We start from the raw sequence: 71,347 nt of genomic DNA on the forward strand, positions 1-71,347 counted from the left end.
TGCTACTGCATGTCCTAGTGGCTGCAGCTCTGGCGCTTTGAGTCCGCCAGGAGAAAAGCGCGATATAAATGTTCTGTGTTTGTTTGTTTGTAAATAACCAGGGTGGATAAGCAAATAAAATGTGTGGGTATACTGTTTATTGTAAAGCTATAATGGATGTAAATGGAGAAATAGTGTGTTTTTTTTTCTAATTTTTACATTAATTTCATAGAAATTAAGGTATTACAATAGAAAATAATACCTTATTTCATAGAAAACAACATTTTTTACACACTAAAAACCTAATTTGTCCTGAAAAAGAAAATCTATAGATCTTTAGCTGTGATAAGGAGTAATAAAGTTATTGGTGAATGAATGGGAGCAGCGCTGATATGCAAAATTTGCTCTTGTCCTGAAGTGGTTAAAAAAACGCTTTGAAAAAAACGCAATGCATATACGTCACCATACACTTCCATTATGTGTGTTTTGGCTCCCATCCTGCATAATAGGCAACAAAACCAGCATATGTGAAACGCATCCTGTAAATCGCAGTACAACGCATCTTTTTCTGCGTCCCATTGACTAACATTGCTGCAAAAAACGCAGCGGTTTCTGCAACGCTAGCGTTTTTGCTATGTGTGCACCCGGCCTGATCGGAAATTGATCAGTAAAGATAAGAGAATTGAGGGGGAAATCGAGCAGAGAAACGAAAATCGATTGAATGGAAAATCGACTGTAGATAAACGCATGGTGTGTACCCAGCATTATACCGAGAGATGTATGGCCAACCCTGACCTGATTCATTTTACATTCACAGGAAGGAAATGAGGGAAATCTGCAGCCAGCCCTCCAGATAATCTCATTATTGAGAAATTACCTGACCAGCAATTCACAACCTCCGCTCTGTGATCCAATCCCCCAACCTGATCTAATTACCATGTGTGAGGAGGGGGGGGGGAGAATTTTCACACATGCCGGGTGTATGGCCACAATACACATCACCTGGTCTGGGGAAAAGGACGAGACAGACACAGAGATTCAGAGCAATCGCATCTGATCTAATTACCATGTGTGGTGAAGGGGGAGTTATTCTCACACCTCCCCTCCCCCAGGTGTAACTCCTGGTGCACCTTGCCTGTGTGCTGTGTACAATATTAAGGCCCATACACACGTCGGATTTGCGCGAACGACGGGTCGTTTGAACGTTCCGTCGTTCGCACGTTTCCGCATGAAATCCGGCGTGTGTACAGACTATCGTTCGGGAGATAAGACTGGTTACCAGCGATCCGGCGGATCGCTGGTAACCAGTCTTATCTCCCGAACGATAGTCTGTACACACGCCGGATTTCATGCGGAAACGTGCGAACGACGGAACGTTCAAACGACCCGTCGTTCGCGCAAATCCGACGTGTGTATGGGCCTTTAGTCTAAGTGGTGTTTCCTGGCTTGATTTTGTCCAGATGGTACCCTTCCCAATTTTTGTCCTGTATATTACAGATTACAATTGTTTGTGAAGGCCTGAAGAAGGTCACTCCGAAACAAGTCGACGTTGTCGCCTTTTTAAACAATTGCATATTTCAACATATGTTTTTGGTACTTGATAATGGGATATTGTTTACAAAGATGAATTCGCTTGAAGCTTTGTAACCTCTGTTTTTACAAAATAACTTTTTGATACATTCAAATTTAAAATCATCTTGAAACTTTTTTGTCTCTTCAAAAATATTTTTTTACTATATATCCTTGTACTTATATGGTTATATTATTGGTGTTCTGGCACACCATGAGGATATGGTTTTTGGGTCTCCTAATTTTTCCAATTACAGGGATCTGTGCCGACCGGCTGAAGATAGCCAGGCTGTTATCGGAGGATCCAGGAGGCGTTGGACGCCAGCGCGGGAGCGATCTGTGTGGACGGGGCTGATGGAAGTATAAACCTTTCAGCAACCGTCGTCTCTGGTACACTTTCACTGTCCCTCAGAGGGGCTCACAATCTAATCCCTGCCATTATTATTTTTTTATTTACATAGCACCAACATATTCCGCAGCGCTGTACAAAGCACAATAAGACGACGCGGGGAACATAGATACAACCAGACAATGTACAGTAGAGTCCCAAGCACCACAAGTATTGCAGCAAAAACAGTAAACATTAGGAGGATGACCCTGCGCTTGCGAGCTTACAATCTAAAGCTGGTCATACACTGGCCCGATTTGCAGCCGTTTCGACAGCAGATTCGATCACTGGAATCAAATCTGCTGCCAATCGTTCGCGCTAAACGCACCCGCCGATCCGATTTCCTCCTGAAATCGGATCGGTCCGTCGATTGCGCCGTGCGGAAAAATACCGTCGATCGCCCGCGGGTAGGGAGTGCGTCGCTAGCGGCGGCCGATCCGATACAGGTATACATTACCTGACGCTGGCTCCCGGGCATCTTCTCCGTGCTGCACGGCTCTGTTCCTGCTTCCATCCCAGCGTACATTAACTTCCTGTGTCACTGCAGTGACCAGGAAGTTCAAATAGAGGGCGCTCTATTTGAACTTCCTGGTCACGGAGTGACACAGTGTACGCTGGGATGCGGTGCGGGATGCTGGGATGCGGTGCAGCGCGGAGAAGAGGACCCGGAGTCAGCTTCAGGTATTGTATACGGGGGGGGGGGGGGGGGAACAGGCGGCAGGAGCAGCTCAACAGATTGTGAACGGTTTCAGGCTGAAATCGATTCACAATCTGTTTGCAGTAAAGGCAGCCATACGATCCCTCTCTGATCAGATTCGATCAGATAGGGATCTGTCAGCTGGTCGATCTAATGGCAAATCGACCAGTGTATGGCCACCTTAAGGGTAGTGGTGGACACAGGTGGGGGGAGGGGGTGGATGAGGCAGTGAGCCTTTGCCTCTGATTACATTGTGAACAGATATGTAAATAGCGGCTATAACCTGTTATAAGCTTGTCTGAACATGTGTGTTTTTCTGCCATAGCCACATGTCTATGTATGTATCGTGTAGTGTATGTATCGGAGTCTAGGGCCAATTTAGTGGAGGCCAATTAACTTATCTGCATGTTTTGGGATGTTGAAGAGAACAAGACCCAACGCTCCAAGGCAAAAGTGTTTCCCACATCCCACTATGCTGCCTACATACCACAGTGCTGCCTACATACCACAGTGCTGCCTGGTCCTTATGCCCCAAAATACCTCCACAATCTTCACCCTGTGTGGTGCGGGACGCTTGGACAGGAGAGAGAGGCGTCTGCCAAGCTTCAGTTACACCCAGGCCTTAATGCCCGAGGTATAGAGAGTAAAGGCCATAGAGCAGAGGTGCCACCAGTACCCATCAAGCAATAATACAGGTAAGTAACGTAGTCATACACAGATATCAGATAACTGCCAACCACAATCGCATACAAACATTCCAAGGATAGGTTCGCACACCAGCTTCTCCCAAGAGCCAAAAGGTAGTTTTATTTCACCATAATGCGTCAACACAGAGCATGAAAATTGTTTTGGGGCCACAAGGGGTCCCCTTCCTCAGATAAGTGCAGACAAACATTTCACTATGAAGTGCACACCACATCAACTACTTACGGACCGAGCGAGTGCGAATCTACGTCGGGCAGGGGGCGCTGCGGTCCTGACAGGACGTAAACTCTACGTCCCATTCACCGCGCGTCCCTGCCGCTCGGTCCGCTCTGTCCCCGCCGCTTGTTGCTGCCCTGCCGCCTCTATGACGGCAGAGCACTGTGAGCCGGACAGGAGCCGTTTACATTGGCCCCTGGCCCTGTCATTACTGTAAGCCGCTCTCATTGGCTTACATGGAGTGACAGGGCCAGGAGCCAATGAAAGCTGCTCCTGACCGGCGCACAGCGCTCTGCAGTCATAGAGGCGGCAGGGCAGCAACGAGCGGCGGGGACAGAGCGGCGTGTTCGTCGGGAAGCGGCGATTTACGGGACCAGCACCCTCTGGTCCTTAAGGGGGAAGAGGGAGCTTGTCCAGAAAGGGTTAAATACATACAAAAACTAGAGCAGGTCAACCCACTGAAGCAGGGAACACACCCACTCATTAGAATATCCAAGCATGTAAACATGTAATCTGTGGGGCAATCAGAGCTACTAATACAAATTAAACACAACCTAGAAAACTGTGCATATAATGTATACAATGCCCACTAATGGGTCTCTTGGCAAACTTTTGCTGGTAGCATATGATAGTTCTAAACGTAATGTAAACCCATGCTGTCACTCACCAGTATGTTTAACCTCTTGACGACCAGCTAACGCCGATTGGCGTAAACTGGTCGCCTGCGGGTTACCATGGAAACCTTTCCATGTCAGTTCACGGAGGGTGTCTCCGTGAACAGCCGGAGAGCCGCCGATCGCAGCTCTCCGGCAAAATGTAAACAGGCGGGGAAGAAATCCCCGCTGTTTACATCATACGGCGCTGCTGCGCAGCAGCGCCGTCAGGCAGATCGGCGATCCCCGGCCTCTGATTGGCCGGGGATCGCCGGCATATGATAGGCTGAAGCCTATCCTACAATGCGCAGGACGGAACTCCGTCCTGCGCATTACGGAGAGAGGGAGGGAGGGAGGTAAGGAGCGGGAGGGCAGAAATGGCTGCGGAGGGGGGCTTTGAGAAGCCCCCCCCGCAAAACGCAGATGGCCGGCGGCGATCAGACCCCCCCAGCAGGACATCCCCCTAGTGGGGAAAAAAGGGGGGTAGTCTGATCGCCCTGCTGGACTCCTGATCGGTGCTGCGGGCTGTAGAGCCCACGCAGCACCGATCAGTGTAAAATCCACTGGTCGGCAAGTGGTTAAATTGATTGGCTGTCCATTCCCGCCACCGTAGACTACTCACGCTGCCCATCCCAACCGTACAGCGATCGCACCTTCGCATCGTGTACTTCCGGCCCGCTCTGCTACGTACACGATGCGAAGGTCCGATCGCTGTACGGTTGGGATGGGCAGCGTGAGTAGTCTACGGTGGCGGGAATGGACAGCCAATCAATTTAAACATACTGGTGAGTGACAGCATGGGTTTACATTACGTTTAGAACTATCATATGCTACCAGCAAAAGTTTGCCAGGAGACCCATTAGTGGGCATTGTATACATGATATGCACAGTTTTCTAGGTTGTGTTTAAGGAAACAGTAAATTCGGGCGCCTGAGGCTAGTGGACAAATCGGGCGCCGCCATTCACTTCTATAATAAATATCGTTTAATGGGCGCCCGGTAGGAAAAGGCGCCGGAGAAAAACTAACGTTTTAAAAGCGGCGCCCGGAGACTTAAAGAGGAACTGTAACCTCTTTAACTGCTCACTGCCTTTGAGTAAAGAACATCCACATTATAGAGAAAAACCTGGCTTTGATTCTGATTTAAATTCAATTTTCTTTGTTATTTCCACTTTAAGTCTGAAGCCACGCCCACTAAGAGACTTCCTCCGCGGCAGCATATTAATTAGCCCTAGCCCGAATTGCCTCATGGGTAGTGACGTGTAGAAACGTCACAAGAAGCAGTTATTGTATAAACGTCAATGTCACCAAGGCTAGAAGAGTCCACCCTGCAGAGGGAAGAAAGATTCCTGCACAGTGTCAGCCCAGACTGCTGTGATTAGCTGATTATCTCTTCTAGATAACACGGAGACCCCGTCCCTGCCTGTCACTGCTAATTTATGTCCTACACTGCTCTGTAGTTCGTGTCCCTCACCAAGACTTTATCTCATCACGTTTTCTCCACCCTCCTCCTGAAGCCTGCAGCATCTGTTCCCCGTCATGCTTGCAGAGTGCACTGTACTGTATACTTTTGTATACCTTGCCTAGCTCTGTGCCTTTCTCCTCACTGCTCTCTAGCAGTCATCAGCTGCCGTGTATTGTACTAATCTGCAGCTAAAGCATGTTATGTGAGAACTCTGAAGCTGCAGATTAGGACTGTAAACCAGGCTGCTCTGATGACAGCTTTGAGAGCAGAGAAGAAAAACGCACAGTCCTAGGACAAGGTATACAGAGGTATATAGTACATTCTGCAAGCAGGACAGGAACAAATGCTGCAAGAGGGGGAGAGCAATTGCAACTGGCATTGGGCAAGTAGGGGAGTTCCAGAATGGCTATTGGCTTTACTTTATATGGGGGTGGGTGGGTAAACTGTGGCCACATACATGTCATGTAAGGAGATGGATCTCTAGAACACAGGAATACAATTAAAGAGAACCTGAGATGGAGTCATATGTTATGTTTATACTTACCTGGGTCTTCCTTCAGCCCCAGGAGGTGTGGGGGGTACCTCGCTGGCCCCTCCATTTACTTGTAATAGCTCCCAGTAATCTGGTCAGTCGTAAGGTTATGCACATGCGCACCACAGGTGCGTATACACCCTCTGTCACGCTCCAGCAGCCAGGAACGTTCTGTGGCTGTGCACTAGTACTGCACAGAATGCTCCTGGGCACAGGAGCATGGCGTGGGGTAGGCAGTCACGGCTCGCATGTGCACTACCCCACAACTGGCTGGATTACTGGGAGTTATTGCAAGTGAACGGAGAGGATAGCGAGGGACCCCCCACATCTCAAGGGACTGTATAAACACACCATATGACTCCATCTCTCAAGTACTCTTTAAAAACCACCTGAGTGTTAGGGACGAGCTCAGCTCGTCCAGTAAGGCCGCGGTGATTTGCATAATTTTTTTTTCAAACACGTGTTTGTTCCGATCGCCGCCGCTACACGCCGCGAAAGAGCCCCCCCGCGCAGACCCCTTGTGCAGCCTGGCCAATCACTGCCAGGCTGCGCTATGGGGTGGATCGGGACTCCCCCTGATGTGATGACATTGATGACGTCATTCCGATCGTCGCCATGGCCACAGGGGAAGCCCATACAGGAAATCCCGTTCAGAACGGGATTTCTTGTTGGGTATGATCGCCGGCGGCGATCGGAGGGGTGGGAGCGATGCCGCAGGGAGGGGGGAATCATGTAGCTAGTACTAGGCTAGCGACATGCTAAAAAAAAAAAAAAAAAAAAAAAAAAAAAAAAAAAAAGGTTAAAAAAAACCCTCCCGCGGCCATGCGCCACAAATAATCAGAACGCTAGGGAGGTTAAGGGAACTGAGCATCTGAAATTACAATTCATTTTTTAAAGTGTACCTGAGATGAATAGATTTAAAAGTTTTATACATACTTGGGGCTTCCTCCAGCCTCCTCCTCACCAATTGCTCCCACGCCATCTTCTCCCACCACCTCAAGGGTCCCAGTAGAAACCCCATAAGTTCGGCCAGTCGGCGCATGCGCAGTGCGAATGCATGCACCCATGTCTTGCTCCCACGGCTGGGAGCATTCTGCGCCTGCTCAATAGTACTACACAGAGGGGGAGGTTAGATATGCACGTGGCCGGTTATGCGCAGTGCGCCCTGACTGGCCAAGGTAATGGGACTACTACCTGGCGAACAAGGAAGCGGAGGAAGACGGCGTGGGAGCGATCAGTGCGGAGGGGGCAGGAGGAAGCCCCAGGTATGTATAAAACTTTTATATCCATTCTTCTCAGATTTCCTTTAAATTAATATCATAAAGGTGGTTTATATGAGTGAGGCGTTCCGGTGGGGGTGGGGGCACATCCTCACAAGCTTGCCTCAAGCAATACGCATCCCACATGGTTGCTGGAGTGAGGTGGACATGTGTCACATCATACATATGCCCACGTGTAAGCTAGCAGCCACGTGGGGTGCGTGTATGGAAAGAGGAGCCCAGAGCCAGTGGCAGCTACAGACAGGTAATGTAAAGTATACAGGAGGGGGGGGGGCATTAAGAGGACAGCGTTGGGTTGGCAAGGCAGCAGTTGTGGCGTCACAAGGCAGATTCCGGATCTATTTCAGCATGAAATTGATTGGGAATCGGTCTGCTGTGTATGGGCAGTCAACAGATCTCTCTCTAATTAGATTCAATCAGATAAAAATTTGTGTCTTGTTCGAATCTGCCCATCATCACTAGACGTATGGCTACCTTTAGCCTTTTACTCATGCACCAACTTGCATCTTCAATCTAACGTGTGGGAGATGTTTGCATTTATTCAGAGGGGGGACATGAAACAAGCAGCAACTATTTCATGCACTGTCCTTCAAGGTGAAATTTGATACACCGAAATAGACCCGATCTGCTTACTGCTCTATTCCTGTTCATCATAATAAAACATCCATTTGTTTATCCTGTGACCATTACTGACTAAAATTGTTTTACACCCACCCTTCCATTGCTTTACATATGCAGACAACACGTTCTCATAGGCTCCTCTAAACAATATCCAATAGCTATTTACGTCATTTGCACATACACAACATTTTTTATAATTTACTATGACTTCCACCTTATTTCTCCTGCTCTGTTCAGCTAAAACATTACAATACACTTCTCAGCATCTACAGCTGATTCCCTGTCTGCTTCTATTTACACATGTGCATAGTACTCTTCTTGGGCTTCTGCAAATTATGTCAGTTAGGAAAAAAAAAAGGTTGGAAGAGGGAGGGTGTAACAACCTTCACTGTGGGCGTGTTTTCAACTGCTAGAGTGAAGAAAAAAAAACCTGCTAATCCTGCCAGGAGTAAACAGGGATCCTCCCACACAGTCTATGGCATTTTTACAGCACCTTGCTGTCAGGGATTAGGAGATGTATTGGTCACTTCTTACTATCTATACACCTTAATCACTGTCATATACTACTTTTTAGGAAATATATTATTCTCCTTACAGTTCCTCTTTAATGTTTTATTACTGTTTCTCATGATTACACATTATTTAATGATTTATACATGTTTAAATATTATTTTTAAACGAAAACCAGTACAATATTTTTCCCAAACATTATTTTTAAACGAAAAACATTACTTTTTTTTTTTTTTTTTTACATTATTTTTAAACGAAAACAATTACAGGGGGGTCTTAGGTTTAGGCACCAACAGAGGGGTCTTAGGTTTAGGCACCAACAGGGGGGTCTTAGGTTTAGGCACCAACAGGGGGTCTTAGGTTTAGGCACCAACAGGGGGGTCTTAGGTTTAGGCACTAACAGGGGGGTCTTAGGTTTAGGCACCAACAGGGGGTCTTAGGTTTAGGCACCAACAGGGGGGTCTTAGGTTTAGGCACCAACAGGGGGGTCTTAGGTTTAGGCACTAACAGGGGGGTCTTAGGTTTAGGCACCAACAGGGGGGTCTTAGGTTTAGGCACTAACAGGGGGGTCTAGGGGTTAGGGGTAGGTACAGGGAGGGTTACTTAGGCACCAACAGGGGGGGTCTTAGGTTTAGGCATCAACAGGGGGGTCTAGGGGTTAGGGGTAGGTACAGGGAGGGTTACTTAGTAATTTTTTTTTAAACGTTATTATGCGTTTCATTATTTAAACGAAAGATTAACGTTTTACAATTGCCGATTTAATACACATTATTTAATGATTTATAACGTTTAAAAACATTACTTTTAAACGAAATACATTTTTAAACGTAATCCATGTTTATCGTTAAAAACCCGGCGCCCTTTTTTCCCATCGCCCCTTTTTAACGTACGCTGTGTTTAATATGTATTAGTAGCTCTGATTGCCCCACAGATTACATGTTTACATGCTTGGATATTCTAATGAGTGGGTGTGTTCCCTGCTTCAGTGGGTTGACCTGCTCTAGTTTTTGCATGTATTTAATGTGGTGTGCACTTCATAGTGAAATGTTTGTCTGCACTTATCTGAGGAAGGGGACCCCTTGTGGCCCCAAAACAATTTTCATGCTCTGTGTTGACGCATTATGGTGAAATAAAACTACCTTTTGGCTCTTTGGAGAAGCTGGTGTGCGAACCTATCCTTGGAATGTTTGAAACTATGATAGATGTAGCTTTGCATCTAAGGTTCTGCACCCTCAATATACGGAAAGGTGTGCCGCTCCTAACCACAGGACTGCACAATCGCACACAATCTCGTGGTCTTCAAGCTGAAGTTCACACACATGAGATCAGACAGATGCGGGGAGTTTGTGGGGGCACAGGGGAGTGTATGCCAATCGTCCCCAATGCCAGGCAACGACAGCGGAGATTCGCCCACGGGAGAGAGACGCCCCCTGCCTGCCCTCTGCCCGCGCTGGCTCCTGGAAGCAGCCCGACCCGTGTCTGGAACCGGGACCAGGTGAGATCTGACGACTGTTCTACGCATTATAATGAGGGGGGCACAATGTAAGAGAGACCCTGCCAGACATAATACAGGACATGACACGTGGACAGACATTGGGCCATGTATGTAAGGATTAGATTGTACAGATCTCTCTATCGTACACCCAGTGGCATAAATAGGGAGCTTGGGGCCCCTAGCACTCTAATGATATGAACCCCAATAACATGCCAAGGACAGCTGCAGTGTCGGAGAGGTATATGGCTGGATAGTGTACTGGTTAAGGGATCTGCCTTTGACATGGGAGACCAGGGTTCGAATCCTGGCTAGGTCAAGTACCTATTCAGTAAGGAGTTCAAGGCAAGACTCCCTAACACTGCAGGGGGGCCTCTTGAGCGCGTCCCAGTGGCTGCAGCTCTTGAGCGCTTTGAGTCCGACAGGAGAAAAGCGCTATACAAATGTTCGGATTATTATAAGCAGGGGAGGGGACAGCTGCAGTGTCAGAGAGGTGTAAGCAGGGGAGGGGACAGCTGCAGTGTCAGAGAGATGTAAGCAGGGGAGGGGACAGCTGCAGTGTCAGAGAGGGTAAGCAGGAGAAGGGGCAGCTGCAGGCAGTGTCAGAGAGGTGTAAGCAGGGGAGGAGTTGGCTGCAGTGTCAGAGAGGCGTAAGCAGGGGAGGGGACGGCTGCAGTGTCAGAGAGGTGTAAGCAGGGGAAGGGGCAGCTGCAGTGTCAGAGAGGTGTACGCAGGGGAGGAGACAGCTGCAGTGTCAGAGAGGTGTAAGCCGGAGAGGGGATGGCTGCAGTGTCAGAGAGGTGTAAGCAGGGGAGGGAACAGCTGCAGTGTCAGAGAGATGTAAGCAGGGGGAGGGGGCAGCTGCAGTGCCAGAGAGGTGTAAGCAGGGGAGGGGACAGCTGCAGTGTCAAAGAGAGGTGTAAACAGGGGAGGGGAAAGCTGCAGTGTCAGAGAGGTGTAAGCAGGGAAGAGGACAGCTGCAGTGTCAGAGAGGTGTAAGCAGGGGAGGGGTCGGCTGCACTGTAAGAGAGGTGTAAGCAGGGGAGGGGACGGCTGCAGTGTAAGAGAGGCGTAAGCAGGGGAGAGGACAGCTACAGTGTCAGAGAGGTATAAGCAGGGGAGGGGACAGCTGCAGTGTCAGAGAGGCGTAAGCAGGGGAGGGGACAACTGCAGTGTCAGAGAGGCGTAAGCAGGGGAGGGGACAGCTGCAGTGTAAGAGAGGTGTAAGCAGGGGAGGGGACAGCTTCAGTGTCAGAGAGGTGTAAGCAGGGGAGGGGACAGCTGCTGTGTCAGAGGTGTAAGCAGGGGAGGGGGCAGCTGCAGTGTCAGAGAGGTGTAATCAGGGGAGGGGACAGCTGCAGTGTCAGAGAGATGTAAGCAGGGGAGGGGGCAGCTGCAGTGTCAGAGAGGTGCAAGCAGGGGGAGGGGGCAGCTGCAGTGTCAGAGAGGTGTAAGCAGGGGAGGGGACAGCTGCAGTGTTAGAGAGATGTAAGCAGAGGTGGGACAGCTGCAGTGTCAGAGAGGTGTAAGCAGGGGAGGGGACAGCTGCAGTGTCAGAGAGGTGTAAGCAGGGAAGAGGACAGCTGCAGTGTCAGAGAGGTGTAAGCAGGGGAGGGAACAGCTGCAGTGTCAGAGAGGTGTAAGCAGGGAAGGGGATGGCTGCAGTGTCAGAGAGGTGTAAGCAGGGAAGGGGATAGCTGCAGTGTCAGAGAGGTGTAAGCAGGGGAGAGGAAAGCTGCAGTGTCAGAGAGGTGTAATCAGGGGAGGGGACAGCTGCAGTGTCAGAGAGATGTAAGCAGGGGGAGGGGGCAGCTGCAGTGCCAGAGAGGTGTAAGCAGGGGAGGGGACAGCTGCAGTGTCAAGGAGAGGTGTAAGCAGGGGAGGAGAAAGCTGCAGTGTCAGAGAGGTGTAAGCAGGGAAGAGGACAGCTGCAGTGTCAGAGAGGTGTAAGCAGGGGAGGGGTCGGCTGCAGTGTCAGAGAGGCATAAGCAGGGGAGAGGACGGCTGCAGTGTAAGAGAGGTGTAAGCAGGGGAGGGGACAGCTGCAGTGTCAGAGAGGCATAAGCAGGGGAGAGGACAGCTACAGTGTCAGAGAGGTGTAAGCAGGGGAGGGGACAGCTGCAGTGTCAGAGAGGTGTAAGCAGGGGAGGGGCAGCTGCAGTGTCAGAGAGATGTAAGCAGGGGAGGGAACAGCTGCAGTGCCAGAGAGGTGTAAGCAGACGAGGGGACAGCTGCAGTGTCAGAGAGGTGTAAGCAGGGGAGGGGACAGCTGCAGTGCCAGAGAGGTGTAAGCAGGCGAGGGGACAGCTGCAGTGTCAGAGAGGTGTAAGCAGGGGAGGGGACAGCTGCAGTGTCAGAGAGATGTAAGCAGGGGAGGGGGCAGCTGCAGTGTCAGAGTGGTGTAAGCAGGGAGGGGACAGCTGCAATGTCAGAGAGTTTTAATCGGGAGGGGACAGCTGCAGTGTCAGAGAGGTGTAGGCAGGGGAGGGGACAGCTGCAGTGTCAGAGAGATGTAAGCAGCGGGTGGGGGCAGCTGCAGTGTCAGAGAGGTGTAATCAGGGGAGGGGACAGCTGCAGTGTTAGAGAGGTGTAAGCAAGGGAAGGGACGGCTGCAATGTCAGAGAGGCATAAGCAGGGGAGTGCAGGGGAGAGGACAGCTGCAGTGCCAGAGAGGTGTAAGCAGGGGAGGAGACAGCTGCAGTGTCAGAGAGGTGTAAGCAGGGGAGGGGACATTTGCAGTGTCAGAGAGGTGTAAGCAGGGGAGGGACAGCTGCAGTGTCAGAAAGATGTAATCAGGGGAGGAGACAGCTGCAGTGTCAAAGAGGTATACGCAGGGGAGGGGACATTTGCAGTGTCAGAGAGGTGTAAGCATTGGAGCGGACATCTGCAGTGTCAGAGAGGTGTAAGCAGGGGAGGAGACAGCTGCAGTGTCAGAAAGATGTAATCAGGGGAAGAGACAGCTGCAGTGTCAGAGAGGTGTAAACAGGGGAGGGGGCAGCTGCAGTGTCAGAGAGGTGTAAGCAGGGGAGGGGCAGCTTCAGTGTCAGAGAGATGTAATCGGGGGAGGGGACAGCTGCAGTGTCAGAGAGGTGTAATCAGGGGAGGAGACAGCTGCAGTGTCAGGGAGGTGTAAGCAGGGGAGGGGACAGCTGCAGTGTCAGAGAGGTGTAAGCAGGGGAGGAGACAGCTGCAGTGTCAGAGAGGTGTAATCAGGGGAGGAGACAGCTGCAGTGTCAGAGAGGTGTAAGCAGGGGAGGGGACAGCTGCAGTGTCAGAGAGGTGTAAGCAGGGGAGGGGACAGCTGCAGTGTCAAAGAGGTGTAATCAGGGGAGGAGACAGCTGCAGTGTCAGAGAGGTGTAAGCAGGGGAGGGGACAACTGCAGTGTCAGAGAGGTGTAAGCAGGGGAGGGGACAGCTGCAGTGTCAGAGAGATGTAAGCAGGGGAGGGGGCAGCTGCAGTGTCAGAGTGGTGTAAGCAGGGAGGGGACAGCTGCAATGTCAGAGAGTTTTAATCGGGAGGGGACAGCTGCAGTGTCAGAGAGGTGTAGGCAGGGGAGGGGACAGCTGCAGTGTCAGAGAGGTGTAAGCAGCGGGTGGGGGCAGCTGCAGTGTCAGAGAGGTGTAATCAGGGGAGGGGACAGCTGCAGTGTTAGAGAGGTGTAAGCAAGGGAAGGGACGGCTGCAATGTCAGAGAGGCATAAGCAGGGGAGTGCAGGGGAGAGGACAGCTGCAGTGCCAGAGAGGTGTAAGCAGGGGAGGAGACAGCTGCAGTGTCAGAGAGGTGTAAGCAGGGGAGGGGACATTTGCAGTGTCAGAGAGGTGTAAGCAGGGGAGGGACAGCTGCAGTGTCAGAAAGATGTAATCAGGGGAGGAGACAGCTGCAGTGTCAAAGAGGTATACGCAGGGGAGGGGACATTTGCAGTGTCAGAGAGGTGTAAGCATTGGAGCGGACATCTGCAGTGTCAGAGAGGTGTAAGCAGGGGAGGAGACAGCTGCAGTGTCAGAAATATGTAATCAGGGGAAGAGACAGCTGCAGTGTCAGAGAGGTGTAAACAGGGGAGGGGGCAGCTGCAGTGTCAGAGAGGTGTAAGCAGGGGAGGGGCAGCTTCAGTGTCAGAGAGATGTAATCGGGGGAGGGGACAGCTGCAGTGTCAGAGAGGTGTAATCAGGGGAGGAGACAGCTGCAGTGTCAGGGAGGTGTAAGCAGGGGAGGGGACAGCTGCAGAGTCAGAGAGGTGTAAGCAGGGGAGGAGACAGCTGCAGTGTCAGAGAGGTGTAATCAGGGGAGGAGACAGCTGCAGTGTCAGAGATGTGTAAGCAGGGGAGGGGACAGCTGCAGTGTCAGAGAGGTGTAAGCAGGGGAGGGGACAGCTGCAGTGTCAGAGAGGTGTAATCAGGGGAGGAGACAGCTGCAGTGTCAGAGAGGTGTAAGCAGGGGAGGGGACAGCTGCAGTGTCAGAGAGGTGTAAGCAGGGGAGGGGACAGCTGCAATGTCAGAGAGGTGTAAGCAGGGGAGGGGACAGCTGCAGTGTCAGAGAGGTGTAAGCAGGGGAGGGGACAGCTGCAGTGTCAGAGAGGTGTAATCAGGGGAGGAGACAGTTGCAGTGTCAGAGAGGTGTAAGCAGGGGATGGGACAGCTGCAGTGTCAGAGAGGTGTAAGCAGGGGAGGGGACAGCTGCAATGTCAGAGAGGTGTAAGCAGGGGAGGGGACAGCTGCAGTGTCAGAGAGGTGTAAGCAGGGGAGGGGACAGCTGCAGTGTCAGAGAGGTGTAAGCAGGGGAGGGGACAGCTGCAGTGTCAGAGAGGGGTAATCAGACTAATGGTGCCCATACATGGTACAATTTTTTTCATCCAATCTTACCATTTGTATGTAATATAAGGGTAAATTAAGTGAATATACTGAAAGGATAAGGTGATCATTATTAGCACAGCACCAATGCAAAGCTAATATTATGGATAAGGGAGGGCCCCTCTGCTCCAGGGGCCCCGGTGCAGTCACAACATCTGCGTCCCCTATTGCTATGTTACTGTGTACAGTGCTCTGCCAGCCTGGATGATCTGGTGGACACTTGTTTTTCATCTGAGCATCTGTGCAGACAGCTTCTTCCTCTTCCTTTTCCTCAGCAGATAATTCCCTTATCTTATAGAATGTTCTACCCTCCCCCCAACCACCGCCACCCATACCCAACACTACCCCCCCCCCCCCCACACCCTCTGTCAACAGCAATACTTCCCCATTTTCTCTATATTGCTTCATCCTTTATCTGCAACTTCTCTAAACTCACCCATGTTTCTGGCACTAGGCGGATCTGTCTCCAGGACGTGACAAGCTGTGACAACCATTTCTCATTCCCATGAAATATTCTTCTATGTCCCTCCAGCTTATAGAGCCACTAACGTCTTCAGTTAGATGTAGTACAGTGATAAGAGAGACAAGGCTTCACTCATGAAGTGGAGGATAGATGGGTAGTTTGCAAAGCATGGTGGGATTTCCAGATAGAAAGGCCAGCAGCATTACCTGCATGCAGGATAAGCCAGATTAGTAGTCTCAAACCCCATACACAAGCGCAACAGCGGTCTTTTATGCAGCACAAATGTCAAACAGCTTTTGTTGTGAAACAAGTTGAAACAGCTACAAAAAAGTATTTTGCTATTGTTCAAAAAACTGAGAAGACTGATGAGAAATCAATGCAACTGTTGCATTGACTTCTAATTGTCTAACCAGCGTTTTGAACAATAGCAAAATACTTTTTTTTAGTTGTTTCAACTTGTTTCACAACAGAAGTTTTTCAACAATTGTGCTTCATAAAAGACGGCTGTTGAGCGTGTGTATGGGGCTTCAGAGGACTGGGTGCTGTGCCTGGTAGTAGGGTGTCGGCTGGTGCTGTGCATGTCACTGTCACATGATGCGTGGCAGACTGGCAGTGTCTCGGCTGGTGCTGTGTGTGTCCATCAATGGGTATCTCCTCCTCTGGACTGGGGTGTTAAGGTAGCTCTCCACCTCAATGATAATCCATCCCTGGAAAGGCAAACAAACCCTCATCTGGTAGCACATGGTAGCATGAGATGACACCATGTTATTGTGTGCCCACCTCCAGTGCTTACAGTCTCCTATTACTGACCCTCAGGGCACTGACTGTTGCCTGTTACCCACTGTGCCAGGCCAGTACCACTCCTATTCCTACCAGCCAGTACTGGGATACTGACGTATAACTGGTGGGTAATCCTTCTGGCTCCCCACACCTTCAAATGTCACAGCTGTAAAGAAAGCACCCCCCTCCACCTCCTGCACTGTGTGTGCCTAGCTATACAGAGCTGGGAACTCAGGTGCACAGAGATCTCACCACTAGAGTGCCTGAGAGATAGAAGAATCCAGCAGGGGTAGGGGAGCCTCTGGTAATGGGTGCAGCAGGTGTGCAGAGCTGGGAACTCAGGTGCACAGAGATCTCACCACCAGCGCCCCTGATAGAGGAATCCAGCAGGGGAGGAGCCTTTGGTAATGGGTGCTGCAGGTGTGCAGAGCTGGGAACTCAGGTGCACAGAGATCTCACCACCAGAGCCCCTGAGAGATAGAAGAATCCAGCAGGGGGAGGAGCCTCTGGTAATGGGAGCAGCAGGTGGGCAGAGCTGGGAACTCAGCTGCACAGGGATCTCACCACCAGATCCCTGAGAGAAGAATCCAGCAGGGGGAGGAGCCTCTGGTAATGGGAGCAGCAGGTGGGCAGAGCTGGGAACTCAGGTGCACAGAGATCTCACCACCAGAGTCCCTGAGAGATAGGAGAATCCAGCAGGGGGTAGGAGCCTCTGGTAATGGGTGCAGCAGGTGTGCAGAGCTGGGAACTCAGCTGTACAGAGATCTCACCACCAGATCCCCTGAGAGATAGGAGAATCCAGCAGGGGGATCAGCCTCTGGTAATGGATGCAGCAGGTGTGCAGAGCTGGGAACTCAGGTGCACAGAGATCTCACCACCAGATCCCCTGAGATATAGGAGAATCCAGCAGGGGGAGGGGCCTCTGGTAATGGGTGCAGCAGGTGGGCAGAGCTGGGAACTCAGGTGCACAGAGATCTCCCCACCAGAGCCCCTGAGTGATAGGAGAATCCAGCAGGGGGAGGAACCTCTGGTAATGGGTGCAGCAGGTGTGCAGAGCTGGGAACTCAGGTGCACAGAGATCTCACCACCAGATCCCTGAGCCTGAGAGAAAGAAGAATCCAGCAGGGGTAGGAGCCTCTGGTAATGGGTGCAGCAGGTGTGCAGAGCTTGGAACTCAGGGGCATAGAGATCTCACTACCAGAGCCCCTGGGGGAGGAGCCTTTGGTAATGGGTGCAGCAGGTGTGCAGAGCAGAGAACTCAGGTGCACAGAGATCTCACCACAAGAGCCCCTGAGAGATAGAAGAATCCAGCAGGGGGAGGAGCCTCTGGTAATGGGTGCTGCGGGTGTGCAGAGCTGGGAACTCAGGTGCACAGATATCTCACCACTAGATCCCAGAGAGATAGGAGAATCCAGCAGGGGAGAGGCCTTTGGTAATGGGTGCAGCAGGTGTGCAGAGCTGGGAACCCAGGTGCACAGAGATCTCACCACCAGATCCCTGAGAGATAGAAAAATTCAGCAGGGGGAGGAGCCTCTGGTAATGGCTGTAGCAGGTGTGCAGAACTGGGAACTCAGGTGCACAGAGATGTCACCACCAGATCCCCTGTGAGATAGGAGAATCCAGCAGGGGGAGGAGCCTCTGGTAATGGGTGCAGCAGGTGTGCAGAGCTTGGAACTCAGGGGCACAGAGATCTCACTACCAGAACTCCTGGGGGAGGAGCCTTTGGTAATGGGTGCAGCAGGTGTGCAGAGCTGGAAACTCAGGTGCACAGAGATCTCACCACAAGAGCCCCTGAGAGATAGAAGAATCCAGCAGGGGAGGAGCCTCTGGTAATGGGTGCTGCCGGTGTGCAGAGCTGGAAACTCAGGTGCACAGAGATCTCACCAGCAGAGCCCCTGAGTGATAGGAGAATCCAGCAGGGGGAGGAGCCTCTGGTAATGGGTGCAGCAGGTGGGCAGAGCTGGGAACTCAGGTGCACAGAGATCTCACCAACAGAGCCCGAGAGAAGAATCCAGCAGGGGAGGAGCCTCTGGTAATGGGTGCAGCAGGTGTGCAGAGCTGGGAACTCAGGTGCACAGAGATCTCACCACCAGAGCTCCTGAGAGATAGAGGAATCCAGCAGGGGGAGGGGAGCCTCTGGTAATGGGTGCAGCAGGTGTGCAGAGCTGGGAACTCAGGTGCACAGAGATCTCACCACCAGATCCATGAGAGATAGGAGAATCCAGCAGGGGGAGGAGCCTCCGGTAATGGGTGCAGCAGGTGTGCAGAGCTGGGTACTCAGGTGCACAGAGATCTCACCAGATCCCTGAGAGATAGAAGAATCCAGCTCTGAAGGACTGTGTCCCGGTTCTGGGTATAACCTCTCCCCTTCCCCCCATATAGAATATACTAGCTGATGACCCGCGGTTGCCCAGGTATGTATTTGGCTGGTGTTGGCTCCGGACACTTTTCTAACCCTAACACACAATTACTCAATGACCTAGTATGTGAGCTTTTCGGTGTTTGGTATCAATAATTTGCATTGAAATGAAACAAATCTGATTGGCTGTTTGTGGCTCCACCCCTTTTTCTGAGTTTAAACCCCAGCTATCCAATGACCAACTGTACCAGGTTTGAGGCTTGTGCCATTAAAGAGAGTCTGAAGCTTGAATAGATCTCGCTTCAGACCTCATATATAGCAGGGGCACGTGTGCCCCTGCTAAAACGCCGCTATCCCGCGGCTTAACGGGGGTCCCTGTCCCCCCAAATCCCCTCCGTAATGCGGGGGAGCACTTCCGCATTGGGGCAGGGCTAACCGCCGCAGCCCTGCCCCACGCGCGTCTGTCAGCGCGTATCTCCGCCTCTCCCCCGCCCCTCTCAGTCTTCCTTCACTGAGAGGGGCGGGGGAGAGGCGGCGATGCGCGTCTGATAGACGCGACAGGAGGCAGGGCTGCAGCCGTTAGCCCTGCCTCTAGGAAGCATATTCTACGACCAACCTTTGCGACCAACTTTTGCGGGGGGTGGGTCAGGGACCCTCGTTTAGCCGCGGGATAGCGGCGTTTTAGCAGGGGCACACGTGCCCCTGCTATATATGAGAGCTGAAGCGAGATTTAGTCTCGCTTCAGTGTCTCTTTAACTGTGCAAGAATGGTAGTAATTAAATATTCCCCTTAAAAATCAATAGGTGAATTTTGATTAGCTTTTGTAGGCTCCACCCACTTTCCTGAATATTATTCCCAGTCACCCAACGACCAACTGTGCAAAGTTTGGGAACCCTACCATTAACAGTGTAAGAATGGCTGCAGTTTACATTTTCCCAGGGAAATTTGTATTGTACTTTTTAGTTATGGGAATAAAAAGTATCCTATACTTTATTCCAGGTAATGTACTATGTGTGTGCCAAATGTCATTCAAATCCGTTCAGCCGTTGTTGCGTGATCGAGTAACAAACATCCAAACATCCAAACATCTGAACTTTCCCATTTATAATATTAGTGAGATAACCCGATGTCACCCCCTGTATAATATATAACCCGGTGTCACCCCCTGTAAAAATATATAACACGATGTCACCCACTCTATAATATATAACCCGGTGTCACCCCCTGTATAATATATAACCCGGTGTCACCCCCTGTATACTATATAACCCGGTGTCACCCCCTGTATAATATATAACCCGGTGTCACCCCCTGTATAATATATAACCCGGTGTCACCCCCTGTATAATATACAACCCGATGTCACCCCCTGTATAATATATAACCTGGTGTCACCCCTGTATAGACTATATAACCTGGTGTCACCCCTGATGGATACAATGTTTCATTACATCACACAGACTGTAAATATTGACTCTGTGCACTTCCTGTTTAGTTTCCTCCCCACTGCCTGTCTCCGCCCTCTCTCCTCCCCCTGGCATCACCCCACAGTCAGGTGGTCTCTGCATTTCTTCCTGCTGCCTCAGTTGTCACCTGAGCTGACTGACTGCAAAGATCCCAACACAGAGGAGAGAAGAGACTTCAACACAGGAGAGAAGAGAGACTGCACAGCACAGGAGAGAAGAGAGACTGCACAGCACAGAGAGGAGAGACCTCAACACAGAGACAAGACACTGCACAGAGAGAGAGGAGAGAGACCTCAACACTGGAGAGAACAGAGACTGCACAGCACAGAGAGGAGAGAAGAGACCTCAACACAGGAGAGACTGCAAAACACAGAGAGGAGAGACCTCAACACAGCACAGAGAAGAGAGAAGAGACCTCAACCACAGAGACAAGACACTGCAGAGAGAGAGAGAGAGAGAGAGAGAGAGAGAGAGACCTGAACACAGGAGAGAGCAGAGACTGCACAGGAAGGAGAGTCAGCCAGGAACTCTCCCAGACACTGCCCAGCACAGAGACCGGCAGGAACACAGCAAGAGATCCACAGAGAGAAGAGGCAGGAGACAGTGAAGAGAGACGGCTGGAGGAGACATAGAGACAGGCAGAGGAAGGAGAGACATACTGAGAGAGAGAGAGAGAGAGAGACATCGGAGAGGAGAGTGCTGTGTATGGGGGGAACGGGCAGAGAGCACACCTCCCCCTGCGGACCCCCGATCCCTGCGGACCACCATGTCTCCCCTGCTGGGATTGCTGGCTGTGCTTCTGCTCTGCTCTCCAGGATCCAGCCTGCCTCTGGCCACTGATGGGCCCCACATAGCTCTGCAGTATGACTGGGCCAACCTCACCTGTACCGCCTGCAAAGCTCTCTTCACCGCCCTGGACATTAGCCTGCAGGTGAGACACCCACTACAGTGCTGGCAGTGAGGGGGTTACTATACAGGGCAGGGGGTATAGGGCTGGCAGTGAGGGGGTTACTATACAGGGGCAGGGAGTGCAGTGCTGGCAGTGAGGGGGTTAATATACAGGGCAGGGGGTATAGGGCTGGCAGTGAGGGGTTAATATACAAGAAAAGGGGTATAGGGCTGGCAGTGAGGGGGTTAATATCCAGGGGCAGGGAATGCAGTGCTGGCAGTGAGTGGTTAATATACAGGGGCAGGGAATGCAGTGCTGGTAGTGAGGGGTTAATATACAGGGGCAGGAAGTGCAGTGCTGGCAGTGAGGGGGTTAATATACAGGGGCAGGGAGAGCAGTACTGGCAGTGAGGGGTTAATATACAGGGGCAGGGGGTATAGGGCTGGCAGTGAGGGGGTTAATATACAGGGGCAGGGGGTACAGTGCTGGAAGTGAGGGGGTTAATATACAGGGCAGGGGGTATAGGGCTGGCAGTGAGAGGGTTAATATACAGGGGCAGGGGGTACAGTGCTGGCAGTGAGGGGGTTAATATACAGGGCAGGGGGTATAGGGCTGGCAGTGAGGGGGTTACTATACAGGGCAGGGGGTATAGTGCTGGCAGTGAGGGGGTTAATATACAGTGCAGGGGGTATAGGGCTGGCAGTGAGGGGGTTTATATACAGGGGCAGGGGGTACAGTGCTGGCAGTGAGGGGGTTAATATACAGGGCAGGGGGTATAGGGCTGGCAGTGAGAGGGTTAATATATAGGGGCAGGGGGTACAGTGCTGGCAGTGAGGGGGTTAATATACAGGGCAGGGGGTATAGGGCTGGCAGTGAGGGGGTTAATATACAGGGGCACGGAATGCAGTGCTGGCAGTGAGGGGTTAATATACAGGGGCAGGGAATGCAGTGCTGGCAGTGAGAGGGTTACTATACAGGGGCAGGGAATGCAGTGCTGGCAGTGAGGGGTTAATATACAGGGGCAGGAAGTGCAGTGCTGGCAGTGAGGGGGTTAATATACAGGGCAGGGGGTATAGGGCTGGCAGTGAGGGGTTAATATACAGGAAAAGGGGTATAGGGCCGGCAGTGAGGGGGTTAATATACAGGGGCAGGAAGTGCAGTGCTGGCAGTGAGTGGGTTAATATACAGGGAAGGGGGTATAGGGCTGGCAGTGAGGGGGTTAATATACAGGGGCAGGGAATGCAGTGCTGGCAGTGAGGGGGTTAATATACAGGGGCAGGAAGTATAGGGCTGGCAGTGAGGGAGTTAAAAAATACAGTGATATAACATCTACCGGCAGTAAAGGGGTTAAAAGAAATCTGAGTTGTGAGAACTATGGAAGCTGACATATTTATTTCCTTTTAAACAATACCAGTTGCCTGGCAGTGCTGCTGCTCTTTGTGATCAGTAGTGTCTGAATCACACACCTGAAACAAGCATGCAGCTAATCTTGTCAGATTTGACATAGACCTCTGATCTGCTGCATGCTTGTTCAGGGGCTATGGCTTAAAGTATTAGAGGCAGAGGATCAGCAGGACAGCCAGGAAACTGGTATTATTCAAAAGGAAATAAATATGGCAGCCTCCATGTACCTCTCACCTCGGGTTCCCTCTAATGTTCAGTGATATCATATTAAGGGGATGAAGGAGTTAATGTTCAGTGGTGTATTTGCAGTGAAGGGGTGAATGTACAATGACACATATTGACAGTGAAAGGGTTAATGTACATTTACAAATATTGGCACCGCATGGGTTAATGTACATTGAAACATATTGACAATGAAAGGGTTAATGTACACTTACCAGTATTGGAGGTGAAGGGGTTAATGTATAGTGACACGTATTGGCAGCACGCGGGTTAATGTACGTTTACAAGTATTGGCAGTGAAGGGGTTAATGTACAGGGATGTCATGTACTGGCAGTGAGGGGGTTAATGTGCAATGATGTCATGCACTGGCAGTGAAGGGGTTAATGTACAGTAATGGCAGCGAGGGGGTTAATGTACAGGAATGTCATGTACTGGCAGTAAAGGGGTTAATATACTGTGATGTCATGGCAGTGAAGGGGTTAAGACAAGACAAATAACATTTATATCGCGCTTTTCTCCTGGCAGACTCAATCCGCCAGAGCTGCAGCCACTAGGGGGCACTCTATAGGCAGTAGCAGTGTTAGGGAGTCTTGCCCAAGGTCTCCTACTGAATAGGTGCTGGCTTACTGAACAGACAGAGCCGAGATTGGAACCCTGGTCGCCTGTGTCAGAGGCAGAGCCCTTAACCATGACACTATCCAGCCACCACAGGTTAATGTACAATGATGTTATGTACTGGCAGTGAAGGGGTTAATGTGCACCAGTGATGTCATGTACGGGCAGTGAGGGGTTAATGTGCAGTAATGTCATGTACTGGCAGTGAGGGGTTAATGTGCAGTGATGTCATGCACTGGCAGGGAAGGGGTTAACAGGCATTGTCCCTCTCAGTGTGACCTGCGGGCTCAGCAGAAGTTCCAGGCAGGCAGTAGCCTAGATTCTGTGTGATTTTCCCATACAGGAAGTCCCCGGTGTGCTGGGAATCGCCTTCCCTCCATCTGACTGACGTCTGTAATACAATCCCACATTCTGCAGGACTGGTAGCGCTGCCAGGGGGTCCCCGGGAAGGAAGGGGTTAGTGTTGCTCAGGGGCTGCGGCAGCGAAGGGGTTAAGGGGGTAACATGTGACCGGCGTATTAAATGTCATTATATCCCCCGGCTGACATGTCACATGCTGGCTGCGGAGACGAATTTATCACGTGAAGGTCCATTAAGCCCCCCCCCCCCTCCCTGCCCTTTCACCGCTGAGCTCTGCTGGCCACCGCGTCCCATCAGATTGTGATAGAAATATTCCTCATAGGAAAGCGATCCGGCGTCACTGCCAGCGAGATTCAGCACGCCCCAAAGTCTGAGGGGCTCATTTATAAACAATCAGCTGAAATGATCACTTCTCTTCACACTGATCTCACTCTCTAATATAATCATTATCGTTGACGGGCATGAGCTTCCAGAAACAGAACCTTTCTACATTCAGGCTGCAGCAGGGGGTGGGGCCTGGGGAGGAGTTAACTAACCCTTGTCTCCGCCTCTGGCCGCAGCGCTCCACGTCCCAGTCCAGCTCTCTGATACTTCCTCCTTCTGGCTGCCATCACAGTGATGGAGAGTAGTGTGCAGCGCACAGCCAGAGGTGGAGACAAGGGTGAGGTAACACTTCCCCAGGCCCCACCCTCTGACTTGGCCCGCATGTAGAAATGCGCTGTTTCTGTCCTGACTCATAAGGTCATCCCGACTCCTTTAAGGACCACTCCAGTGAAAGATGTAAACAATTAAAATCTGACAGAATTGACAGGTTTTGGACTAGTCCATCTCCTCATGGGGTATTCTCAGGGTTTTCATTGATTTTAAATGCATTTCCTGAATGACAGTTTAACTGCCAAAATAGCAAAATACCAGCCGGCCTCCCTAATCACTTGCACACTAATTTGTCAATTAGACTTAGCGACTGCCGTTCAGGAAATGCTTTAGAAAACAAAGAAAACTCAGTGAATCTCCCATGAGGAGATGGAATAGTTCAAAACCTGTTAGTACTGTCAGATTTAACTGCTTACTGTTTTCGCCGTAGTGGTCCTCTTGTATAAAGTGCTGATCAGACCTGATGTTCGGCGGTGTAAAGCCGTACTTTGATATTGTGCGCTGTTACACGGAGCCGGCACGCCCTTCACCTGTTCCCATGTCTGATCACCAGGATACACGGCATGTCAGTGACATCACAGGACACACGCCATGTCCAACAGTCATGGCCTGCAGTGTATGTGTCACTTGGCTGCGGAACTCACAGTTGTCAGATTTACCCCAAGTCAGGGGTCAGAGCCGCCCACAATATTATTATTTAGTATTCATATAGCGCTGACATGTTCCGTAGCAATAAACAGTACAACGTGGGCCTCTTTGGGCCCCTTAGGACCTCCCCCGTAGTCGCCCGGACCATGCATTTTGTCATTCAGATATTATGTACATCTGTCACACTGCAGAGCTGGTTTATGCCATTGTCACGATGGCTGAATATCTGTAACCTCAGATGGTTTCGTATCACATCAGCCGAACAAGACACTTTCCTGCTGACGCAACTGGCTGGTCCAGCCAGCAGGGGGAGCTCTGCACACAAAAGCATATCAATAGAAAATTCCTAATGAAACTGGTTTGGTGCTGAACAAACAATACATGCTACACATGGACAGCCCTGCAGACCTCCCCCCCCCCCCCCCCCCCCCCCCGGTGGTTTTCAGTGGTTGCAGAGGCTGAGCTCGCATGCCAGTGATAAGAACAGGAAGAGTCTATATTCTCGCCGCTAGTAGCGGGAAGCAGTCCTTTTAATAATGATGAATCGTGTGGTCAGTGCGGTCTGTGAGTCGTGCGGATTTATTGCAACACGCCTAACGTATCACCGCTTATCACGGTCCGCTGCTCACACTGAAGGGTGGTCAGAAAGCTCTTAAAGGACAACTGTAGCAAGAGAGATATTTATTTCCTGTTAAAGGGGAACTGAAGTAAGAGGTATATGGAGGCTGCCATATTTAGTTCCTTTTAATCAATACCAGTTGCCTGGCTGTCCTGTTTGTCTATTTCTCTGCAGTAGTATCTGAATAACACCAGAAACAAGCATGCAGCTAATCTTGTCAGATCTGACTTTAAAGTCTGAAACACCTGATCTGCTGCATGCTTGTTCAGGGGCTATGGCTAATAGTATTAGAGGCAGAGGATCAGCAGGGCTGCCAGGCAACTGGTATTGATTAAAAGGAAATAAACATGGCAGCCTCCATATACCTCTCTCTTCAGTTCCCCTTTAAACAATACCAGCAGTACGGTGGCGTAGTGGTTAACATCTGCAAGGAGTTTGTATGTTCTCCCCGTGTTTGCGTGGGTTTCCTCCAATCACTCCAGTTTCCTCCCACATCCCAAAAACATACAAATAAGTTAATTGGCTTCCCCCTAAAAAAAAATAAAAAAAAAAAATATAAAAAAAAAAATGGCCCTAGACAACAATAAATACACTACACGATACATACACAGACTATGACTGCGGTAGGGATGACTATATGACTATGGTGGGATTAGATTGTGAGCTCCTCTGAGGGACAGTTAGTGACAAGACAATATACTCTGTACAGCACTATATAAATACTAAATAATAATAATACCAGTTGCCTGGCTGTCCTGCTGATCTCTCTGGCTGCAGTAGTGTCTGAATCACACACCTGAAACAAGCATGCAGCTTGTCACCTGATCTGCATGCTTGTTCAGGGGCTATTGCTAAACATATTAGAGGCAGAGGATCAGCAGGGCTGCCAGGCAACTGGTATTGCTTAAAAGGAAATAAATATGTCAGCCTCCATATCTCTCTCACTTCAGTTGTCCTTTAAACTCTGAACAGTAAGGCGTTATTCCCGCGATCAGCGTGTCTGTGCAGCCGTCTCCCCTGCATGTTCCGGCGATCAGCGTGTCTGTGCAGCCGTCTCACCTGCATGTTCCTGCGATCAGCGTGTCTGTGCAGCTGTCTCACCTGCATGTTCCTGCGATCAGCGTGTCTGTGCAGCCATCTCACCTGCATGTTCCTGCGATCAGCATGTCTGTGCAGCCGTCTCATCTGCATGTTCCTGCGATCAGCGTGTCGGTGCAGCCGTCTCACCTGCATGTTCCGGCGATCAGCGTGTCGGTGCAGCCGTCTCACCTGCATGTTCCTGCGATCAGCGTGTCGGTGCAGCCGTCTCACCTGCATGTTCCTGCGATCAGCGTGTCTGTGCAGCCGTCTCACCTGCATGTTCCTGCGATCAGCGTGTCTGTGCAGCCGTCTCCCAACATATTCCTGCGATCAGCGTGTCTGTGCAGCCGTCTCCCCACATATTCCTGCGATCAGCGTGTCTGTGCAGCCGTCTCCCCACATATTCCTGCGATCAGCGTGTCTGTGCAGCCGTCTCCCCACATATTCCTGCGATCAGCGTGTCTGTGCAGCCGTCTCCCCACATATTCCTGCGATCAGCGTGTCTGTGCAGCCGTCTCCTCACATGTTCCTGCGATCAGCGTGTCTGTGCAGCCATCTCCCCACATGTTCCTGCGATCAGCGTGTCTGTGCAGCCGTCTCCCCACATGTTCCTGCGATCAGCGTGTCTGTGCAGCCGTCTCCCCACATGTTCCTGTGATCAGCGTGTCTGTGCAGCCGTCTCCCCACATGTTCCTGCGATCAGCGTGTCGGTGCAGCCGTCTCACCTGCATGTTCCTGCGATCAGCGTGTCTGTGCAGCCGTCTCCCCACATATTCCTGCGATCAGCGTGTCTGTGCAGCCGTCTCCTCACATATTCCTGCGATCAGCGTGTCTGTGCAGCCATCTCCCCGCATATTCCTGTGATCAGTGTGTCTGTGCAGCCGTCTCCCCACATATTCCTGCGATCAGCGTGTCTGTACAGTCGTCTCACCTGCATGTTCCTGCGATCAGTGTGTCTGTACAGCCGTCTCCCCACATATTCCTGCGATCAGCGTGTCTGTGCAGCCGTCTCCCCACATATTCCTGCGATCAGCGTGTCTGTGCAGCCGCCCCCCCACATATTCCTGCGATCAGCGTGTCTGTGCAGCCGTCTCCCCACATATTCCTGCGATCAGCGTGTCTGTGCAGCCGTCTCCCCTGCATGTTCCTGCGATCAGTGTGTCTGTGCAGCCGTCTCCCCACATATTCCTGCGATCAGCGTGTCTGTGCAGCCGTCTCCCCACATATTCCTGCGATCAGCGTGTCTGTGCAGCCGCCCCCCCACATATTCCTGCGATCAGCGTGTCTGTGCAGCCGTCTCCCCACATATTCCTGCGATCAGCGTGTCTGTGCAGCCGTCTCCCCTGCATGTTCCTGCGATCAGTGTGTCTGTGCAGCCGTCTCCCCACATATTCCTGCGATCAGTGTGTCTGTGCAGCCAGTGGCGTAGCTAAGGAGCAGTGGGCCCCGATGCAAGATTTACAATGGGGCCCCCCCAAGCACTCTATATGTAACAATTGATACGGCGCACCAAAATCTGCCAAGGGCAACTACAGTGTCAGAGGTGCAAGAAGGGGATGGGGGGCAGCTTGTTAAGGATTACCACTATTCAAAGTATTTATAGAAGTGATTATTATGAGCACAGGACCAATAGAGAGCTAATACTGTGGTTGAGGGAGGGCCCTTCGGGGCCCCTCTGGCCCAAGGGCCCCGATGCGGTCGCTACCTCTGCAACCCCTATTGCTACGCCCCTGTGTGCAGCCGTCTCCCCACATATTGCTGCGATCAGCGTGTCTGTGCAGCCGTCTCCCCACATATTCCTGCGATCAGCGTGTCTGTGCAGCCGTCTCCCCACATATTCCTGCGATCAGCGTGTCTGTGCAGCCGTCTCCCCACATATTCCTGCGATCAGCGTGTCTGTGCAGCCGTCTCCCCACATATTCCTGCGATCAGTGTGTCTGTACAGCCGTCTCCCCACATATTCCTGCGATCAGCGTGTCTGTGCAGCCGTCTCTCCCACATATTCCCGCGATCAGCGTGTCTGCGCAGCCGTCTCACCTGCATGTTCCTGCGATCAGCGTGTCTGTGCAGCCGTCTCACCTGCATATTCCTGCATGGTCATTTTCAGCCTTGGTTTATGCAGTGCTTTGTGCACAAAAATGGAATAAACCAATCAAAAAACAAGTGACTTGTGCTGCAATAAAGCAGTCGCCATAAAGTCAGATATACATATGTGATTGTGACTGTATAACTGATGTGCACACAGATATCTTTTATATAAAATGACGTCTCTTCTGTAAGAATAAAGCCTGATGTGTAGTTATGTCACTAGTAGGGATGGTCAATGAGATGGAAATAATTCTGTGTTGATGGTTTATGCAAATTTTGTATGCAAAATATGCACTTTGAAAATGCACCAGTTACCGGTAATATTCACCTTTGCAGGAGTCCTTTGTTACAGTGACATTGAAGCAAAAAAAAAAAACCAAAAACCTTATGATATAATGAATTGTATGTGTAGAATGGATAGTGAATAGAATATTAGTAGCAAAGAAAATAGTCTCATATTTGTTTTCAGTTATATAGGTGTTTTCTTATAACGTTGCATCATTCTGGCATATTTGCAATTACAAATCACACTCTGTACTTTAACTGTCTAACGACCGCTCCACGCCAATTGGGGTGAAGTGCTAGGGGCGGGGATTGCAGGAGATCGCACGTGCCGATGCGCGCGCATCTCTGCATGAATGATGGAGCTCCGCCTTCAGTCTCCCAGCGGCGATCGCTACTAGGAGACTGTTAGACGGCAAAACCGCTATCTATTTATTATGTACAGCGATCTACGGCAGCGTTGTACTGGGGACAGCCGTGTAACACGACTGTCCCTCTGGGCTGCAGGGAAGCGATCCGCTGTCATAGGCTGAAGCCTATGACAGCCGATCGCGCTGATTGGCTGGCGGGGGAGGGAGGGATAAAAAAATAATTGAAAAAATAGGCATATTTATTAATTAAAAAAAAAAAAAGAAATATTTATTAAAACAAATAAACATTGGGGGAGCAATCACAGCCCACCAACAGAAAGCTCTGTTGGTGGGCAGAAAAAAGAGGGGGGGGGAATCACTTGTGTGTTGAGTTGTACGGCCCTGCAGCTGGGCCTTTAAGCTTCTGTGGCCCTATTAGTAAAAAATGGCCTGGTCACTAGGGGGTGGGGGGCAGGGGGGGTTTAAGACCGCAGTACTAAAGAGGTTCAGGGCTGGAACCCACTAGAGAGATTTTATGAGCGTTTAGGGAGCGATTCAAACCACTGGCGATTTCCCTAAACGCTCAGCTAATGTTACTGGATGGGTCAAATTCCACTGGAGCGATTGCGATTACCAAATCGCAAAATGCAGGACATGCAGCATTTTTGGCATCTAGCGTTAGCGATTAACGTTTCTGCAATGTAAAGTATTTAAACGGTGGCATAATCGCTCATCAAAACCTGCACAGCGTGATTTTGCTAGCGTTTTTACATTACTGCGCACTGTAACAAAATGAAAATTAATTGAAAGGACCAATCAGAATTAAAATGTTAATCGCTTATCGCTACACAACTGCTGGCAAATTGAATACACTTTTTAAAATTGCTCCTGAAAAAGCTCATGAAATCGCTTGCAAACCGCTCATACAAAACGCTAGCGATTGCGATTAGCGATAGCGTTTTGTAGTGGGTTCCAGGCCTCAACTATGAAACAGAGCAGAGCTAATGACCCTTTGAACTCCCCTGCAATAAAACCTTATCTGAAGCTGCCTCTCACTGTTTCTTTGATGTACAAGTGCTTCAGAAAATAGGACTGTCTCTAATCAGGTTGGGATGGAGAGCACAGAGAAGCTCTTTTGCAAACATAACAACTGAAGTTTCTCTTCCTGTACTGGAAACAATATGAGACTCATATCTGTTCTAATAATGTTCCATTTCTTAGTTGTACTACACATACACATCATTATATCATACATTTATTTTCACTTCAGATTCCCTTGAAGCCTGGAACCCGCTTTTTTGAGCATTTAGGGAGCACTTTAAATCGCTAGCGAATTCCCTAGATGCTCTGCCAATGTGAATAAATATAACAAATTCTACAGTAGCAATCGCAGGGCATGCAGCATTTTGGGAGAGTTTGCGCTTCAATGTAAAGTATATAAGCGCTGGCAAATCGCTCATGAATCGCTACACATACCGATTTGTGTGCGATTTTAAATTACTGCAAACTGTAATAAAAATTATAATAATTTGAAAGGACCAATCAGAATTAAAATCGCTAATCGCAAATCGCTATCACAATCGCTGGCAAAAAGCTTAAACTTTTAAAATTGTTACCAAAATCGCCGGAAAACGCTCATGAAATTGCTTACAAAACGCTCATTAAAAATGCTAGTGATTTGCAATTTGTAGTGGGTTCCAGGCCTTAAGCTGCATACGTTTTCATACTAAATTTGCATAATCCTGCATCAACTCAGAATTATTTGCATGTCATTGACCTTCTCTAGTCACTACTGTGACACCCAGCTGAGCTATTATGCAAACACATATATCATTGTAATATGTATTGCATATTGCATATGTATTGTTGTATGGCCTCAATTCATAAAAATAAAAAGTCTGGAAAATACCGCATTTGGTGTTTTAGACTTTTTTTATTGCTAATTCAGCAATATTTTCTCAAGTGCGTTAGAAGTGCAGTAATTTACTATGCTTCAATTCACAAAAACCTGTTAGGTTACTGTGGCGCTGTCTCTGTGTTGTTGCAAGCTGTTCCATGCAGTGACTGCATTACACAATTAAAAGGCATCCCAGACATCCCTTTAGAATGGACATGTTTGTTATACTCCCTCTGCTCCCTCTTAATCTCTCTATTAATAGTCTTTCTTAACATTTAGTTGCCACAGCTTAGATGAACTTCCAGGAGACATTACACATGCTTAGGTGATTTCCCCACTAGCTCCTCCACATCTTCAAACAGGTACCTGAGGGTTTAAATGGCCTAATGGCCGCATGAGAAGCCTGTTTTGTCCCGATCTCTCTGCTGGCTGCCTGGGGGGTAGAAAAGCTGGATCCTCCGGAGGAGGCTTCGGGTCCGATCAGCTCCTGTTAGTCATTTGGATATCCACACGGAAGGCATTCAAAGCTGGTTTTTGACAAATAAGAGCTACTGGTAATCATCGAACATGTTCCTGGGCTTTACCGCATGCTCTGATCTTCATGAATCGACATTTGCTGACATGCGTTGAAGTAATTACCGCACAAGTCGGTAATTTACCTCACTGCTCGGGAAATTCAGCTTTTCATGCAGTAACAGCCTTGATGAATTGACATTTTACTAAATGCTCCGTAAACTCAGCGGCTTTCAACATTACTGAATGGGGTAATGCTTGGTGAATTGACGCCATATTTTATCTGATCCGTCAGTGTAATATGCATTTTCTCTGCTCTGTCGTAGAGCGGGTGGCGGAGTTGATGACCTGTCATTATAATATGCGTTTTCTCTGTTTGTTGTAGTTGGAGAGTAACATGGAGCGGGTGGCGGAGGTGATGACCTGTCATTATAATGTGCGTTTTCTCTGTTGTAGTTGGAGAGTAACATGGAGCGGGTGGCGGAGGTGATGGTGATGGTCTGTCAGAAGCTGCACTTGGCGGAGCCGGACGTCTGTGAACAGGCCATACAACTCTTTAAGAAGGACATGATCACGGCGTGGGTGCGCTCTGTACTCCGCCCCTCCGAGGCTTGCGGGCTCATCGTGGGCACGGACTGCGGACACTGGGATATAGGCTCAGACTGGAATATAACTCTCCCACCGGTGCCCAAGCCTCCGCTCCACCCCCCTGTCCCACCAGCCCAGGGGTCCCCCGTCTCTCGTGTCCTCTTCCTCACAGACGTCCACTGGGATCACAGCTACTCCCCCGGGGGTCCGGTCACCTGCAAGGAGCCTCTGTGCTGCCGGAGCCAGACATCAGGGGGCCACGGTGCGGCCGGCTATTGGGGCGAGTACAGCAAGTGCGACCTTCCCCTTCATACCATCGACTCTCTTCTGCGCCACGTGGCCAGCACGGGACCCTTTGACCGGGTGTACTGGACAGGAGATATCCCGGCCCACAATGTCTGGGAACAAACCCGGAACGCCCAGCTCAACGCCCTGCAAACCATCACCGGACTCATCAGAAAGTACCTGGGTCCAGTGCCCGTCTACCCAGCTGTGGGCAACCATGAGAGCGCACCCGTCAACAGCTTCCCCCCACCATACGTGCACGGGAACCTCTCTTCCAGCTGGCTGTACCAAGCCATGGCCAAGGAATGGCAGGACTGGCTGCCCCCCTCCGCTCTCAAGACACTCAGGTGAGCCAAATATATCTGCAAAGCCATAAACTCCATTCATATTCCATAATCCTAAATGAGGTGTGAGGGTCCTGCTCAGATTGGGAACAGGAGGTGTGAGGGTCCTGCTCAGATGGGGAACAGGAGGTGTGAAGGTCCTGCTCAGATGGGGAACAGGAGGTGTGAAGGTCCTGCTTAGATGGGGAACAGGAGGTGTGAGGGTTCTATAGGAATTTTGTATGTAAAGAAAGTTTGAAGCAGCACTTTGCACTGAGGTACGGGTAGTTTCAGCGGATGAAGTTTGACACATTAGTAGAAGCATTATGACACGTATGACAAGGCGACACTTATCAGTCTGACCACATGTGTCGTGTTGTTCCCTCTTGTATGGGAAACGACCCCACCCACACGGGGGAGATGTGTGAAGTTAGGGGTGAATCATATACTCCCACCCTAGGATTTCCCAGCAGACTCATAGACCTGTGTGTGAGAGTGGTGTCATTGTGGTCTATCTCACGGAGTCTTCTGCACACAGAGCCGGGCTGCAGTTCCTCGCTCACATTTCTTCTACAGATGCTTTTATGGTAACTGTGCTGGATGAAGGATGGAGAAGCTCTGTGGAGACTTGAAAGTAAAGGCTTGATTCACTAAACTGTGAAAACTATTATCACGGCCGTTTTCGAGGGCATTTTCGCATTTGCACGCGATCGCGAATTATCGTGATAACAGCCGTGATAAGAGATAAGAGTTATAAGAGTGTCTAAAGTAACGAGAAAAGTAACTGAGCTCACACTTATCACTACAAATGTGATTTCCTGCGTGCACTAATTTCCTTGTGGGGTATTTTTTGACTGAACTTATTTGCATTTTTCTGTACACAAATTTTTAGATTGTGATTTTTTTTTTTTCATGCATGCCAATGAAGTTAATTTGCATGTTAATGTATCTAATTAACATCATAATTGCCAGTGCAATTGTTCTGCATTTCCATTGATAAACATTGAAGAGAACATGAGCTGAAGCCCGGGGTTCAGAAACTGGATGATAATGAGGCTTCCCTCACTGTCCTCTGCCGCTGCTGCCCGGGACGTCCAGCTAATCGGGGCCACGCTCCTCTCCTGGTGCCTGCCGCGCAGGGCCGGGCCGAGGCATAGGCTGGAGAGGCTCCAGCCTCAGGGCGCAGTGTAGGAGGGGGCGCAGAATTCATTCAGCTGTCATTCCTAATTGTGTTTGAAGCAGAAATAAATAAGAAAAGGGGATACATGGCAGTGACTGCAAGCCAGATAACTAGATATTAAGGTGTTGGGGAGGTTGTGGGCCCTGTGGCGCCTCTTAGTCTAATAGCAATCAGTGTGTGACGGCTGGGGTGGGAGGGATGGAGGGGCGCACTTTGGTGTCTCAGCCTTGGGTGCTGGAGGACCTTGTCCCGGCTTTGTGCCTGCGCAGTAACACGGAGCCGCTCCCTGGATCCTCCTACTGCTCGGGGCCACGCTCCTCTCCTGGTGCCTGCGCAGTAACACCGAGCCGCTCCCAGTACCCTCTTACTGATCGGGGCCCGGGTCCTCCCCTGGCGCCTGAGCAGTAACACAGAGCCGCTCCCAGGACCCTCCTACTGATCGGGGCCATGCTCCTCTCCTGGTGCCTGCGCAGTAACACGGAGCCGCTCCCTGGATCCTCCTACTGCTCGGGGCCAGGCTCCTCCCCTGGCGCCTGAGCAGTAGCACGGAGCCGCTCCCAGGACCTTCCTACTGATTGGGGCCACGCTCCTCTGCTTGCGCCTGCACAGTAACACGGAGCTGCTCCCTGGACCCTCCTGCTGATCGGGGCCGGGCTCCTCCCCTGGCGCCTGAGCAGTAGCATGGAGCCGCTCCCTGGACCCTCCTACTGATCGGGGCCAGGCTCCTCCCCTGACGCCTGAGCAGTAGCACGGAGCTACTCCCAGGACCCTCCTGCTGATCGGGGCCACACAACTTTCCTGACACGAGTGTGGCCCCACCTGCGCAGTAGCACGGAGCCGCTCCCAGGACCCTCCTGCTGTTCAGGGCTGCACTCCTCTCCTGGCAGCCGTGCCTGCGCAGTAGCACGGAGCTGCTCCCAGGACCCTCCTGCTGTTCAGGGCTGCGCTCCTCTCCTGGTGGCCGCGCCTGCACAGTAGCACGTAGCCGCTCCCAGGACCCTCCTGCTGTTCAGGGCTGCACTCCTCTCCTGGCAGCCGTGCCTGCGCAGTAGCACGGAGCTGCTCCCAGGACCCTCCTGCTGTTCAGGGCTGCGCTCCTGTCCTGGCGGCCACGCCTGCGCAGTAGCATGGAGCCGCTCCCAGGACCCTCCTGCTGTTCAGGGCTGCACTCCTCTCCTGGCAGCCGTGCCTGCGCAGTAGCACGGAGCTGCTCCCAGGACCCTCCTGCTGTTCAGGGCTGCGCTCCTCTCCTGGTGGCCGCGCCTGCACAGTAGCACGTAGCCGCTCCCAGGACCCTCCTGCTGTTCAGGGCTGCACTCCTCTCCTGGCAGCCGTGCCTGCGCAGTAGCACGTAGCCGCTCCCAGGACCCTCCTGCTGTTCAGGGCTGCGCTCCTGTCCTGGCGGCCACGCCTGCGCAGTAGCATGGAGCCGCTCCCAGGACCCTCCTGCTGTTCAGGGCTGCACTCCTCTCCTGGCAGCCGTGCCTGCGCAGTAGCACGGAGCTGCTCCCAGGACCCTCCTGCTGTTCAGGGCTGCGCTCCTCTCCTGGCGGCCACGCCTGCACAGTAGCACGTAGCCGCTCCCAGGACCCTCCTGCTGTTCAGGGCTGCACTCCTCTCCTGGCAGCCGTGCCTGCGCAGTAGCACGTAGCCGCTCCCAGGACCCTCCTGCTGTTCAGGGCTGCGCTCCTCTCCTGGCGGCCGCGCCTGCGCAGTAGCACGGAGCCGCTCCCAGGACCCTCCTGCTGTTCAGGGCTGTGCTCCTCTCCTGGCGGCCACGCCTGCACAGTAGCATGTAGCCGCTCCCAGGACCCTCCTGCTGTTCAGGGCTGCGCTCCTCTCCTGGCGGCCGCGCCTGCGCAGTAGCACAGAGCCGCTCCCAGGACCCTCCTGCTATTTAGGGCTGCGCTCCTCTCCTGGCGGCCACGCCTGCGCAGTAGCACGGAGCCGCTCCCAGGACCCTCCTGCTGTTCAGGGCTGCGCTCCTGTCCTTGCGGCCACGCCTGCGCAGTAGCACGGAGCCGCTCCCAGGACCCTCCTGCTGTTCAGGGCTGCGCTCCTCTCCTGGCGGCCACGCCTGCACAGTAGCACGTAGCCGCTCCCAGGACCCTCCTGCTGTTCAGGGCTGCGCTCCTCTCCTGGCGGCCACGCCTGCACAGTAGCACGTAGCCGCTCCCAGGACCCTCCTGCTATTTAGGGCTGCGCTCCTCTCCTGGCGGCCACGCCTGCGCAGTAGCACGGAGCCGCTCCCAGGACCCTCCTGCTGTTCAGGGCTGCGCTCCTGTCCTTGCGGCCACGCCTGCGCAGTAGCACGGAGCCGCTCCCAGGACCCTCCTGCTGTTCAGGGCTGCGCTCCTCTCCTGGCGGCCACGCCTGCACAGTAGCACGTAGCCGCTCCCAGGACCCTCCTGCTGTTCAGGGCTGCGCTCCTCTCCTGGCGGCCACGCCTGCACAGTAGCACGTAGCCGCTCCCAGGACCCTCCTGCTGTTCAGGGCTGCGCTCCTCTCCTGGCGGCCGCGCCTGTGCAGTAGCACGGAGCTGCTCCCAGGACCCTCCTGCTGTTTAGGGCTGCGCTCCTCTCCTGGCGGCCACGCCTGCACAGTAGCACGTAGCCGCTCCCAGGACCCTCCTGCTGTTCAGGGCTGCGCTCCTCTCCTGGCGGCCGCGCCTGCGCAGTAGCACGGAGCTGCTCCCAGGACCCTCCTGCTGTTCAGGGCTGCGCTCCTCCCCTGGCGGCCATGCCTGCACAGTAGCACGTAGCCGCTCCCAGGACCCTCCTGCTGTTCAGGGCTGCGCTCCTCTCCTGGCGGCCGCGCCTGCGCAGTAGCACGGAGCTGCTCCCAGGACCCTCCTGCTGTTCAGGGCTGCGCTCCTCTCCTGGCGGCCACGCCTGCACAGTAGCACATAGCCGCTCCCAGGAACCTCCTGCTGTTCAGGGCTGTGCTCCTCTCCTGGCGGCCGCGCCTGTGCTGTAGCATGGAGCTGCTCCCAGGACCCTCCGGCTGTTCAGGGCTGCGCTCCTCTCCTGGTGGCCACGCCTGCGCAGTAGCACGGAGCCGCTCCCAGGACCCTCCTGCTGTTCAGGGCTGCGCTCCTCTCCTGGCGGCCGCGCCTGCGCAGTAGCACGGAGCCGCTCCCAGGACCCTCCTGCTGTTCAGGGCTGTGCTCCTCTCCTGGCGGCCACGCCTGCACAGTAGCACGTAGCCGCTCCCAGGACCCTCCTGCTGTTCAGGGCTGCGCTCCTCTCCTGGCGGCCGCGCCTGCGCAGTAGCACAGAGCCACTCCCAGGACCCTCCTGCTGTTCAGGGCTGCGCTCCTCTCCTGGCGGCCACGCCTGCGCAGTAGCACGGAGCCGCTCCCAGGACCCTCCTGCTGTTCAGGGCTGCGCTCCTGTCCTTGCGGCCACGCCTGCGCAGTAGCACGGAGCCGCTCCCAGGACCCTCCTGCTGTTCAGGGCTGCGCTCCTGTCCTGGCGGCCGTGCCTGCGCAGTAGCACGGAGCTGCTCCCAGGACCCTCCTGCTGTTCAGGGCTGCGCTCCTCTCCTGGCGGCCACGCCTGCACAGTAGCACGGAGCCGCTCCCAGGGCGCTCCTGCTGTTCAGGGCTGCGCTCCTGTCCTTGCGGCCACGCCTGCGCAGTAGCACGGAGCCGCTCCCAGGACCCTCCTGCTGTTCAGGGCTGCGCTCCTCTCCTGGTGGCCACGCCTGCGCAGTAGCACAGAGCCGCTCCCAGGGCGCTCCTGCTGTTCAGGGCTGCGCTCCTGTCCTTGCGGCCACACCTGCGCAGTAGCACGGAGCTGCTCCCAGGACCCTCCTGCTGTTCAGGGCTGCGCTCCTCTCCTGGCGGCCACGCCTGCACAGTAGCACATAGCCGCTCCCAGGACCCTCCTGCTGTTCAGGGCTGTGCTCCTCTCCTGGCGGCCGCGCCTGCGCAGTAGCACGGAGCTGCTCCCAGGACCCTCCGGCTGTTCAGGGCTGCGCTCCTCTCCTGGTGGCCACGCCTGCGCAGTAGCACGGAGCCGCTCCCAGGACCCTCCTGCTGTTCAGGGCTGCGCTCCTCTCCTGGCGGCCGCGCCTGTGCAGTAGCACGGAGCCGCTCCCAGGACCCTCCTGCTGTTCAGGGCTGCACTCCTCTCCTGGCAGCCGTGCCTGCGCAGTAGCACGGAGCCGCTCCCAGGACCCTCCTGCTGTTCAGGGCTGCGCTCCTCTCCTGGCGGCCGTGCCTGCGCAGTAGCACGGAGCCGCTCCCAGGACCCTCCTGCTGTTCAGGGCTGCGCTCCTCTCCTGGCGCCTGCGCAGTAGCACGGAGCCGCTCCCAGGACCCTCCTGCTGTTCAGGGCTGCGCTCCTCTCCTGGCGGCCACGCCTGCACAGTAGCACGTAGCCGCTCCCAGGACCCTCCTGCTGTTCAGGGCTGCGCTCCTCTCCTGGCGGCCACGCCTGCACAGTAGCACGTAGCCGCTCCCAGGACCCTCCTGCTGTTCAGGGCTGCGCTCCTCTCCTGGCGGCCGCGCCTGCGCAGTAGCACAGAGCCACTCCCAGGACCCTCCTGCTGTTCAGGGCTGCGCTCCTCTCCTGGCGGCCACGCCTGCACAGTAGCACGGAGCCGCTCCCAGGACCCTCCTGCTGTTCAGGGCTGCGCTCCTGTCCTTGCGGCCACGCCTGCGCAGTAGCACGGAGCCGCTCCCAGGACCCTCCTGCTGTTCAGGGCTGCGCTCCTGTCCTGGCGGCCGCGCCTGAGCAGTAGCACGGAGCTGCTCCCAGGACCCTCCTGCTGTTCAGGGCTGCGCTCCTCCCCTGGCGGCCATGCCTGCGCAGTAGCACGGAGCTGCTCCCAGGAACCTCCTGCTGTTCAGGGCTGCATTCCTGTCCTGGCGGCCGCGCCTGAGCAGTAGCACGGTGCTGCTCCCAGGACCCTCCTGCTGTTCAGGGCTGCGCTCCTGTCCTGGCGGCCACGCCTGCACAGTAGCACGGAGCCGCTCCCAGGGCGCTCCTGCTGTTCAGGGCTGCGCTCCTGTCCTTGCGGCCACGCCTGCGCAGTAGCACGGAGCCGCTTCCAGGACCCTCCTGCTGTTCAGGGCTGCGCTCCTCTCCTGGTGGCCACGCCTGCGCAGTAGCACGGAGCCGCTCCCAGGGTGCTCCTGCTGTTCAGGGCTGCGCTCCTGTCCTTGCGGCCACACCTGCGCAGTAGCACGGAGCCGCTCCCAGGACCCTCCTGCTGTTCAGGGCTGCGCTCCTCTCCTGGCGGCCACGCCTGCGCAGTAGCACGGAGCCGCTCCCAGGACCCTCCTGCTGTTCAGGGCTGTGCTCCTGTCCTGGCGGCCACACCTGCGCAGTAGCAAGGAGCCGCTCCCAGGACCCTCCTGCTGTTCAGGGCTGCGCTCCTCTCCTGGCGGCCGCGCCTGCGCAGTAGCACGGAGCCGCTCCCAGGACCCTCCTGCTGTTCAGGGCTGTGCTCCTCTCCTGGCGGCCACGCCTGCGCAGTAGCACGGAGCCGCTCCCAGGACCCTCCTGCTGTTCAGGGCTGCGCTCCTCTCCTCGCGGCCGCGCCTGCGCAGTAGCACAGAGCCGCTCCCAGGACCCTCCTGCTGTTCAGGGCTGCGCTCCTCTCCTGGTGGCCATGCCTGCGCAGTAGCACGGAGCCGCTCCCAGGACCCTCCTGCTGTTCAGGGCTGTGCTCCTGTCCTGGCGGCCACGCCTGCGCAGTAGCACGGAGCCGCTCCCAGGACCCTCCTGCTGTTCAGGGCTGTGCTCCTCTCCTGGCGGCCACGCCTGCGCCGTAGCACGGAGCCGCTCCCAGGACCCTCCTGCTGTTCAGGGCTGTGCTCCTCTCCTGGCGGCCACGCATGCGCAGTAGCACAGAGCCGCTCCCAGGACCCTCCTGCTTTTCAGGGTTGCTCTCCTCTCCTGGGCCCGCGCCTGCGCAGTAGCACAGAGCCGCTCCCAGGACCCTCCTGCTGTTCAGGGCTGTGCTCCTCTCCTGTCGGCCACACCTGCGCAGTATGGCCGGCAGACTTGCCTGAATAGAAGCGTAGCTCAGATCAAATTTGAAGCGCACGTGAATTCAGATAAGTGTGACCGGCCCCTTATTATAGAAGGTGTAGAGAAAGTGGATTTATTATTATTGCCTCAAGAAAAACAAACCTGTACGTGATTTCATTAACTACTTCCGTACCAGCAGTCTCTGCCCCCTTATGGACCAGAGACTGCTGGCACGCAATCATCCGTTAGGCCGTTCTATCCCCGCCGCAGGTCGCTCTCTCTGCCGTCTCTATGACGGCAGAGCACTGTGCGCCGGTCAGGAGCTGCTTTGATTGGCTCCTGATGCTGTCAATCAATGCATGCCAATGGGATTGGCTTACAGAGATGACAGGGTGAGGAGCCAATGAAATCGGCACCTGACCGGCTCCCACAGCTCAGCCGTCTTATAGGCAGCAGGCCGAGTGATCTGCGGTGGAAAAGCCCAGTGGTGATGTGGAAATCTACGTCCTGTCAGATCCGCGCTGCCACATGCAGGACGTAGATTTCAACTGCATTTGTCCGGAAACGATTAATGAGTATAAATACAGAGACGGTGTGAAGTGCCCTTATGCAGAATGTAGGGGTGGATACCGGAGCTGAGATGTAGCAGTAAAGGCCCAGGCTGTATATTGTGTGTATGTTGATGGAGACATGACAGCGGGCAGCACTGAGCAGCAGTAGAAAGGAGGACCTGCTCCTGGAACTGGGATTATTCTAAGCTTAGGACACCACAGGCGTTGCATCACTCCCTTGTCTTCCATCTCTTGGTGACCTTCTCTGTTCTTCTCTCGTAGCGAGGCCGGGTTCTACTCAGTGAAGATCAGGCCTGGATTTCGTTTGGTGTCCCTAAACATGAATTATTGCGCTGCTGAGAACTTCTGGCTTCTCCTGAACTACACCGACCCTGCGGGGCAGCTGCAGTGGCTGATGGGAGTGCTGCAGGAGGCTGAGGACAACCATGAGAAGGTGAGGAGGACACACTGGATGGAAGGTGGACTTTATCTGTGTATCTGGGCAGCACTGAGGGGTTTGCTGATGGCAGGGGGCGGGGGTAGTGGAGGGCAGGGGAAGGTGTCAGGCTGTGTGTGTGTGTGTGGGGGTGGGGGTGGGGGGGGGGGGAATCGGTGCTGGGAATGAGGGAGGGAGGGGGAACTTGGTCTTATTGAAATGGACATGATAGTCCCTGGGGGAAGAAAGGGGGGGGGAATTTTCATCTTTATGGAGGCATGACTCTATCCTCTGGCCTCACTATGGAGGGGTGACTCTATCCTCTGGCCTCACCTCTATGGAAGCATGACTCTATCCTCTGGCCTCAGCTCTTTGGATGCTCTGGCCTCACCTGGAAGCATTAGCGCTCTATGGAGGAAAAGCAGGGAGTCATTAATCAGGATGATGCCATTTATTGACAAGCTTAAAAGAATAAGGCTAAGCTTTCGGCCAATAAGCCTTCTATAGAATAATTCTGGCTGGCTGAAAGCTTGCTTTTTTTTGTTTTAAGTTAGCCAATAAATGTTCTCATCCTGATGGAACACTTCTTGCTTCACCTGATGGTACAATACTCGGCCACTGCGGAGGACTGACTCTACTCTCTGCTCTACAGGTTCATATCATCGGTCACATCCCGCCGGGCCTCTGTCTGAAGAGCTGGAGCTGGAACTATTACCGCATCGTCAATCGGTAAGTAGCCGTTATTATCCACCATCTTCCCCGGGTTCCTCATCCGGCCGTCACCTCGCAGTGTCTCTGGGGTCTCATGTGGTCAGATCTGACCATCAATGGTGGTTGCTGCAAGCTGTGAGCGCTCATTATGGGGTTTCCAGAGCAGTATTATGGGGGATGGGGATACAAGAACTGTGGTGGACAGCCGGTGACTTCACCAACATCCAACCAGATTTCTGTAGCTCCAGAAGTTGCCCATTATTATTTGTATTTCTATAGAGGCAACAATTTCCGTAACACTGTTTATAGTAGTTTATAGTACAACACAAATATTGTTGAGCATAGATACATGAGAGGTTCAAAACTCTGTACAATCAGAACAACCAGCAATACAAATACAAACAGTGTTAAAGATGTATTGTCACCATAAAAATCACATTTCAACAGCAACTGGTCTGAGTGTATTAAGTGATAAAGATGCTAATCCTGCATTCAAAACTTGCAAAACTTTTTCTGCTGTTATGATTTGGAGTTATCACATACTTAAAGGGGAACTGAAGTAAGAGGTATACGGAGGCTGCCATATTTATTTCCTTTTAATCAATACCAGTTGCCTGGCAGCCCTGCTGGTCTATTTCTCTGCAGTAGTATCTGAATAACACCAGAAACAAGCATGCAGCTAGTCTTGTCAGATCTGACTTTAAAGTCTGAAACACCTGATCTGCTGCATGCTTGTTCAGGGGCTATGGCTAATAGTATTAGAGGCAGAGGATCAGCAGGGCTGCCAGGCAACTGGTATTGATTAAAAGGAAATAAATATGGCAGCCTCCGTATACCTGTTACTTCAGTTCCCCTTTAAGGAGCACTGGCCCTTTAGTAGTCAGTGCTAAACAGTTGAATGCTGAGGGTTCTTTATCTATAATCTATTCCTCCTCTTCCCTTTATTTCCCTGCCTAGCTGCTTATCTGAAACACCTCTGCTCACTTGTGTTTACAAGCAAGGCTGAGGTGACTCAGCGATGGGAGGAGAGAAAAAAAAAAAGACAGTGCAGCTCCTAGTATACACCTCAGTGGGAGGAGGGCAGCTAATTAATACACAATGAGCAAGAGAAGGAAGGAAGGGGGAAGGGGGAGAAACAATAGTCGGGGAGGATATGATGTCAGCATTAGCTTGGCAAAATGGCCACTGCCTGGAATAGGATTTTCTGCTTTTCCTTTATAAAATTCACAGGAATCATTACGTGGATAACACAATACGTCTGTTATGTAAGTAGAAGTAGTATTTATCTACTTATATATGTGTTTTGTATTTCTAGGTTAGCATGGGTGTCGCTTGTTCTTTAAAGGGATCCTTAAGTCATCTGATAAAAAGAGAGTTTCACTTACCTGGGGCTTCTACCAGCCCCCTGCAGCCATCTTGTGCCCACGCCGGTCCTCCACGATCCTCCATTCTCCCGCTGCAGCTTAGTTTGGTTTTTGCCCACTGCACTGCGCAGCCCTGGCCACGCGTATCCTTGTTTGCGTTGGCGTCTGCAATAGCATCCCGCGCAGACACAGTGGCCTGCTGACTCCGAGTCGGCAAAAACGAAACTAAGCTGTAGCGGGAGAATGGAGGATCATAACGGACCGGCGTGGGACAGGACAGCTGCAGGGGCTGGTAGAAGCCCCAGGTAGGTGAAACACTTTTTTTCAGATGGCTTAAAAATCCCTTTCATGGCCTCAATTCACTAAGCAGTTTAGACTAGTCTACTGATGGTATTTAGTCTACTGATGGTTTGGTGTAATGTTTTAGACCTGTTTTTAGACCTGGTCTAAAACATTCGGTAATTAGGTCGGTAAAGCAGGAGAAATGATCCAAAGATGCAATTCACAAAGGCAAACAAGGAGTAACCACGCCCACTTTTCTGACAGAGATTAGACCAGCTGATATCTGTCGGTAAAGTAATTCTGTGAGGTATTTTAGACGTGAGGATGGAACCTTTTGAATGAATTATGCAGGAGTTTAATTGTATGCAGAGAAGAGCTCATCAGAGGAGAAGGATGTCAGTCATAGCTACTCGTTTGTGAATTGCATGTTTTGATCATTTCCCCTGCTTTACCCACCTAATTACCAAATGGTTTACACCAGGTTTCTAACCAGGCCTAAAACATTCAGTAATTATTAGTGAATTCCCTTTTGATGCATCTGATTTACACCAAACCATCAGTAGACTAGTCTGAACTACTTAGTGAATTGAAAGCTGATGTGGTTTTAGACATTAGCAATACTGGTGCATGTTCATATGATAAATGACAGCAGAATAAGAAACTCTCTAGTGGGAGGTCCCTGCCCTTGTGAGCTTACAGTCTAGAGGGTAGTGGAGTGAAGACATTAGGAAAGGAGCCACAGGGGTTAGATGAGGCAATGAACCTCTCATGCTACCTATAGCAAATTATAGGCTTGTCTGAACAGGTGTGGTTTGAGAGAACGTTTGAAGGTTTCCAGACACTGAGCATGACGGGCAGGCTGTGGGAGAGAGTTCCAAAGGAGAGGTGATGCTCATGAGAAGTCCTGAATGCGGGAGTGAGAGGAGGGGACTAAGCTAGAGGGCGAGAGGGTTTCATGGGAGGAGTGAAGGTTCCGGGTGAGATGGTATCTGGAGATTATGGAGGAAATGTAAGGAGGTGACAGCTTATGTAGAGCTTTGTATGATAGGATGAGGAATTTAAACCGGATCCTTTGGGTAACAGGAAGCCGATGGAGAGAGTGGCAGAGAGGGGCTACATCAGAGGAGCGGGAGGAGAGGTGGATGAGGCAGGCAGCAGAGGTCAGTAGGGATTGGCGGAGAGGGGCAGCATCAGAGGAGCGGGAGGAGAGGTGGATGAGGCAGGCAGCAAAGGTCAGTAGGCATTGGCAGAGAGGAGCAGCATCAGAGGAGCGGGAGGAGAGGTGGATGAGATGGGCAGCAGAGGTCAGTAGGGATTGGTAGAGAGGAGCAGCATCAGAGGAGCAGGAGGAGAGGTGGGTGAGATGGGCAGCAAAGGTCAGTAGGGATTAGCAGAGAGGGGCTACATCAGAGGAGCGGGAGGAGAGGTGGATGAGGCAGGCAGCAGAGGTCAGTAGGGATTGGCGGAGAGGGGCAGCATCAGAGGAGCGGGAGGAGAGGTGGATAAAGCAGGCAGCAGAGGTCAGTAGGCATTGGCAGAGAGGAGCAGCATCAGAGGAGCGGGAGGAGAGGTGGATGAGATGGGCAGCAGAGGTCAGTAGGGATTGGTAGAGAGGAGCAGCATCAGAGGAGCAGGAGGAGAGGTGGGTGAGATGGGCAGCAGAGGTCAGTAGGGATTGGCAGAGAGGGGCAGCATCAGAGGAGTTGGAGGAGAGGTGGATGAGACAGGCAGCAGAGGTCAGTAGGGATTGGCAGAGAGGGGCAGCATCAGAGGAGCGGGAGAAGAGGTGGATGAGATGAGCATCAGAGGTCAGTAGGGACTGGCAGAGAGGAGCAGCATCAGAGGAGCTGTAGGAGAGGTGGATGAGATGGGCAGCAGATGTCAGTAGGGACTGGCAGAGAGGAGCAGCATCAGAGGAGCGGGAGGAGAGGTGGATGAGATGGGCAGCAGAGGTCAGTAGGGATTGGCAGAGAGGGGCAGCATCAGAGGAGCGGGAGGAGAAGTGAATGAGATGGTCAGTAGGGATTGGTAGAGAGGGGCAGCATCAGAGGAGCAGGAAGAGAGGTGGATGAGATGGGCAGCAGAGGTCAGTAGGGATTAGCTGAGAGGGGCAGCATTAGAGGAACAGGAGGAGAGGTGGATGAGATGGGCAGCAGAGGTCAGTAGGGATTGGCAGAGAGGAGCAGCATCAGAGGAGCGGGAGGAGAGGTGGATGAAATGGGCAGCAGAGGTCAGTAGGGATTGGCAGAGAGGGGCAGCATCAGAGGAGCGGGAGGAGAGGTGGATGAGATGGGCAGCAGAGGTCAGTAGGGATTGGCTGAGAGGTGCAGCATCAGAGGAGCGGGAGAAGAGGTGGATGAGACGGGCAGCAGAGGTCAGTAGGGATTGGCAGAGAGGGGCAGCATCAGAGGAGCAGGATGAGAGGTGGATGAGATGGGCAGCAGAGGTCAGTAGGGATTGGCAGAGAGAGGCAGCATCAGAGGAGCGGGAGGAGAGGTGGATGAGGCGGGCAGCAGAGGTCAGTAGGGATTGGCAGAGAGGGGCAGCATCAGAGGAGCGGGAGGAGAGGTGGATGAGACGGGCAGCAGAGGTCAGTAGGGATTAGCAGAGAAGGGCAGCATCAGAGGAGCGGGAGGAGAGGTGGATGAGGCGGGCAGCAGAGGTCAGTAGGGATTGGCAGAGAGGGGCAGCATCAGAGGAGCAGGAGGAGAGGTGGATGAGATGGGCAGCAGAGGTCATTAGGGATTGGCAGAGAGGGGCAGCATCAGAGGAGCAGGAGGAGAGGTGGATGAGACAGGCAGCAGAGGTCAGTAGGGATTGGCAGAGAGGGGCAGCATCAGAGGAGTTGGAGGAGAGGTGGATGAGACAGGCAGCAGAGGTCAGTAGGGATTGGCAGAGAGGGGCAGCATCAGAGGAGCGGGAGGAGAGGTGGATGAGATGAGCATCAGAGGTCAGTAGGGACTGGCAGAGAGGAGCAGCATCAGAGGAGCTGTAGGAGAGGTGGATGAGACAGGCAGCAGAGGTCAGTAGAAATTGGCAGAGAGGGGCAGCATCAGAGGAGCGGGAGGAAAGGTGGATGAGATGGGCAGCAGAGGTCAGTAGGGATTGGCAGAGAGGGCAGCATCAGAGGAGCGTCAGGAGAGGTGGATGAGACGGGCAGCAGAGGTCAGTAGGGGCTGGCAGAGAGGAGCAGCATCAGAGGAGCGGGAGGAGAGGTGGATGAGATGGGCAGCAGAGGTCAGTAGGGATTGGCAGAGAGGGCAGCATCAGAAGAGCGTCAGGAGAGGTGGATGAGACGGGCAGCAGAGGTCAGTAGGCATTGGCAGAGAGGAGCAGCATCATAAGAGCGGGAGGAGAGGTGGATGAGATGGGCAGCAGAGGTCAGTAGGGATTGGCAGAGAGGGGCAGCATCATAAGAGCGGGAGGAGAGGTGGAGGAAACGGGCTGCAGAGGTCAGTACGGATTGGCAGAGAGGGGCAGCATCAGAGGAGCGGGAGGAGAGGTGGATGAGGCAGGCAGCAGAGGTCAGTAGGGATTGGCAGAGAGAGGCAGCATCATAGGAGCGGGAGGAGAGGTGGATGAGATGGGCAGCAGAGGTCAGTAGGGATTGGCAGAGAGGGGCAGCATCAGAGGAGCGGGAGGAGAAGTGGAGGAGACGGGCAGCAGAGGTCAGTGGGGATTGGCAGAGAGGGGCAGCATCAGAAGAGCGGGAGGAGAGGTGGAGGAGACGGGCAGCAGAGGTCAGTAGGGATTGGCAGAGAGGGGCAGCATCAGAGGAGCGGGAGGAGAGGTGGAGGAGACAGGCAGCAGAGGTCAGTAGGGATTGGCAGAGAGGGGCAGCATCCTAGGAGCGGGAAGAGAGGTGGATGAGATGGGCAGCAGAGGTCAGTAGGGATTGGCAGAGAGAGGCAGCATCATAGGAGCGGAAAGAGAGGTGGATGAGATGGGCAGCAGAAGTCAGTAGGGATTGGCGGAGAGGGGCAGCATCAGAGGAGCGGGAGGAGAGGTGGAGGAGACAGGCAGCAGAGGTCAGTAGGGATTGGCAGAGAGGAGCAGCATCAGAGGATCGGGAGGAGAGGTGGATGAGACGGGCAGCAGAGGTCAGTAGGGATTGGCAGAGAGGGGCAGCATCAGAGGAGCGGGAGGAGAGGTGGATGAGATGGGCAGCAGAGGTCAGTAGGGATTGGCAGAGAGGGGCAGCATCAGAGGAGCGGGAGGAGAGGTGGATGAGATGGGCAGCAGAGGTCAGTAGGGCCTGGCAGAGAGGGGCAGCATCAGAGGAGCGGGAGGAGAGGTGGATGAGACGGGCAGCAGAGGTCAGTAGGGATTGGCAGAGAGGGGCAGCATCAGAGGAGCGGGAGGAGAGGTGGATGAGATGGGCAGCAGAGGTCAGTAGGGATTGGCAGAGAGGGGCAGCATCATAGGAGCGGGAGGAAAGGTGGATGAGATGGGCAGCAGAGGTCAGTAGGGATTGGCAGAGAGGGGCAGCATCATAGGAGCGGGAGGAGAGGTGGATGAGATGGGCAGCAGAGGTCAGTATGGATTGGCAGAGAGAGGCAGCATCAGAGGAGCAGGAGAAGAGGTGGAGGAGACGGGCAGCAGAGGTCAGTAGGGATTGGCAGAGAGGGGCAGCATCAGAGGAGCGGGGAGGGGAGGTGGATGAGGCGGGCAGCAGAGGTCAGTAGGGATTGGCAGAGAGAGGCAGCATCAGAGGAGCAGGAGAAGAGGTGGATGAGACGGGCAGCAGAGGTCAGTAGGGATTGGCAGAGAGGAGCAGCATCAGAGGAGCAGGAGAAGAGGTGGAGGAGACGGGCAGCAGAGGTCAGTAGGGATTGGCAGAGAGGGGCAGCATCAGAGGAGCGGGGAGGGGAGGTGGATGAGGCGGGCAGCAGAGGTCAGTAGGGATTGGCAGAGAGAGGCAGCATCAGAGGAGCAGGAGAAGAGGTGGATGAGATGGGCAGCAGAGATCAGTAGGGATTGGCAGAGAGGAGCAGCATCAGAGGAGCGGGAGGAGAGGTGGATGAGATGGGCAGCAGAGGTCAGTAGGGATTGGCAGAGAGGAGCAGCATCAGAGGAGCAGGAGAAGAGGTGGAGGAGACGGGCAGCAGAGGTCAGTAGGGATTGGCAGAGAGGGGCAGCATCAGAGGAGCGGGAGGGGAGGTGGATGAGGTGGGCAGCAGAGGTCAGTAGGGATTGGCAGAGAGGAGCAGCATCAGAGGAGCGGGAGGAGAGGTGGATGAGACGGGCAGCAGAGGTCAGTAGGGATTGGCAGAGAGGGGCAGCCTCAGAGGAGCGGGAGGGGAGGTGGATGAGGCGGGCAGCAGAGGTCAGTAGGGACTGGAGAGGTGCCAGTCTGGTTTTTGTTAGACCACAGAGTAGGGTGTTACAGTGGTCAAGGTGGGAGATGATTAGAGCACGTATAAGTATTTTAGTAGCCTGTAGGTAGCTAAGTAACTGGAGGTAGTTATTGTGTTAATATGTGGTGTAAATGAGAGTGAATAGTACAGACAGCGAGCTTTAGGAGCTGACAATATTGGGGTATTTTCTACATTGATGGTCACCATAGCTCCCAAGTGTCCCTCTTTTGGAGGGATAGTCCCTCTTTGGAAACCCCGCCCCTCTGTCCTCCTCATTTGTCCCTCTTTTAGGTTTTTGTCCCTCTTTCTATGTAAATATATATATATATATATATGGGTGCTAAGGTTTTAGAGCTGAGATTGGGGAGACTCAGTGACTCGCCACCTCTGTGCCTACCACCCACCTCCTTTCCACTGACCCACTACAGCATGGACACGTAAGAACTGCCACAATGGTCCGTCACTTAATATTTGACTATGCATGTTGATGCGATTTGTTGCATATTGGATTGCTACACTGTCACCTATGTGGAAATAAAGCCTTGGATGGAAGGTGCACGCTCCTGTGATCTTTATGAAAATTATATATATATATACTGTATTTCTACTAAAAACTGTTTTTGATTGACTCTAAACTTTATTCCCAACCTTTAAATTGATATATTACTAATTTTAAAATGTTAATATGAAGGAAAATGAACCAGGATAGAAAGGACCAGTGTGGTTTGAATTATAAAACAACATATGTTTCTTATGAAATCTTTGTTATGCGTGACTAGGGGTGTGACGGGGGCGTGATCAGGGGTGTGGCAGGGGTGTGGCTTAAGTGTCCCTCTTTCTCATCTCAAAAAGTTGGGAGGTATGGGTCACTATAGTTGGGGGAGCAGAGAGTGAAGGTGTAAATATCACAATTTCTGTTTTGTTCATGTTAAGTTTAAGGGAACGGGATGACATGAATGCAGATCCAGCAGACAGACAGTCAGGGACTCAAGGCACTAGTGTAGAGAGGTCAGGAGCTGAAAGATAGATTTGGGTGTCATCAGCATAGAGGTTATACTGGAAACCAAAAGAGTGTATTAATTGTCCCAGGCTAGCAGTGTCAAGGGCAGAGGAAAGGTCGAGGAGTATTAGTACAGAGAATTGGCCTTTGGGTTTTGCAACGAGGAGGTCCTTCACAACGTTGGTGGGGACTGTTTCAGTGGAATGATGAGGTTGGAAGCCAGACTGACGGGGGTCCAACAAAGAGTTAGCAGAGAGAAAGTCAGATGAATCTGATTCATCTGAATAGATGTGGCGTTCCAGCAGTTTAGAAGCAAAGGGGAGAAGTGAGACTGGACGATGGTTAGAGAGGGCTGTAGGGTCCAAACAGGGCTCACACACGAGCAGATTCCAAACGATGAAAATACAAAACACAGCTGGGAAATCTCATAAGTGAGATCTCTGAGAGATGAGGACACCTCCAGACCTCAGCATTGGAATGTTAGATCTATTGTCACTCAGACTTCTACCCTCCTCTCAGGATTCTGTGTGTGGATTACCTCTGTTCTCTGATTACTCTCCCTGCAGGTACGAGGGCACCATTGCTGCACAGTTCTTTGGACACACTCACCTGGATGAGTTTGAGATATTTTATGATGAGGAGACCCTCAGCCGACCCCTGTCTGTTGCTTACATTGCACCCAGCGTAACCACATTCATCGACCTCAACCCAGGTAACTGCTGCATACAGTCACGATATTCTGGACTTTGTAATCACACACTGAATATAATGACCATTTACTGGCTGCAGACCGGACACATTGATCATAGAGGAGGCAGGGTGATCACAGAGAGGACAGAGTGACTGCAGAGGAGGCAGGGTGATCACAGAGAGGACAGGGTGGCTGCAGAGGAGGCAGGGTGATCACAGAGAGGACAGGGTGACTGCAGAGGAGGCAGGGTGATCACAGAGAGGACAGGGTGGCTGCAGAGGAGGCAGGGTGATCACAGAGAGGACAGAGTGGCTGCAGAGGAGGCAGGGTGATCACAGAGAGGACAGGGTGGCTGCAGAGGAGGCAGGGTGATCACAGAGAGGACAGGGTGGCTGCAGAGGAGGCAAGGTGATCACAGAGAGGACAGGGTGACTGAAGAGGAGGCAGGGTGATCACAGAGAGGACAGAGTGACTGCAGAGGAGGCAGGGTGATCACAGAGAGGACAGGGTGGCTGCAGAGGAGGCAGGGTGATCACAGAGAGGACAGAGTGGATGCAGAGGAAGCAGGGTGATCACAGAGAGGACAGGGTGGCTGCAGAGGAGGCAGGGTGATCACAGAGAGGACAGGGTGGCTGCAGAGGAGGCAGGGTGATCACAGAGAGGACAGGGTGGCTGCAGAGGAGGCAGGGTGATCACAGAGAGGACAGGGTGGCTGCAGAGGAGGCAGGGTGATCACAGAGAGGACAGGGTGGCTGCAGAGGAGGCAGGGTGATCACAGAGAGGACAGAGTGGCTGCAGAGGAGGCAGGGTGATCACAGAGAGGACAGGGTGGCTGCAGAGGAGGCAGGGTGATCACAGAGAGGACAGGGTGACTGCAGAGTCCATTCTGGTCCATTCTGGCAGTACCTTATATCTGAACACCGTTCCTAGTCTACTACTTCCTAGTCTGATATATGAATAATCATGTATCAGGCATAGCGCCCATAGATCACGTGTAATGACAATAGATCAGATATAATTATCAAAGACCAGGCCCAGCAACCAGAGACGAAGCCCAGCAACCAGAGACCAGGCCCAGCAACCAGAGACCAGGCCCAGCAACCAGAGACAGGGCGCAGCAACCAGAGACAGGGCGCAGCAACCAGAGACAGGGCGCAGCAACCAGAGACCAGGCCCAGCAACCAGAGACGAAGCCCAGCAACCAGAGACAGGGCGCAGCAACCAGTGACCAGGCCCAGCAACCAGTGACCAGGCCCAGCAACTAGAGACCAGGCCCAGGAACTAGAGACCAGGAACTAGAGACCAGGCCCAGGAACTAGAGACCAGGCCCAGGAATTAGAGACCAAGCCCAGGAATTAGAGACCAAGCCCAGGAATTAGAGACCAGGCCCATGAACTTGAGACCTGGCCCAGGAACTTGAGACCTGGCCCAGGAACTTGAGACCTGGCCCAGGAACTCGAGGCCAGGCCCAGGAACTAGAGACCAGGCTCAGGAACTAGAGACCTGGCCCAGGAACTAGAGACCAGGCTCAGGAATTAGAGACCAGGCCCAGGAATTAGTGACCAGGCCCAGGAATTAGTGACCAGGCACAGGAACTAGAGACCAAGCCCAGGAACTAGAGACCAAGCCTAGGAACTAGAGACCAGGCCCAGGAACTAGAGACCAGGCCCAAGAACTAGAGACCAAGCCTAGGAACTAGAGACCCAAAAATTAGCTCTGCATTGTGTTCGATAGAAATGAATTCTGTACTATAAGAAAACACTGGAACCATTCATTGTCACTTCAGAAATTTGGGGTATCAGGCATGGAAAGAAGGGTACCAGGTTTATACAATCAGGAAATATTTTAGATTGTTACATGACATACATGAATCTAGCTGTCAGAATGTGTGGTAGATCTCACGTCTGTTCTTCTTACAGGTTACCGTGTGTACCATATCGATGGTGACTATACAAATAGCTCCTATGTGGTGTTGGACCATGAGACCTACATTCTCAACCTGACTGAAGCCAACAAGAGGGAGAAGGAGGAGCCACGCTGGACCTTTTTGTACAGTGCCCTCAAGACTTATGGCATGAAGTCTGCCTATCCGTCAGACTGGGATGATCTGCTACAGAGATTCCTCAAGGATGAAACGCTCTTCCAGACTTTCTGGTTTCTCTACCACAAAGGTCATGTGGAAGAAGTTTGTGAGCAAACCTGTAAGAGCACTCTCATATGCATGCTACGCACTGCACGATCTAGCGATCTCCAACTTTGCAAAGATCTGGGGCTCAACGGGGAACCTACCTGGAAACGCAAATCTCTTTGCTGAAATCTGGATTTGTTATGTGTACACTGTGACCGTTCTCAGTTCACAGAGGAGAGAAGACAATGAGGACCTGTGTTCTGCTTACAACAGGTCTGAGTGGACATTTATCTGCTGTAGAAGAACATTTTGAAATAAGCTAAGTCATGGTGGATAATGATTGTGCTAGTATTTCAAGGACTCATTTGAGAATTTAAGTACAAAATGACATTTTTCAGGAATGTGGACAATCAGATAAACCTGGATGCCTGCAATATGCACTAGATCCTTGAAGAATAACCTCGACTATGAATGATGCCAGTTTTTGTGTTGAACATGATGGCTGCTCGATGTTTTCAGCTGTCTGATTATTTATGTTCAGAATACCAGATGAAACCTGAACACATATGGCTGAAACTGTAAGTTACATATGTGTGGATTTGAGAAACTGCCCTTCGTGAAGGGATCAGAGACACCAAAGACCGATCTCTCCACAGCTCTGAGCAGAAGTTTAGTTCAACAGAAGAAGAGATAAAATGACAAAGGAGGAATGGATCATTGTGCTGAAATTCCAGCAATTATTTGACCATTGATTAAAAAAGACAGACCTTCTGCAGGAGTTTAAGATGGGCCTGGAAGCCGACATCAGGCCTGGCATCATCTCAGAATAGTTTGTGGTTCTATAAACTAGACATGAAATCCACCAGACATGGTTATATGCTTTGTGCACTTTTCTTACAGTCATGGGAGTAACGTTCACAAACTTAACTGAAGATTGGGCAACGTTGTCCGAAACGGTCACGTTTACAAGCAGAGTTTTATGAAACTTCATAGAGAGAATGCTCTACTCGCACGTATGACGTTAATATTCTCACTTGGGTGCCAGGTCTCTGTATCCCTGGCAGAGCAGGGACAAGGTCCTCCAGCACCCAAGGCTGAGACACCAAAGTGCGCCCCTCCATCCCTCCCACCCCAGCTGTCACTCACTGATTGCTATTAGACTAAGAGGGCCACAGGGCCCACAACCTCCCCAACACCTTAATATCTAGTTATCTGGCCTGCAGTCACTGCTATGTATGCCCTTTTCTTATTTCTTTCTGCTTAAAACACAATTAGGAATGACTGCAGAATGAATTGTGCGCCCGCTCCTACACTGCGCCCTGAGGCTGGAGCCTCTCCAGCCTATGCCTCGGCCCGGCCCTGATCCCTGGTGACTTGCCACCTTGGTTTACCGAGAGGAGTCATTTTTTGGGGGGGGTTAAACCTCACATTGTTCCTTTTGAAGCTTGCATGCCACGTATACTGCACTTGACAAATCAATTTACTCCTTAATCGATATCTCCTATCTTAATCTCTTCACCTGAATCTAACTCTGAAACCTCAGCTCTAGGGCCGGTTCACACGGGCGTTAAACGTGGTTCCGGTATTTGACGGTCAAAAGATGTCCATTTAAATGGTACCTAAGATGAGTTGAAAGAAGAAATGTATACACACCTGGGGCCTCCTCCAGCCCCCTCCATCGCCGTCTTCCACCGCCGCCTGGTTCCTCTGCTATGGGTCCCGGTAATTCAGGCAGTCAGGATGTAGTGCGCTGGATTACGAGGACCCATAGTGGAGGATCCACGCAGCTGGGGAGGACGGCGATGGAGGGGGCCGGAGGAGGCCCCAGGTGTGTATACATTTCTTCTTTTAACTCATCTCAGGTTTATTTTAAATGAATTTAAGTGCTTTTTAAATAATGGTACCGGCTTTTGTTTCATTCGTCTAAATGCCCCACTAGATCCCGTTTTCTTGTCTCATCATAGTGCTTCCATCAAGGTAAGGAGGGCAATTGCCCCAGGGCCTCCGAGCATTGCCAGGCCTTCAGATCTCCATCTTAGCTCTCATGTGTTTCCCCAGGTGTTTCATGTGTTTCTCCAGGCCCCTGCATGGAGCATTGTATCTCACCTGTCCTGGCAGCTGGCACGCTGTTCGGTTCGCGCTCCTGGTCGTCATCCCGCTGCCTACTTCTTGTGACCCCGCGCATGTGATTATGCTTACGCATAGCATGTGCCGGGTCACAAGAGGCAGGCAGTGGGAAGAAGGCGGGAAGAAGCGCACTTGCCACCGGAACAGGTGAGATACAATGCTGCTATCATGCAGGGGCCCTGGGGAGTTGAGAGGAAGATCGAGGGTGGCAGCTGGCACTGGGACCCTGAGGGGGAGTGTCCAGGCTACCTTTGTCCCATCGAACATTGAACCAACCCTGATCCTGATCGTCCAGTATCGACTAACGTTTGGCACTTCAGGGTCCCCCTAAGGGGCTCAAAATGCAACGACAGAACAACGGAACTGACACCAAATGCTTATCTGCTCAGTTACAGAAAGGCATTTAGCATCGGTTAAATGAGACATCCCCAAACACCCATGTGAAACCCCCTAAATGTTGTCCTCAAGATGAACCCCCACACCAAGATCCTACTCTTGAACTAACCCACAACTTTTCCCACTGACCATAAGCTAACCCCTATACGTAACCTCAGTCCTCAACCAAATGCCTGGCTAATCACAGACAAAACCATGAGGTCCATCACATTTCCTATGTCTGGAAACTTGTATGGTGACATCTTCAAGGGAAAAAATAACAGAAATGCTCACAATAAAATACAGCTGTATGTTCCTTTCTGCACAAGTGGGAGAGCTGTGTGACAGCAGCTGTAGACGGGACTTTCAGTGCAATAGGAGAAACGTGACACGAGATGGCAAATTACTCTGCTAAGGCCTCCAGAATCCTCCGAGACTTATTCATAGAACTGTGGACCTTTCTTCGGGACTTCGGACTTGGAGGTCAAGCTGTGTTGGTGGTGACCACCTCCCCATCACCACACATCAGATCGTGTCTCATTCTTGGGACATAATATGTGGACGGGGCACAGGCCAAGGTCTTCACACCATCTATGGATATATCCTAAGAACGTTCATCAAGTATTCTGTCTGCAACCACGGGTTCTCTGTGTCCTCCTGACACACGATGGAAGATTTCAGGTTACACCCAAACGTATTACCCCCCCCCCATGTGATGGGGTGAGGAGGAAGACTAATCAGTATCTAATGTGCGTTTGTTATGACCAAGAAGAAGCACTTTGGACTTTTTGTTTGTTGTCTGTAACTGACCATCCTCCACCTCTCGCTATGCCACCCAATGTAGCAATTCTGGTTCATTCCAGTCCTCATACTTACCCTCAGTAACCTGCTATGTCACCCCTCCTGACCCCAGGACTCAGGCTTTGGCCTTGTGCATTCTGTACAAGCTGGGATCACCGGGGCAATAAAACAAAAAGCAGCGATATTACCTTTACAAGTAAATGAATTATGCATAAAAAGGTACAAGAAATAAATATATATGGAATATTATTGCATCAGTTCATAGATGCTTTATGACCTCCTACTGCCAGCTCACTGCCAGTCTGCATGACCCATTCTCTCTTCAGTCACATGGGCAAGGACAGATTACTCACAAAGCCACGCCTCCCTGCTGAATGACAGCCTATGATGGCTCTTAGTCTGTGGTCAGGGGAGGCGTGGCTCCTGACATGGGGAGATGGTGGTGAGCAGGCAGCAAGAGGTTGCTGACAGTATATGAACTGATACATCAAGTATTTTCCTCTTTATTTTGGGGGGAAAAAAACTACAACTTTTTACGCAAACCTTTTTAATACATTAATTTTCACACTGTTTTGAAAAATGCAGATTATGAACAGCGCCTGACTGAGGACTTTAATATTTGCTTTTTGCACTTATGTGACCTCGCACTTTACCTGGAGCACTTACCCTGTCTCACCTCACCTGCCTCCTAACTCCTCCCACAGCACTTCCTGTCACCTGACTACTTTCCTGTCACCTGACTATCCCCACATCATGGACAATCATTCAGTGGTCTACCCGGTCCACCCCACCCAACCCTGTACCACGTATCACAAATCTAGCCTGAACTTCTTTATGTATTTTGGATAAAGTGAGGAGGAAGAAGACTCTTGTGTCAGGTTTTTATTGCTGTCTGTATCCTGAGTGGAGGGATTCCTCTCAGTCTGAGTGGTGCCACTGGTAACAGGAATAGAGAGAGGATTCTTCTACAGCAAGACAGCAATACCATCTCACTGAGGTGCTGTTTGTTTCTCTTTTTATTTACATGTATTGGCAGGAGTCATGTTAGTCTTTAGAATACTTCTCACGTTACTGGTTCCACCAGCCCGACCCTGAGAACTTCTCATCACCTCAGTGCCTTGCCACGGGTTCCACAAACTGTAGATGTGAACGTTGCCAGCCTTGGCCATGGCATTTAGACCTGAAATACTGTCGGAGTCTACCTGTGTTTTTATATCTGATGTACCCTACATCCACCATATCAAACAAAACAATACCCACCACCCATCCTGACCTAATGACACACCATGTCACACACATCCCACCAATCCCAACCACACATCCTCACCTTATCCCCAACCACGTCACACACATCCCACCAATCCTGACCTAATCACCAACCACGTCACACACATCCCACCAATCCCAACCACCCATCCTGACCAAATGACCAACCACATCACACACATCCCACCAATCCCAACCACCCATCCTTACCTAATGACCAACCACGTCACACACATCCCACCCATCCTGACCTGATCACCAACCACGTCACACACATCCCACCAATCCTGACCTAATCACCAACCACGTCACACACATCCCACCAATCCCAACCACCCATCCTGACCAAATGACCAACCACATCACACACATCCCACCAATCCCAACCACCCATCCTGACCTAATGATCAACCATGTTACACACATCCCACCAATCCTAACCACCCATCCTGACCTAATGACCAACCACGTCACACCCATCTCACCAATCCCAACCACCCATCCTGACCTAATGATCAACCATGTTACACACATCCCACCAATCCTAACCACCCATCCTGACCTAATCACCAACCACGTCACACACATCCCACCAATCCCAACCACCCATCCTGACCTAATCACCAACCACGTCACACACATCTCACCAATCCCAACCACCCATCCTGACCTAATGATCAACCACGTTACACACATCCCACCAATCCCAACCACCCATCCTGACCTAATGACCAACCACGTCACTCACATCCCACCAATCCCAACCACTAATCCTGACCTAATGATCAACCACGTCACACACATCCCACCAATCCCCACCACCCATCCTGACCTAATGACCAACCACGTCACACACATCTCACCAATCCCCACCACCCATCCTGACCTAATCACCAACCACATCACACACATCCCACCAATCCCAACCATCCATCCTGACCTAATCACCAACCACGTCACACACATCCCACCAATCCCAACCATCCATCCTGACCTAATCACCAACCACGTCACACACATCCCACCAATCCTAACCACCCATCCTGACCTAATCACCAACCACGTCACACACATCCCACCAATCCCAACCACCCATCCTGACCGAATCACCATCCACGTCACACACATCCCACCAATCCCAACCACCCATCCTGACCTAATGACCATTCACGTCACACACATCCCACCAATCCCCACCACCCATCCTGACCGAATCACCATCCACGTCACACACATCCCACCAATCCCAACCACTCATCCTGACCTAATGACCATTCACGTCACACACATCCCACCAATCCCAACCATCCATCCTGACCTAATCACCAACCACGTCACACACATCCCACCAATCCCAACCACCCATCCAGACCTAATCACCAACCACGTCACACTCATCCCACCAATCCCAGCCACCCATCCTGACCTAATCACCAACCACATCACACACATCCCACCAATCCCAACCACCCATCCTGACCTAATGACCAACCACGTCACACACATCCCACCAATCCCAACCATCCATCCTGACCTAATCACCAACCACGTCACACACATCCCACCAATCCCAACCACCCATCCTGACCTAATCACCAACCACGTCACACACATCCCACCAATCCCAACCACCCATCCTGACCTAATGACCAACCACGTCACACACATCCCACCAATCCCAACCATCCATCCTGACCTAATCACCAACTACGTCACACACATCCCACCAATCCCAACCACCCATCCTGACCTAATCACCAACCACGTCACACACATCCCACCAATCCCAACCACCCATCCTGACCTAATCACCAACCACGTCACACTCATCCCACCAATCCCAGCCACCCATCCTGACCTAATCACCAACCACATCACACACATCCCACCAATCCCAACCACCCATCCTGACCTAATGACCATTCACGTCACACACACACCCACACACACACACACACATATAGTGACTGACAGGTAATAGTGAGCACTGAATGCTGGGACTGCTTTGTATGACGGCGTTGTTTTCACTAGGTGTAACGAAGCAATGCAGTGTGGACCATGCTGGACCTTCCAATACCTGCAGCTCAGTGCCAGGGAAGGGGTGGGGCACACGCTGCTGCCTGGAGGGGCGGGGCTACACGCTGCTGCCTACAGGGGCGGGGCTACAAACTGCTGCCAGGCTTCAGAAAAATCTCAATAAATTATGAATTAATGAACATAAACTATGCTTCATCCTCTTTATGTAATGTATTCCTTGTAATTACAGACATATTCATGTAATGCTGTCCATACACTATGCACAGATTCATTCGATCAATACTTTGATTAATGTCCAGAATCTATGTCTGCCAGAGATTGTAAGGGCATCTTACACTGGTTCAATTACAGATCGATATAAGTTACTATACACAAAAGATTTCTCTGTTGGAACTTCGGTCATTCTGAATTTCAGAACTACACCGCGTTCCAAATTTTTCATGTTGCATTTTTCTCTGATTCTCTTGAATTGTTGATGCAAGTGGCAGTCAGCAATGTTTCGAGTCATCAACCATTAGAGTATAATTTGAGTGTTACTGCTAAAGCAGGGCAGCTTAATGAGAAGAGCGGGGGTTGTGCGCTCCTTCTATGTAACGGCCGCTCCACTGAACTCGCCCTGAGTTCCAGCAGATCCAATGGCTTTAATGCAGGGCTGTTGAGTCGGTACAAAAATCATCTGACTCCGACTCCTCTGTTTATGAAACCACCGACTCCAGGGGACTACAGCACTCTCCAGGGGTTAGGTGTATCGATATCCAAGTCCACCATAAAGGGAAGACTGCATGAACGTAAATACACCGGGTGCACTGCAAGGTGCTAACCGCTCAAGCCTCAAGAATAGAAAGGCTAGAATGGACTTTGCTAAAGAACATCTAAAAATAGCCAGCAAAGTTCTGTAAAAACATTCTTTGGACAGTTGAAACCGAGATCAACCGGATCAGGCCCATATTTACCTCACAGGAGCCTATAGAGACAGATGTCCCGGCACCTCAGACTGCACCCTCCATGCATGCAAACCCCCACCGAACTGCACCACAAGTGTACTGGCTAGCCCAGCTGTCACTTCTCCATTACTTGACCATCATAGGATGCTACAGGCGGAGCAGTTATATTCAGCGCAGGAGATTTGGGCGCCACCATAGGCTGTAATAGGAATTACAGCTATAGCAGCGCACAGGGAGTAACTTCGACGTCGTCAGAAGACGGAGCAGAAGTGACATTTAAAAACACTATAATTCCCCTCTATCCACGTGGATCTGGAGGGGGAATAGTAATTAACGTCGCCGGGAACTTGTGCAGCAGCAGGATAAGCCATATACCGACTGTATCCTGCTCCCAAGTCTCCCGGTGCCAATTACATATGCATGCAGCTACAGATGCCCTTTAGTATTATGTAGCCAGAGGTAACCTCAGTATTAAGTATCTAGAGGTGCCCCAAGTATTAGGTAGCTAGAGGAACCTCAGTATCAGGTAGCTAGAGGAACCTCAGTATTAGGTAGCTAGAGGAACCTCAGTATTAGGTAGCTATAGGAACCTCAGTATTAGGTAGCTAGAGGGACCTCAGTATCAGGCAGTTAGATGAACCTCAGTATTAGGTAGCTAGAGGGACCTCAGTATTAGGTAGTTAGAGGGACCTCAGTATTAGGCAGCTAGAGGAACCTCAGTATTAGGTAGTTAGAGGAATCTCAGTATTAGGTAGTTAGAGGAACCTCCGTATTAGGTAGCTAGAGGAACCTCAGTATTAGGCAGCTAGAGGAACCTCAGTATTAGGTAGTTAGAGGGACCTCAGTATTAGGCAGCTAGAGGAACCTCAGTATCAGGTAGCTAGAGGAACCACAGTATCAGGTAGCTAGAGGAACCACAGTATCAGGTAGCTAGAGGAACCTCAGTATTAGGTAGCTAGAGGAACCTCAGTATTAGGTAGCTAGAGGAACCTCAGTATCAGGCAATTAGAGGAACCTCAGTATCAGGTAGTTTGAGGAACCTCCGTATTAGGTAGCTAGAGGAACCTCAGTATTAGGCAGCTAGAGGAACCTCAGTATTAGGTAGCTAGAGGGACCTCAGTATTAGGTAGTTAGAGGGACCTCAGTATTAGGCAGCTAGAGGAACCTCAGTATTAGGTAGTTAGAGGAATCTCAGTATTAGGTAGTTAGAGGAACCTCCGTATTAGGTAGCTAGAGGGACCTCAGTATTAGGTAGCTAGAGGGACCTCAGTATTAGGTAGTTAGAGGGACCGCAGTATTAGGCAGCTAGAGGAACCTCAGTATCAGGTAGTTAGAGGAATCTCAGTATTAGGTAGTTAGAGGAACCTCCGTATTAGGTAGCTAGAGGAACCTCAGTATTAGGCAGCTAGAGGAACCTCAGTATTAGGTAGCTAGAGGAACCACAGTATTAGGTAGCTAGAGGAACCACAGTATCAGGTAGCTAGAGGAACCTCAGTATTAGGTAGCTAGAGGAACCACAGTATTAGGTAGCTAGAGGAACCACAGTATCAGGTAGCTAGAGGAACCTCAGTATTAGGTAGCTAGAGGAACCTCAGTATTAGGTAGTTAGAGGAACCTCAGTATTAGGTAGCTAGAGGAACCTCAGTATCAGGTAGCTAGAGGAACCTCAGCATCAGGTAGCTAGAGGAACCACAGTATTAGGTAGCTAGAGGAACCTCAGTATCAGGTAGCTAGAGGAACCTCAGTATCAGGTAGCTACAGGAACCGCAGTATTAGGTAGTTAGAGGAACCTCCGTATTAGGTAGCTAGAGGAACCTCAGTATTAGGCAGCTAGAGGAACCTCAGTATTAGGTAGCTAGAGGAACCTCAGTATTAGGTAGCTAGAGGAACCTCAGTATTAGGTAGCTAGAGGAACCACAGTATCAGGTAGCTAGAGGAACCTCAGTATTAGGTAGCTAGAGGAACCTCAGTATTAGGTAGCTAGAGGAACCTCAGTATCAGGTAGCTAGAGGAACCTCAGTATTAGGTAGCTAGAGGAAACTCAGTATTAGGTAGCTAGAGGAACCTCAGTATTAGGTAGCTAGAGGAACCTCAGTATTAGGTAGCTAGAGGAACCTCAGTATTAGGCAGCTAGAGGAACCTCAGTATTAGGTAGCTAGAGGGACCTCAGTATTAGGTAGCTAGAGGAACCTCAGTATTAGGTAGCTAGAGGAACCTCAGTATTAGGTAGCTAGAGGGACCGCAGTATTAGGTAGTTAGAGGAACCTCCGTATTAGGTAGCTAGAGGAACCTCAGTATTGGGCAGCTAGAGGAACCTCAGTATTAGGTAGCTAGAGAAACCGCAGTATCAGGTAGCTAGAGGAACCGCAGTATTAACAATAACAATAATATTTATATAGCGCTTTTCTCCCTGGGGACTCAAAGCGCTGTGACCCTGCATTATGCAGTCTCAAAGGCTAGGGGAAAGAGGTGAGTTTTTAGCCTTTTTTTAAAGCTGTCCAGAGAGGGAGTCTCTCGTACTGATTGTGGAAGTGAGTTCCATAGAGTAGGGGCTGCGTAGGAAAAGGCCCGAGCACCAAATGTTAAGTGTATCCTGGGAATAATCAGCTTCATCTTGTTGGCAGAGCGGAGGGTGCATAGGGGGGCATAAAGTTCCAATAGATCCGCTATGTATTTGGGTCCCATGTGGTGTAGAGCCTTAAATGTCAGCAGGCAGATCTTAAAATTGATTCTCCATTTTACTGGCAACCAGTGAAGAGTTTGCAGTACTGGGGAGATGTGTGAGCTGCGGGGGGCATTGCAGTACTGGGGTGATGTGGGAGCTGCGGGGGGCATTGCAGTACTGGGGTGATGTGTGAGCTGTGGGGGGCATTGCAGTACTGGGGAGATGTGTGAGCTGCGGGGGGCATTGGCTAGGAGTCTGGCTGCAGCATTCTGTACTAGCTGTAAGGGGCGCAGAGCCTTATCTGTAGATCCGATGAACAGGGCGTTGCAGTAGTCTAGGCAGGAGGATACAAATGCATGAACCAGGGCAGGTAGGTCTTCAGCTGGGATAAGGTGTTTGATTTTCGCTATATTTCTTAGATGGAAGAAGGAAGAAGGACGACAGCTGATATCTGCTGTTTGAGTTTCAGATTTCCATCCAGGATCACCCCAAGGTTTCGCACAGAGTCTTTATACTGTACAGTATCTCCCCCAATTGCTAGTTTGAGGCGGTGAGCGTTTTGAACTTTATCCATCATGTGTGGACCACCTACCACCAACACCTCTGTTTTGTCAGAGTTCAGCCTCAGCCAGCTGGTGTTCATCCAATTTTGTAAATCCACTAGACACGCATTTATGGATGCTGATGGGTCTTGGGTGCCAGGCTTGAAGGACAGATACAGTTGTGTGTCATCTGCATAACAATGGTATCCTAGGCCATAGTTCTGGATTATTTTGCCCAGTGGGAGCATGTAGACTGCAAAGAGTAATGGTGATAGTACAGAACCCTGTGGAACTCCATAGGGGAGTGGCACTGGATTAGAGTAGTGTGTGCCCAGACATACTTGCTGTGTCCTGCCAGATAGGAAGGTCTGAAACCAGCTAAGAACAGTACCCCTTAGGCCACAGTAATTCTTCAGTCGCTGGATTAGTATTTCATGATCCACAGTATCAAATGCTGCAGACAAGTCAAGAAGAATAAAAAATTGAGCAATCACCCTTGTCCCTTGCAGTAAGTAGATCATTCATTACTCGGACTAATGCCGTTTCAGTGCTGTGCCTTTTCCTGAATCCTGACTGAAAAGTATCAAAGATGTTGTTATCTGTAAGCCTGGCTTCCAGCTGGTTGGCGACTACTTTCTTGATAACTTTTGATAGGAATGGTAAGTTCGCCACAGGTCTGTAGTTGGTTACAGAATCAGGATCTAGTGATGGTTTCTTCAAGAGGGGTTTTATGATTGCTTTCTTTAGTTCTTCTGGGAAAAGTCCACTTTGCAAGGAGCACTGAGTGATTTTGTGAAGTGCTGGCCTGATCAGCTCTGGGCACTGCATTAAGGATCCAGTTGGGCCAGGATCCAGGTCGCAGGTAGTGGGGCGGAGACTTTGAATGAGAATTCTAAAATCTTCTTCACTCAGAGTGTCAAAGACTTGCCATGGTGGTACGGTAGTAGGCAGGTGCAAAGTCCAGTGGTCAATTGATGTTGGTGTAATGCTGGCACGGATGGTAGACACCTTGTTTGTGAAGAAGGCAGAGAATTCTTCACACCTTTCCCTGGAGAATGTGGTTGGGGCTTTTAGGCAGGAAGGATTGCAGAGTGATTCCACTGTGTGGAAGAGTTGACCAGCTCTGTTGGCTGTAGATATTGTGCGAGATAAAGTCTGATTTTTTCTTGGTTATTGCTTGTTGGTATTGTCAGAGGTGTTGAATTAGGCTAGATTTGTGCTCCTCAGACCCTGATTTACGCCAATGTCTTTCAAGTCTGCGCCCTTTCTTTTTTAGATCCATGATGGTTTTGTCAAACCAATTAGCTTTCTGCTTTTTGGTTGCTGATTTGGTGCACCATGGGGCAATACTGTCAAGTGTTTCATATATCGTGTTGTTGTACTGGGTTACTAGAGTGTTTGGGTCCATTTGACTGTGGAGCAGATTTGTAAAATCCAGGTTGGCAGTTAACCTCTCCGGTGTTAATTTACTCACGGGACGGGTTTTGATTGTTTCTTTAGGGAGCTGCTTGATAGGGTGATGTTCAATAGTAAACTGTATTATGTGATGGTCTGACCACACCACTGGGGTTACTGTTATGTTACTAATGTCCATTCCAAGGTGGAACAGTAAGTCTAGCGTATGCCCTCCTCTGTGGGTAGCAGATTTTACAACTTGTGTGAAGCCTAGTCCACCCATGAGATTTAATAGTTCATTTGCATTTTGTGATTGAGTGTTATCAGCCCAGACGTTGAAGTCACCAAGGATGATCAATCTCGGATACAACAGAGTCAGCATGGCCAGAAGTTCTGAGAATTCCTGTAGGAATGGGTCAGCATCTCCGGGGGGACGATAAACCACTAACATTTTGAAGCCTTTACCAGCTGAGATCTGGGCACCTATACATTCGAAGGACTTTGTTGAGCCAACATTCAGGGCTCTGAGCTGCAGAGTTGTTTTGCCACAAATTGCTACACCCCCTCCTCTGCGTTCTCGTCTTCCCTCACTTAGGACTGAGTAATTGTATGGGATGGTTGCTTCCAATGTGGGGCCCGCATCGGCATCAATCCAGGTTTCAGTGATGCATGAAAAATCGCATGTCTGAATAAGGTCCGCAATAATGGCTGTCTTATTGTTTATAGAGCGGGCATTGCAGAGCAAAGCAGTGACTGCATGGGGCTTAGCATTAGCTTAGTATTAGGTAGCTAGAGGAACCTCAGCATTAGGTAGTTAGAGAAACCTCAGTATTAGGTAGCTAGAGGAACCTCAGTATCAGGTAGCTAGAGGAACCTTAGTATCAGGCAGCTAAAGGGAACCTCAGTATCAGGTAGCTAGAGGAACCTCAGTATCAGGTAGCTAGAGGAACCTCAGTATTAAGTATCTAGAGGTGCCCCAAGTATTAGGTAGCTAGAGGAACCTCAGTATTAGGTAGCTAGAGGAACCTCAGTATTAGGCAGCTAGAGGAACCTCAGTATTAGGTAGCTAGAGGGACCTCAGTATCAGGCAGCTAAAGGGAACCTCAGTATCAGGTAGCTAGAGGAACCTCAGTATCAGGTAGCTAGAGGAACCTCGTTATTAAGTATCTAGAGGTGCCCCAAGTATTAGGTAGCTAGAGGAACCTCAGTATTAGGTAGCTAGAGGAACCTCAGTATTAGGCAGCTAGAGGAACCTCAGTATTAGGTAGCTAGAGGAACCTCAGTATAAGGCAGCTAGAGTAACCTCAGTATTAGGTAGCTAGAGGGACCTCAGTATCAGGCAGCTAAAGGGAACCTCAGTATCAGGTAGCTAGAGGAACCTCAGTATTAGGCAGCTAGAGGAACCTCAGTATCAGGTAGCTAGAGGAACCCCAGTATAAGGCAGCTAGAGGAACCTCAGTATCAGGTAGCTAGAGGAACCTCAGTATTAGGCAGCTAGAGGTGCCCCCAAGTATCAGGTAGCTAGAGGAACCTCAGTATTAGGCAGCTAGAGGAACCTCAATATCAGGTAGCTAGAGGAACCTCAGTATTAGGCAGCTAGAGGAACCTCAGTATCAGGTAGCTAGAGGAACCTCAGTATTAGGCAGCTAGAGGAACCTCAGTATCAGATAGCTAGAGGAACCCCAGTATCAGGTAGCTAGAGGAACCTCAGTATCAGGTAGCTAGAGGAACCGCAGTATCAGGTAGCTAAAGGTGCCCCCAAGTATCAGGTAGCTTGAGGGACCTCAGTAACAGGTAGCTAGAGGAACCCCAGTATCAGGTAGCTAGAGGAACCCCAGTATCAGGTAGCTAGAGGAACCTCAGTATCAGGTAGCCAGAGGAACCCCAGTATCAGATAGCTAGAGGAACCTCAGTATCAGGTAGCTAGAGGAACCTCAGTATTAGGTAGCTAGAGGAACCTCCGTATCAGGTAGCTATAGGAACCTCAGTATCAGGTAGCTAGAGGAACCCCAGTATCAGGTAGCTAGAGGAACCCCAGTATCAGGTAGCTAGAGGAACCCCAGTATCAGGTAGCTAGAGGAACCTCAGTATTAGGTAGCTAGACGAACCTCAGTATTAGGTAGCTAGAGGTGCCCCCAAGTATCAGGTAGCTTGAGGGACCTCAGTATTAGATAGCTAGAGGAACCTCAGTATCAGGTAGCTAGAGGAACCTCAGTATTAGGTAGCTAGAGGGACCTCAGTATTAGGTAGCTATAGGAACCTCAGTATCAGGTAGCTAGAGGAACCTCAGTATTAGGTAGCTAGAGGGACCTCAGTATTAGGTAGCTATAGGAACCTCAGTATTAGGTAGCTAGAGGGACCTCAGTATCAGGCAATTAGAGGAACCTCAGTATCAGGTAGCTAGAGGAACCTCAGTATTAGGTAGCTAGAGGAACCTCAGTATCAGGTAGCTAGAGGGACCTCAGTATCAGGGAGCTAGAGGAACCTCAGTATTAGGTAGCTAGAGGAAACTCAGTATTAGGTAGCTAGAGGTGCCCCCAAGTATCAGGTAGCTAGAGGAACCTCAGTATTAGGTAGCTAGAGGAAACTCCATATCAGGTAGCTAGAGGAACTGCAGTATTAGGTAGCTAGAGGAACCTCAGTATCAGGTAGCTAGAGGAACCGTAGTATCAGGTAGCTAGAGGATCCTCAGTATTAGGAAGCTAGAGGAACCTCAGTATTAGGTAGCTAGAGGAACCGCAGTATCAGGTAGCTAGAGGAACCTCAGTATTAGGCAGCTAGAGGGACCGCAGTATTAGGCAGCTAGAGGAACCTCAGTATTAGGTAGCTAGAGGAACCTCAGTATCAGGTAGCTAGAGGAACCTCAGTATTAGGTAGCTAGAGGAACCTCAGTATCAGGCAGTTAGAGGAACCTCAGTATTAGGTAGCTAGAGGAACCTCAGTATTAGGCAGCTAGAGGGACCGCAGTATTAGGTAGCTAGAGGAACATCAGCATTAGGTAGCTAGAGGAACCTCAGTATCAGGTAGCTAGAGGAACCACAGTATCAGGTAGCTAGAGGAACCTCAGTATTAGGTAGCTAGAGGAACCTCAGTATTAGGCAGCTAGAGGAACCTCAGTATTAGGTAGCTAGAGGAACCGCAGTATCAGGTAGCTAGAGGAACCTAAGTATCAGGTAGCTAGAGGAACCTCAGTATTAGGTAGCTAGAGGAACCTCAGTATCAGGTAGCTAGAGGAACCTCAGTATTAGGTAGCTAGAGGAACCACAGTATTAGGTAGCTAGAGGAACCTCAGTATTAGGTAGCTAGAGGAACCTCAGTATCAGGTAGCTAGAGGAACCACAGTATTAGGTAGCTAGAGGAACCTCAGTATTAGGTAGCTAGAGGAACCTCAGTATCAGATAGCTAGAGGAACCCCAGTATCAGGTAGCTAGAGGAACCTCAGTATCAGGAGCTAGAGGAACCTCAGTATTAGGTAGCTAGAGGTGCCCCCAAGTATCAGGTAGCTTGAGGGACCTCAGTATTAGATAGCTAGAGGAACCTCAGTATCAGGTAGCTATAGGAACCTCAGTATCAGGTAGCTAGAGGAACCTCAGTATTAGGTAGCTATAGGAACCTCAGTATCAGGTAGCTAGAGGAACCTCAGTATTAGGTAGCTAGAGGGACCTCAGTATTAGGTAGCTATAGGAACCTCAGTATTAGGCAGCTAGAGGGACCGCAGTATTAGGCAGCTAGAGGAACCTCAGTATCAGGTAGCTAGAGGAACCTCAGTATCAGGTAGCTAGAGGAACCTCAGTATTAGGTAGCTAGAGGAACCTCAGTATCAGGTAGCTAGAGGAACCTCAGTATTAGGTAGCTAGAGGGACCTCAGTATTAGGTAGCTAGAGGAACCTCAGTATTAGGTAGCTAGAGGAACCTCAGTATTAGGTAGCTAGAGGAACCTCAGTATTAGGTAGCTAGAGGAACCTCAGTATTAAGTAGCTAGAGGAACCTCAGTATCAGGTAGCTAGAGGAACCTCAGTATTAGGCAGCTAGAGGGACCGCAGTATTAGGTAGCTAGAGGGACCTCAGTATTAGGTAGCTAGAGGAAACTCCATATCAGGTAGCTAGAGGAACTGCAGTATCAGGTAGCTAGAGGAACCTCAGTATTAGGCAGCTAGAGGAACCGTAGTATCAGGTAGCTAGAGGATCCTCAGTATTATGTAGCTATAGGAACCTCAGTATTAGGTAGCTAGAGGAACCTCAGTATTAGGAAGCTAGAGGAACCTCAGTATTAGGTAGCTAGAGGAACCCCAGTATCAGGTAGCTAGAGGGACTGCAGTATTAGGCAGCTAGAGGGACCGCAGTATTAGGCAGCTAGAGAAACCGCAGTATCAGGTAGCTACAGGAACCGCAGTATCAGGTAGCTAGAGGAACCACAGTATTAGGTAGCTAGAGGAACCTCAGTATCAGGTAGCTAGAGGAACCTCAGTATTAGGCAGCTAGAGGAACCTCAGTATTAGGCAGCTAGAGGAACCTCAGTATTAGGTAGCTAGAGGAACCTCAGTATCAGGCAGCTAGAGGGACCGCAGTATTAGGCAGCTAGAGGAACCGCAGTATTAGGCAGCTAGAGGAACCTCAGTATTAGGCAGCTAGAGGAACCTCAGTATTAGGTAGCTAGAGGAACCTCAGTATCAGGTAGCTAGAGGAACCTCAGTATCAGGCAGCTAGAGGGACCGCAGTATTAGGCAGCTAGAGGAACCGCAGTATTAGGTAGCTAGAGGAACCTCAGTATTAGGTAGCTAGAGGAACATCAGTATCAGGTAGCTAGAGGAACCTCAGTATCAGGTAGCTAGAGGAACCTCAGTATTAGGTAGCTAGAGGAACCACAGTATTAGGTAGCTAGAGGAACCTCAGTATCAGGTAGCTAGAGGATCCTCAGTATTAGGTAGCTAGAGGAACCTCAGTATTAGGCAGCTAGAGGAACCTCAGTATTAGGCAGCTAGAGGAACCTCAGTATCAGGTAGCTAGAGGAACCACAGTATTAGGTAGCTAGAGGAACCACAGTATTAGGTAGCTAGAGGAACCTCAGTATTAGGCAGCTAGAGGGACCGCAGTATTAGGCAGCTAGAGGGACCGCAGTATTAGGTAGCTAGAGGGACCGCAGTATTAGGTAGCTAGAGGAACCTCAGTATTAGGTAGCTAGAGGAACCTCAGTATTAGGTAGCTAGAGGAACCTCAGTATTAGGTAGCTAGAGGAACCTCAGTATTAGGTAGCTAGAGGAACCACAGTATCAGGCAGCTAGAGGAACCTCAGTATCAGGCAGCTAGAGAGACCTCAGTATCAGGCAGCTAGAGAGACCACAGTATCAGGTAGCTAGAGGAACCACAGTATCAGGTAGCTAGAGGAACCGCAGTATCAGGTAGCTAGAGGAACCGCAGTATTAGGCAGCTAGAGGAACCTCAGTATTAGGCAGCTAGAGGAACCTCAGTATTAGGCAGCTAGAGGGACCGCAGTATTAGGCAGCTAGAGGGACCGCAGTATTAGGTAGCTAGAGGAACCTCAGTATTAGGTAGCTAGAGGAACCTCAGTATTAGGTAGCTAGAGGAACCTCAGTATTAGGTAGCTAGAGGAACCTCAGTATTAGGTAGCTAAAGGAACCTCAGTATTAGGTAGCTAGAGGAACCACAGTATTAGGTAGCTAGAGGAACCTCAGTATTAGGCAGCTAGAGGAACCTCAGTATTAGGCAGCTAGAGGAACCTCAGTATCAGGTAGCTAGAGGAACCACAGTATCAGGTAGCTAGAGGAACCACAGTATCAGGTAGCTAGAGGAACCACAGTATTAGGTAGCTAGAGGAACCTCAGTATTAGGCAGCTAGAGGGACCGCAGTATTAGGCAGCTAGAGGGACCGCAGTATTAGGTAGCTAGAGGAACCTCAGTATTAGGTAGCTAGAGGAACCTCAGTATTAGGTAGCTAGAGGAACCTCAGTATTAGGTAGCTAGAGGAACCACAGTATTAGGTAGCTAGAGGAACCTCAGTATTAGGTAGCTAGAGGAACCTCAGTATTAGGCAGCTAGAGGAACCTCAGTATTAGGTAGCTAGAGGAACCACAGTATTAGGTAGCTAGAGTAACCACAGTATTAGGTAGCTAGAGGAACCTCAGTATTAGGTAGCTAGAGGAACATCAGTATCAGGTAGCTAGAGGAACCTCAGTATCAGGTAGCTAGAGGAACCTCAGTATCAGGTAGCTAGAGGAACCGCAGTATCAGGTAGCTAGAGGAACCGCAGTATCAGGTAGCTAGAGGAACCGCAGTATCAGGTAGCTAGAGGAACCACAGTATCAGGTAGCTAGAGGAACCACAGTATTAGGTAGCTAGAGGAACCTCAGTATTAGGCAGCTAGAGGGACCGCAGTATTAGGCAGCTAGAGGGACCGCAGTATTAGGTAGCTAGAGGAACCTCAGTATTAGGTAGCTAGAGGAACCTCAGTATTAGGTAGCTAGAGGAACCTCAGTATTAGGTAGCTAGAGGAACCTCAGTATTAGGTAGCTAGAGGAACCACAGTATTAGGTAGCTAGAGGAACCTCAGTATTAGGCAGCTAGAGGAACCTCAGTATTAGGCAGCTAGAGGAACCTCAGTATCAGGTAGCTAGAGGAACTTCAGTATCAGGTAGCTAGAGGAACCTCAGTATTAG

At 51.3% G+C, this 71,347-nt stretch overlaps 1 protein-coding gene across 1 annotated transcript; it reads left to right on the forward strand.

Annotated features, from left to right (window-relative positions):
* The first annotated feature begins 20,056 nt into the window (after positions 1-20,056).
* SMPD1 (sphingomyelin phosphodiesterase 1) lies at positions 20,057-54,152 on the forward strand. The gene is made up of 6 exons (XM_068266479.1): positions 20,057-20,953; positions 32,101-32,864; positions 40,835-41,006; positions 41,641-41,717; positions 50,269-50,414; positions 52,313-54,152. The coding sequence occupies exons 1-6, from the start codon at positions 20,789-20,791 to the stop codon at positions 52,705-52,707; spliced, it is 1,719 nt and encodes a 572-aa protein (XP_068122580.1). The 5' UTR covers positions 20,057-20,788; the 3' UTR covers positions 52,708-54,152.
* The last annotated feature ends 17,195 nt before the right edge of the window (positions 54,153-71,347 follow it).

The sequence above is a fragment of the Hyperolius riggenbachi genome, chromosome 2 (genome assembly GCF_040937935.1).
Source record: "Hyperolius riggenbachi isolate aHypRig1 chromosome 2, aHypRig1.pri, whole genome shotgun sequence".
NCBI lineage: Eukaryota > Metazoa > Chordata > Amphibia > Anura > Hyperoliidae > Hyperolius > Hyperolius riggenbachi.

Bases quoted from the DNA above. Each gene is read 5' to 3' on its own strand.
- SMPD1 (XM_068266479.1), top strand. From the start codon at position 20,789: ATGTCTCCCCTGCTGGGATTGCTGGCTGTGCTTCTGCTCTGCTCTCCA. The intron at 32,865-40,834 runs GTGAGCCAAATA...CTTCTCTCGTAG, and splicing joins TCCGCTCTCAAGACACTCAG to CGAGGCCGGGTTCTACTCAG. The intron at 50,415-52,312 runs GTAACTGCTGCA...TTCTTCTTACAG, and splicing joins ATTCATCGACCTCAACCCAG to GTTACCGTGTGTACCATATC.